The 72,089-nt window shown below is 32.4% G+C and overlaps 2 pseudogenes; both read right to left on the bottom strand.

Moving 5' to 3' along the window:
• Positions 1 to 44,671: 44,671 nt before the first annotated feature.
• On the bottom strand, positions 44,672 to 46,210 carry LOC143049168 (uncharacterized; annotated as a pseudogene).
• A 2,678-nt stretch (positions 46,211 to 48,888) lies between these two features.
• LOC143049493 (uncharacterized) lies at positions 48,889 to 49,896 on the bottom strand (annotated as a pseudogene).
• Between the last annotated feature and the right edge of the window lie 22,193 nt (positions 49,897 to 72,089).

The raw sequence follows: 72,089 nt of genomic DNA, 5'->3' as shown, positions 1-72,089 counted from the left end.
CGTAGAAAAGATTGCCTGGTGGACCTCTGACAAAACTAGTGAAATTGTAAATACTTCCTCGGTCCAGCGGGGTATATCCCTTCTCGAATGTACCTTTCTTCTTGGTGATTCGGAAAATCGCGGTGGTTTAATGGGAGGTATGCTGCCGTAAAGGTTCCAATACAACTTATGCTCCTTAAGACTTGCGACAACAGGGGTCATCTTGATAGCGGTGCTTGGTGGTATTGCACTGGCGAACAAGATCGTCCAGGACATCGATATAGGTGCGTGTGGAGTTAGCTGAACAGTATTTGAAGATTTTCTCTTTCATTGTGCGGTTCCAACGTTTGACAATACTCGACTTCTCTTCGGTGGAGTAGAGATCGATACCATGCTTTTGAAGCAGCTGATTTACATGTTTGTTGTAAAACTCAGTGCCTTTGTCTGTACATAGATTCTTGGGCACACCGCTTGGAAGGCATCCCGCACCGTCACCCCCTTCTTGTTTCTGAGTGGTATCAGCCAGCCATATTTCGAGAAGACATGGATAATGCTCAGGATAAATTTATTTCCCTGGTTGTCCCCGGAGAAGTCACTCATATCAACGAGGTCGGCCGCCCAGGTCTCTTCAACACCACCCACCGCTACACAGCGTTTATGGCCGTTGTGTCGTTTGTTTTCTCCTATATTTGAGTGTGAATTCACATTACTATAAGACGTGTCACGGTACTTTTCTATCCCAAATTAATGTATTTGGTTTTGATGTTATATTGGTTATTCTCCATCGGATTTTGTCTAATGCTTAGTCCGTTGCTGTGTGTTACATTTTGATGTTGGGTCGTTGTTCTCCTCTAATATTTAATGCGTTTCCCTCAGTTTTAGTTTGTTACCCCGATTTTGTTTTTTGTCCATAGATTTATGAGTTTTGAACAGCGGTATACTACTGTTATTTTATGTATGAAACTAGCGTCGAACTGGTTTGTGCAACTCAGCTTGCTCATCGGTCCAGCGAACAGTTTTTTAACACCCAGACCGAATCGAACTTTGGTACCGATGATGGGTCCGACGATGCTGCAGTCCAAGCGTTCGTGTGTTGTAGAGTTGGGAATGGTGTTAAGCGAGGCTAGCATAGCTTCGTCACAGATGGTGTTGCGTGCGGTTGCATCCTTGTGCTGGGCATAACAAAGATCGTGGTGATATGCTGCCTGGTCAACCTGATTAATGGGTTTTGACCAAGCCTTAGGGTGCCATCGGGAAGAAGTCACTTGCTAAGTCTAGGCCCTCGCCCAGTAAAGTTGTGTCCGGATAGATGCATTTCCATCGGTAATCGGTTGATTAGTTTGTTCATGAACCCTGTACCGGTTGTAGCAAAAAACTGAGACTTCTTGGCATCGCACACCTTGCAGTTGCCAACCTTCTCCGTCGCCCGTTGCTGGTTATTACCCCACTTGTGTTAACTGTGTCCGTCTTTCTATGACTTTCACGCAGAGAATCATTGACTTTCACGCAGAGAATCATTGCTATTTTATTTTAATAAATAAACGTTGAAGATATTTCCTACAAGCCGCAAGAACCTCATGGTGATCCTCATGGTGTTCGACGACTTGATGCTGAGAAAACAGAACACATGTGAAGACAACGTCGATTGTTTCTACCTGTGCCAGTACTACTTCACACTGCCCAGTCGATCCGGGAGCATGCCAACTTCTCCTGTCTCTTCCAGCAGAATGCTAAGAATATCGACCACAACCGACGCGATCACTGCAACGATCTCACCAAGGAACAGTACAGTTTGACGATCTGTGTAAGTATTGCTGGTCCAAGCCCTATGGATTTGTAACCATCGATTTTACAAGCACCAAGGCAATGGAAAATATGCAAATTAAATGAGTTCTTTGAGGTATAAGATAAAGAATGATCAGTCCGGAGATTTCTTTAGGGAACTGAAGTAGGAAGAATATCTGGACACAGAGGAACCCCAGCCCTGCAAGTTCGAATGGCCCTTTAAATGCAATTTTGAGTGGGTTCCAGGTTGAAAATGCAGTTGCGTGATCCTTCGACCTATCTAAAGCAGTGGAGGTGATTTCAACGCATGGAACTCCACCATTGTGGTAAGGTTGAGCGATTTTCTCAATCCCAATGCCCTGCCAAGACGATTTGAGGCTACCAGTGCACATATACCCATGACACTTGAATCTTTCGAAGAAAAGGGATCCATATCAGCTGTGTAATACCTTCATGCGCAACTCATTGATTTGTGAATTCTTATCTGGAGCTCTGAATACCGGCCTACCTACCCAATTTATTTTGATGATGTAACCTTAAGCAGACATATATTTTTTTTTGGCTTTAAGGAAATTAAGCTTCTTCAGAGGTAAGTTTCATACATGTGCATGACTATTGAGCCTGAAACAAAAGAAGAAAGAGGATGTGCATGCCAGCTCTCCACCAGATACCAAATAAATTTGGTTTTTTTTATTAGGAGCGGTTTAGAACTTTGAAATTATCTTTCAGAAACATCCATTTCTTGTCATAAGTCACCATCACTGTTTATGATACAATTAAACTTATAAATGATTCCTTACTTTAAAAAAAGATCTGTTTCGGAAATCCAGCCTTAATGTACAGTACATGTACATGATGTTCTAACAGCTATACATTGTAGGTCAGATTATGGCCTTCAACAATGATCATAGCACAAGTTGCATATTCAGCTTTAAAAGGCATGAACTCACAGATGTAAAAAAAATTCAAACAAAAGAACATAAAGAGAACTGAAGGCCTTTATAAAGTATAAAAAAAATGATTTGAAAACTAAATAATCTAACAGCAACAAAGCAACAAACAACAACCACTGGATTACAGGCACCTGTCAGAATTGTGGTGGGGGTTAAACATGTACATGTTAGCAGGAACCCAATCCATAACATGGTACAGTTTGAATAACTACATAAATTTTATCTTTTAATATTTACCCTCATGTTTCACTAAATAATAAAAAAAAATAAACATATCAACTTCTTTTATTATCAGGACCATTATTAAAGGTCACGATGAAACAATGTAATTTAACTTGATTCCAAAACATTCATAAAAATTGTTATAATGAGCGTTGTAAAATTTGTTGTATACATGTATATATATTATTGATTATCACAGTTGCAAAATAAGATATATATAAAAGTCATTATCACAGATGAAGAAGTTAACATTTGTTATAAAATTTGCTTATCAACATATATGCATGATCACAGATAAGTTCATAACAAATTTATAAAATCATTTCAATATATAGTTTTTTAACATGATTAAAGTTTATGATTTGAGAACATGTACATTGTACATGTAATGATGTATATTAAAATTTGAATTGCATGATTGTTCATATTTCTTTTTTTTCTATAATTAACAGCTTCACAGTCTCTTCATGTAGTATCATAAGAAACAGACTGCAGTTCCGCAGTAACTGAAGATTAGATGAGAAAATGTTGACAAGAATTCTCCAGATTGAAAAGAATCAACTTCAGCAACAAGGAAATTCCAGCAAGGAATGAAATCTGCCATCAAAGTACAAAGAAATGTTATAATGTTTCTTCATTTCAAATAAATGAAGGTACATGTATGTATTAAACTCTTTGAAACATAATTTTTGCATATTCAATAAAATATTTTTAAAAAGTGTGTTAAGAAAAAAATGTTTCAAATTTGTAAATATGCCAATATATTTTCCTTTTTTCTCAAACTCTCTCTTCTTATGCCTACACTGATCATTCAAAAGGAACAATAATTGTAAAGTAATTTCGATACAGAAAAATGTGAAAATTGTACTTCAACCTTTGTTATGTTTAGTATTAAATGAAGTTTACTAATGTGGAATATTTATGTTTCCTTTTTTCTTTCAGATAAGTGTATACATAGCAATGTACTTTGATGGCATTTAGAATTCAATTCATGCTTCGGTGTCCATCGGTTCAAGCAACAGCTGCGTACTGAGATCCTTGTGACGAAGAATGGAATGACAGCGTGGACACATATCCCCTTTCCGTGCAGCACCTTTGCGACATTTCTCATGCAGCCACCCCTTACAGTACACACACTGGAACCATTGGACTTCCTTGTCTCTTTTCTTCTGCTTTGGAGGGGTGGCTGCCTGACAAATATCACAAAGTTTGGAGACATCAGAGTTGTTAATACCATCAGAGAGGTAATATTCCAAGTCACTGTCAATTTCAATGTCATCGCCCTCACCCTCACTCAAATCGTCATCAATGTCACTGTCATCATTGTCATCTTCCGTCATGTCAATAATGTAAGGAATATACTCATCATCTCTGATGCCATCAACTAACCAGAGCTTTTCTTCCACCTCCCTAGACACGTGGGTCTCAAATTTAGCCCAGCGCTCCTTATTGAAATGGGACTTGGCCTCATTGAAAAGGTCAATAATGTCCTTCTTTTTGTAAGTAGAATTTTTTCTAGCTACATAACCTTTTAAATCAGCCCAAACCATTTCAATAGGATTGAGCTCACAATGACGGGGTGGAGAACATTCCTCCTAGACATTGCAACCAATCACCATTCATTGCTTTATAAACTAACACGTTTACCAGATGCATTTTGACAATTTGACTTTTTAATTTATCAGACAATCAAAAACCATACATTTTTGTTTTGCAAATCTCAGCACTTTCTTATCAACTTATTCCTCTCACTAAAAAATCTCTGACGTATTGGTTTTTACATTTACTTTCCTTGTATTATCATGTATGTATTACAACTTTAACATGAAATTGACATAATTAATCAACCCTTAAACCTTTCGGTATAGATATTTTTCAAATTTAATATCTATTTTGACAGAAATGAAAAACACATTATCAATGCACTATTGCTATTGCCGATAATAACCGTTGCATTTAATTATAACGTATTAATTATGACCACTTATCGTAAACAAATATCAAAAATTATCTTTGATGGTTTTATTTCTCAACTTTAAATAAAGATATATTTGTAAACATTTGTTTATCATCATAATTACATTGGGTTCATTGATAAACTAACCTTCTTTGTTCTGCTCTATCAATTATCTATAAATTAAGCGTAACTGAAGAACTGATAAGATATTACACTTTTATTTACACACTTTACAGCTGTTTGTCAAAAAACATCACTAACGAAGTGTATAGGCACACGTTACATGATTTATCTTCTTCCCATGACTTATCTGATGTTACACAGTTCAGTTAAATCATATCCATCGCTAGTTGCATTTATGTAATTCAAGTTTGTATATAAAACTGTATAAAATATAAAGCCATAACAGATCACTGGTGGGACTGCCCTTAAAGTGTCAGATTGCAATTTGAGACGATGTGGGTAAAACCCCAATTTTTTAGCATTGCTGATGATAGATATTTCCTCCAGTGAATAAGCAAATACAGGAAATTGCAGCAGTGTTCAAAATGCACCAAATAACCACTTTATTGTGGTACGAGGAGATCATAAAGTCAACAAGATTTCTTTCAATAAATCGTTGTCAAAGCCTATCCCAGCACCCCAACTCCATAGATCATAAGGTGTTTCGAACATCTATTTAGACCAATTAGAATTAACTAATTGACCATGGCCATGTCCATCGTCAGGAGCCCAAGCCATTTCATAGTGACACTTATTATAAAAATACTGTAATTTTTATTAGGTATTTCAATAAATCGTTGTCAAAGCCTATCCCAGCACCCCAACTCCATAGATCATAAGGTGTTTCGAACATCTATTTAGACCAATTAGAATTAACTAATTGACCATTAGTCCTGAGGTTAGGGACGATGGCTTTTTTATTTACAATGAAGGTACAGATGATGAAATATCACAATTCTTTGAACATGCTAACAGACAACATGCACTTCTTAAATTTACACACGAGAAATCACAAACTAAAATGCAGTTTTTAGATGTGCTGGTATTCAAAGGTCTAAGATTTAGAAAAACAGGAATCTTAGACCTCACGACATTCCGAAAAAAGACTGAAAATTATCAGTATTTAGAGAGATCCTCATGCCACCCATCCTCTACTTTCAGAGGCATAATTAAAGGAGAAATGCTTCGCTTTAAGAGATGTACGAACGATCCAGTAGATTTGCGAACACAATATGCGTTATTTTCTGAGCGCCTTATTAAAAGGGGATATCCAAAAAATGAAATTAAAACTGTTATGCAGGAAGTGACTGCAAAACAAAGAATAGACACATTAATAGTAAAGCCCAAATCTGTATTACAGTCGCCTCCCTTGGTATTCTCCACAGTGTTTTCAAGACAGAAATCACACATAAAGAACAATATCTTAAAACACTGGGATAAATTAAAGGATGACGAAGAGGCAAAACTGTTATTTGATAAAAGACCTCTGTTTGCTTTCCGTAGGCATAAAAACTTGAAAGACATAGTAACATCAGCAACTCTGAATAATTAATATGTTGCAGACTATGAAAATAGATTCTATACTTTGTTCGTTAAATTGATAAACAAGGTTAAGTAGATAAAGAGTATAGAAAAATATTAGTCAGACAGATCATGAGGTGTCGAGCCCCTAGTAAAAATTACAGTATTTTTATAATAAGTGTCACTATGCAATGGCTTGGGCTCCTGACGATGGACATGGCCATGATCAATTAGTTAATTCTAATTGGTCTAAATAGATGTTCGAAACACCTTATGATCTATGGAGTTGGGGTGCTGGGATAGGCTTTGACAACGATTTATTGAAATATTTGAGCCCCTAATAAAAATTACAGTATTTTAGTAATAAATGTCACTATGCAATGGCTTGGGCTCCTGACGATGGACATGGCCATGGTCAATTAGTTAATTCTAATTGGTCTAAATAGATGTTCGAAACACTTTATGATCTATGGAGTTGGGGTGCTGGGATAGGCTTTGACAACGATCTATTGAAATAAATGATTAGGGGTTGAGGGTCCTGCCAGTCCATTCCATTATTCAAAATATCAATTTCATTATTCAAAATTGGCTATTTCTCAATGTTCACGCGTAATTCGATCTTTAAGTCCTTCGTTACTCCTTTAATATGCGTTGCGGAACATATTGACTATATACATTTTGTTCCTCTGTTAATAAGCTTTCGATTGAGGTATAATATATATCTGTAATTAGGGGTTGAAGGGTCCTGCCAGTCCATTCCATTATTCAAAATACCCATTTCATTATTCAAAATTGGCTATTTCTTAATTTTCACGCGTATTTTGGCATTTAGCTCTTCTAATTTTCGTTACGGAACATATTGACTATATACCTTTTGTTCCTCTTGTAATCAGCTTTCGAATGAGGTATAAGGTTCATCTATGACTAGGGGCTAAAGGGTCGCCGCAGTCCATTCCATTATTCAAAATATCCATTTCATTATTCAAAATTGACTTTTTCTTAATTTTCAAGCGTATTTTGGCAATTAGGTCTTCTAATATTCGTTGCAGAAGATATTGACTATATACATTTTGTTCCTCTTGTAATCAGCTTTCAAATGAGGTATAAGATTTATCTATAATGAGGGGCTAAAGGGTCGCCGCACTCCATTCCATTATTCAAAATATCCATTTTATATTCAAAATTGGCTATTTCTTAATTTTCACGCGTATCTTGGCATTTAGGTCTTCTAATATTCGTTGCGGAACATATTGATTATAAGCATGTTGTTCCTCTTGTAATCAGCTTTCGAATGAGGTATAAGGTTTATCTATAGCTAGGGGCTAAAGGGTCGCCGCACTCCATTCCATTATTCAAAATATCCATTTCATTATTCAAAATTGGCTATTCCTTAATTTTCACGCGTATTTCGGCATTTAGGTCTTCTAATATTCGTTGCGGAACATATTGATTATAAGCATGTTGTTCCTCTTGTAATCAGCTTTCGAATGAGGTATAAGGTTTATCTATAGCTAGGGGCTAAAGGGTCGCCGCACTCCATTCCATAATTCAAAATCTCCATTTCATTATTCAAAATTGGCTATTTCTTAATTTTCACGCGTATTTTGGCATTTAGCTCGTCTAATATTCGTTGCGGAACATATTGACTATATACATTTTGTTCGTCTCGTAATCAGCTTTCGAATGAGGTATAAGGTTTATCTTTATTAGGGGTAAAGGGTCGCCGCAGTCAATTCCATTATTCAAAATATCCATTTCATTATTCAAAATTGACTTTTTCTTAATTTTCACGCATATTTTGGCAATTAGGTCTTCTAATATTCGTTGCGGAACATATTGACTATATACATTTTGTTCCTCTTGTAATCAGCTTTCGAATGAGGTATAAGATTTATCTATAATTAGGGGTTAAAGGGTCGCCGCACTCCATTCCATTATTCAAAATATCCATTTCATTATTCAAAATTGGCTATTTCTCAATGTTCAAGCGTATTTCGATATTCAAGTCCTTCGTTACTCCTCTAAAATGCGTTGCGGAACATATTGACTTTATACATTTTGTTCCTCTCTTAATAACCTATCGATTGAGGTAGAATATATATCTGTAATTAGGGCTGAAGGGTCACAGCAGTCCATTCCATTATTCAAAAGATCCATTACATTATTCAAAATTGGCTAACATGTTTAACCCCGTCACATTATTTATGTATGTGCCTGTTCCAAGTCAGGAGTCTGTAATTTATTGGTTGTGGTTTGTTTATGTGTTACATATTTGTTTTTCGTTCATTATTTTACATAAATAAGGCCGTTAGTTTTCTCGTTTGAATTTTTTTACAATGTCTTATCGGGGCCTTTAATAGCCGACTATGTGGTATGGTCTTTGCTCATTGTTGAAGGCTGTACGGTGAGCTATAGTTGGTAATGTCTGTGTCATTGTGGTCTTTCTGGATATTTGTCTCATTGGCAATTATACCACATCTTCTTTTTTATATTACCTCATTTTTATGCATATTGTGACATTTAGGTCCTCCGTAAACCGTCTTATGGTCATTTCGAATCAAAATATAGCTATAGTGTCATAGTCAATTTTTTTTATATTTTTTCACTATTCACCGCTTCAATTTGAATAATGAAACAAAAACCATTTCATTATTCATTATTCATTTTTCAATATTGAATAGTGAATAGTGAACTATTTCATTATTCATTATTGAATAATGAATAATGAACTATGAATAATGGACGTACTTCAGCGCGGTGATTAGAGTGCCATTCGCTATCACTCGCAATTACAACTAAGTTATAATTGCCATTGTTGACAGATGAGGAATAATAGAATTTCCTACAGTAAGTACGACTGTTCGGAACTCCACGTCCGAAATTAATTCATTGATCTGGTTTAAAAGTAAATCAAGGCTTATTTATTGTATCTAAAACTCAAACTATTGTGTTAATGTCTTTTCAGAATTGAAGCCGTTTTCTAATAAGAAGTGTCGGTTAGTGTATAGAAAGGTATATACTATGAAAATTAGAGCGAGGGGCTTGCCCTTTCTATACACTATCCAATTTAGCACATAATTACAACTTGAGTAATCCTGTAGTTAGTCTATTGATATGTTTTGATTGACTAGGTGTAGCTCATTTACGTAGTTTTGTAAAATTACTCACTATTATCATTGTAAGATATTGACTCCAGAATGACATCCCTCTAAAAATAAAATGTTCATCAAAATTATATTTTAAAACATATTGATTCTGACTTCTCTAACGTTAAAGAGGCACTATCTACGAGATATATGAAAAACCTAATATATTATTATTTTGGCTCAATCAGTAATGAAATACAAATAGTGAAATAATGATTCTTTTTTAGTAGCCAATAAGGTTCAATTTTGTCAAATAAGCAAACAAATATTGATAATGAATTATTCACTTGCAAGTGAATAATTCGACCTCATTTCATGTGAACTTTAATTTAACCCCGATGGTTAACACGTGAATTGTATGTGTAAAGTTATTTAAAGGAAGAGAACGTCAACATTGAAAGTGAAACAAAGGTAAATCATTTGATTGACTGATTCGATCCACAAATAAACATTCTTATACAAGTAAAAACGATGACAAACATTTATTTTTTATCTGTAATATGAAATTAAATAGACCTAGAATAATTCAACAGCACGTGTTTGCTTAATCTATTTATATCTATATTTATGTTTACATCGCTAATATGGTCATCGGATGACTATAGAGGTCAACTCGATAAATAATTAGATGGTGTCTAGACTCAAATACACACGAAACGAAGCTACGTATGTTCATCAGACTGTGTCTTGTGTATTTTTTTATTTAAACTTTTAATAGTTTGGATAAATGTTTTACATTGTTATAAATCAAATATGATAATTTCATAAGAATCGATGAACATGAATTTGACAGCAAGTGCCCCTTTAAGGTTCATCATAACCTTTTGGCTAATATGGCCGTATTTACACCACAAATATTACTCTGAGTACAGACAAACCTATGCACCTGCGAAAGTTTTAAGGGATGGCAGGAACTAAATATATAAATGTTAAATACATTTTATGTTTCAGAAAATTATAAACTTTACTAGATTTTGCTATCCAGTTTTTTTCGTTCCTGCAGAAGGTGCCAAAATAAACTAAGTCGGGAAGGAGGTTTGATAATCTCCCCTCATATAATACATGTTGTGAGTAGTATTGATTTAAATGGACAATAGACATCTGCAGACAATAGGTGTTTTAAACTGTGTAACTGAGTGGACCGTATCAAATGAAACTCGGTTATTTGTTTATTTTGCTATCTTCTGCAGACTGGAAAAAACTAGACATCAAAATCCAGGTAAGTTTTTAATTTTCTGAAACGTATACTACATATATCTTTCATATATCTAGTTCCTGCCATGCCTTAAAACTTTCCTAGATGTATTAGTTTGTCTGTACTCATAGTAAATGTTGAGGTGTAAACACGGCCATATTTTGTAATTCCTTATGATGAACCCATAGTCTCCCTAACCACACAAACAGCATATGTGCAAAATGATAATAACAAATAAACTAATGCATGTCAAATATTGCACGGAAAATTGAACTCCGGTAACACTGTCTTTTAAAAGACATTTATAATGTAAAAGTTATTGCGAACCAAATGATACGTGTCCGCAGATTCAATTGAAGATTACCTGTCGATTTATTTTTTGTAAGTACTTTTGTGCCATCTAATAAATACAGTTGTTCTCTGTGTAGTTTAACACTGGTACCGTTAAATTTTCTCTAAGCAAAATCTATCACTCATTAATTAATTTACCTGAGTAAAAAATAATCTTATAAATAGATGAAAATACATGTTTATACTCAAAAACTACATGTGATGTTGTGTTTATTTAAGATTTGAATGCTTCTTTTTTGTAAATTCATCGGGGTGTAAAAGCGTTGACCGAAGCTTCATTCTAAAAATATGATCACGGTCAACGCTTTTAAAATGTGCTGGCCAACTGTGAATTCAATTTCATTCAAACAGAATCAGGGACAGAAATATCTCCATTTTAAATGCAATTCACACCCCTCCCCCTCCCCGAGATTGAATGGTCCGTGCCTGATACATGAATGTTATTTTAGAATTAAAACAATATTATAACTATCCGACGAAATCTAAAATGCTGAAACCGGCGAAGGGAGACAACCACAATTTATATTAAGTCCGTATATTTGTTAGCCTAAGTAACTTACGTTAATGTACGTAAGTTTCGTTTGAAACTTAAAATTCTCTACTAGTACTAGACACTAGAAAAAATTCTTTATGATTGCAATATTCAAGTTTCTGAATTAAGATTAATCATTAACCTGGCAATGAAATATTACACATGAATGAAATGAAAAATTAGCAATATTTTGCACCTATCATCTCATTGGTTGAGAGTAATATAATAGTAATAGGCTACCTACTAACGGTTTATTAGAGATTTCCAATAAAATGACATACGTACCAAACTCAACTTACGCAAGTAAAGGGACCGGTGATTGTTAACCAATTAATTTTGTTAAATGCTTCACTCAAGTTTTAACTAAGTATTCCTAAATTATAAAACCCATTCTTAAATTTTTTTTATCAATATCAAGTATTTCTAAGATGATGAAAAACGAAAGAAATCATGATTTCTATATATCCCGTTAATATTGAGATTCCCGCCTAAACTTCACTGTCAGAAGACCATGTATATATGTAGGACTCTAAAGTGCGATGGTCCTCTAAAGTATGATGGTCACGCTAAAGTGCGATGGTCTACGCTAAAGTACGATGGTGCCTCACGCTAAAATGCGTTGGTTGTTTGTATGCTTTACGATTGTATATCACGCGAAAGTGCGATGGTCCAAAAAGGTAATGTTAAAAAGCTTACACACTCTAAAGTATATGGATTAAAGAAAAAATATATAGCTAGTACATGTATGCTAAGGTCTTAGATATGTGATGGGCTTTATAATTTACTTGTAGGCTTACGTGATTGTTTCTAATTAAATTTAAAAGACCGACCACGTTATAATTGTTAAAAAGGTAATTTTGTTGTCATAAAATGGTCCATGTCCTGTGGATAATTGGTGTAGATTGCCGTTCACATAGTCTAGCTATTACTAACGTAAAGGCGTCATTATAAATTACAAATACAAAAAAAAACAACATTTATCTGTATATTTGAAAAAGTCTACTAGCTCTCTTTAACATAAACTGTAAATAAATGTACGTTTAAAAACTTTTCATACATTTTGAAGGCCTCTTTTTCAGATTGCATGTCGAAATTTGCCGAGTTTTTTCCTACTTTGTTGCTAGGAAAATACATGTTATATTTTCCTACAATGTACAAACTAATGTTTTAGACGTCAATTTATAATTTACGCTTGAAAACATTTTCCTTTATTTGATCGAGGTTACTTTTCAATAAAATCGATAATATTTTAGTAGGGAGAGCATTTAGTAAACTGCAACGCAAATTATGATTTTATTTATATAAAAACAAAGTGTGTCCATTTGCTTCCAATAGAAGCAGGATACAGGATACGTATGCTTAAGCGTATACTATTTCGTATTTATAGTAAAATATTCGACTGCAGGAAACAATTCCTTCTTCCAGGCCCCCTTGTTTGTATGCTATAATGTACGATTGTATATCACGCGAAAGTGCGATGGTCCAAAAGGGTAATGTTAAAGAGCTTACACGTTAAAGTATATGGATTAAAGAAAAAATATATAGCTAGTATGATAAGGTCTTAGATATGTGATGTGCTTTATAATTTACTTGTAGGCTTACGCGATTGTTTCTAATTAAATATAAAAGACCGACCACGTAATAATTGCTAAAAAAGTAATTTTGCTGTCATACAATCGTCCATTTCCTGTGGATAATTGGTGTAGATTGCCATTTTCTGTGGATAATTGGTGTAGATTGCCGTTCACACAGTCTATTACTAACGTAAAGTCGTCATTATAAATTACAAATACAAAAAAAACAAATTTATCTGTATATTTGAAAAAGTCTACTCTCTTTAACATAAACTGTAAATAAATGTACGTTTAAAAACTTTTCATACATTTAGAAGGCCTCTTTTTCAGATTGCATGTCGAAATTTGCCGAGTTTTTTCCTATTTTGTTGTTAGGAAAAAATACATGTTAGGCAGGAACCATTTGATTTTCTGGTGGGGGGCTATGGATTTTTTTTCCGGACAAACTTTTCTAAAAACAATTTTTTTTTTCGCTACAAGTCTAGAAAAATTTTTCTTTCAATGTTAGCATTACATATAGTGGCAGCTAAGGGTGAAACAAACAATTTTTTTTCTCAGGGTCAAAAACAATTTTTTTTCTCCAAAAACTAGAAACAAACTTAAAAAAAAAAACCCATAGCCCCCCCCCCCCCCCCCCCCCATACAAAATCAAATGGTTGCTGCCTTATATTTTTCTACAATGTACAAACTAATGTTTTAGCCGACAATTTATAATTTACGCTTGAAAACATGTTCCTTTATTTGATCGTGGTTACTTTTCAATAAAATCGATAATATTTTAATAGGGACAGCATTTAGTAAACTGCAACGCAAATTATGATTTTATTTATATAAAAACAAAATGTGTCCGTTTGCTTACAATAGAAGCAGGATACAGGATACGTATACTTAAGCATATACTATTTTGTATATATAGTAAAATGATCGACTGCAGGAAACAATTCCTTCTTCCAGACCCCCCCCCCCCCAAAAAAAAAAACAAACAAACAAACAAACAAACCAACAACAACATTTGCTTCATCTGACAAAGCACGGTTATGTTTTAATAAATTAAGTCATGGACATTTGGTATAGAATATGTTATATCACATCAAATATTCTTTTAATTTATCTTCCGGCATGAACACTTTTGGTTTGTATTTTAAACGGCTGTTGACGTCATAATTCAACTACGTTTAGTACGTCTATATAGATACTTTCGCGGACCACCGCACTTTAGCCTGAGAAGGCATCTCACTTTAGGGCAGACCATTGCACTTTAGCGTGACCATCGTACTTTAGCGTCCCCATCGCACTTTAGAGTCCTACATATATACGTAACTTTACCTATCATACGATTCATCTGATATGTCTTTCATGCTTTTGACCATGACTTTGTTTTTCCGATATACTTTGCAAAATTTATTGAACCTTTTATTATTTGAAATGTGTATTACTTTTGTTTGTCGTTATCAGATTGGTGTCCCTTCTTCTTTTCGTTTTTTTAAATGTTTTATTATATTAAATTTCCGTGGGTATTTATTATTGAATAAGCTTTTTTTAGCAATTTCAGAAAAATAAAACTCATAGTGTTTAATCAGAATGTGTCTCTGTTGAAGTTGACAACCGGGATTGCATTATACTTTATTATAAGCATCATTTCAAACGTAATCTTTTTCTGCAATTAATCTTCTTAATTTACAATCTCCGAATTTTTTTCAACTGGGAAAACGAACGACAACGGGATTATTATGTGTATATTTAAGAAAAATTAAAACAGGTCTTGTAAGTTTTTAAATTTTAATAGTTGACATACACTTTTCTTTCAAATGAAAGTCAACGAACATTAAAAAAGAATGGTGTAATTGATAATAATATATGTAAATAAATGAGTACCCCAATTCATGACATAGATTGTAATTTGGAAGGTGTACTTTATTAGCAAATATAAACATTGGCCACTGTGGATAGTAAACTATCAGTTTATTATATAGCACATAGTAATTGGCTAAAATGTCCTGTCCCCAAATTTCTCTGATTAAAATTGGATGAAAATGCCAATTTACATACTTACATTTTTGAGACAACTATATTGTCACTTCAGTCTTTACGGGAATTTTCTTTTTCTCTTACTTATCCGATAAGAAGTGAATTCTAAAGCTATCACATATATTGATTGAGTTAGCGATTATTTTAGTTTCAATTTTTGTCTTGCTTTGGAGGTATATATTTGTTCCGGACCATATGAGTATTTGGACCATACGCGTATGGTCATGACCATATGGGTATATACTCATATGGTCGGGGTAATTAACATTCTGTTACAGTTTACTTTTAATACTTCTTAACTCTTTATATGGTATGACCGATCATTAAAAAGATGCTATCATATTGGTAATTTATTATTATTTTATAATAAAAAGATTAGCTAAAGAAAAAATAGATGTTTCACAAAGTTAATTTTACTTAATTGTCAAAACTATGATAAACACATTTTATACCGATTGTCATTACCGATGGTCATTACCGATTTGTTATTACGAGTAAATAGCGCTATGAATATGTCGACTTAATAATTAAATTTCAAAAATTTCTTTATGAACAGTTACACAAGAAGTCACTGGAAAGTAACATAGTTTATTTAAAATGTCTTGTGAATATGGTGTATTGCAGTCATTTTAAGGAAATTTGAGATCTAGAACTTTTTTAGAACTCCAAAGACATCAAAATGGCCAAAGACCTCGGAATCACTGTACGCAGCTGCAAAAAGGCTAGCTTTTCACTCGCAAACAAAAGGTGTACATGAAAAGGATCGTGCACAACCAAGACTTGCAAATGCAAAAAAAAAAAAAACATGATACCGTGTGGAAGTAAATGTCACCAAGCCTACATGTAAGAATGTAATTAGAGATGAAAACTTACTATGGTATAAATATTTGATTTTTACGTAGTTTTTGAATCATAAAATTGAGAAATTGTTATGTTACCATCATAGTTTTTTTAGATAAAGTTTTTGTATTATTGAAACGTTTATAATGTTATTTGAAATAAATACCTATATGGTCCAAATACTCATATGGTCCGACCATATGAGTATACGCATATGGTCATGACCATACGCGTATGTTCCAAATACTCATATGGTCCGGAACATATATATAAAAGTGACAACTCTGCGACAGATCCTTGGACAGGATCACCAGTGAAGGTGATACACGACTAAAAAACATTTTATATTCTTAATTATATACTAGTACAATGTATACCGGAGTGACTGGCAGCAGGCTAGCCTCGAATACGGGTTCAATTATTTTGTTGGACCCCCTGATCGAATGACTTTAAGACTGTATTTTCGGCTTCTCCACCAAGCATGATGCAATCATAAGTTTGCTCGTAGAAAGGCAATTGTGTCTTTATAGTGGTTACGCTCTCTTGCTACCTAACATATAAAAATTGGACTCTAAGTGTTGGGCATGTACAAAAAGGTATATGCATTTACCATTATCATTTCATCATCCTTAATATATATGTAATATTTGTCGCTGGATATAAGACATATATAATTATCATCATCATCATAAGTACTATAGCTTGAGGCTAATTCTCCGTCGTAAGTACATCTATTAAATATAGCTTGAGGCTTCTTCGTTGTAAGTATTATAACTTGAGGCTAAATTCTTATCTTTTAAAGTATGGCTCCACCTAAGAATCATGCAGAGGGTGATAGTGATAGTTGTCAAATTGACTTTTTTGGGCTTCATATGTTCTATTTTTATGAGAAACTAAAAAAAATAACAATTACACATGTATTGTACATTTGGTTGCTATGGTAACGATGGCACCATAACAACCCTTTAATTTCAGTCCTAAAACCTTAAAAATTTCTGTTTTTCATCACAGATTTTTTTATAAACTGCTAATTAATTTCGATAAAACAAAGATATGTTATCATAGTTCCACATTTGTTCTAAAAATTAAAGTTGATAAACAGAAATTGCAACTATGTCAACTCTTGTTTCCATGGCAACCAATTGTTGCAGTTTTTCATTTTCTTAAAAGGAGTGAAAATTACGTTTTTCAAATTCTATTTTCTTCCAAGAGCAGGATCCTATGGATAACCTGTTTGTTTGTATTTGTTCATTGGACCTTTGTCTATAACATATCAAAAATAATCGTTTGTAGCCTCCTTTAGATTTTTCAGAAAAAAAAATTTTTTGTCCAAATTTTTTTTTTTTGCATTTTTTGTTCTTACAATATAAAGCTAAATTATTTTCATGTATTTATAGCACAATTCATTTGATTGTGTCTTTTTAGCTTGTATAACACCTAAATACTGAAACAAAGTAAAGAACACAGCTACTTATTTATCATTATCCTCAAATCAAACTACCAGTTTCCATGGAAACAGTACACACCGATTTTGAGAATTACTTATTCTTGATAAATGTATGCTTTATAATAATAAAATTTTAAGCAAGCATTTAATTTTATTTAATTATTCTCCATGTAATACATTGTAACATCAAATTCTTCAAAATAATGAAATAAAGTTGAGAAGGAAATTTGGTCGTCATGGAGACAAATGCCTAAATTTACAAAATCTTCTTTTAAAATCATTTAAACAATATTTGTTCAAACTAACATTTTCTGTACAAAATCATTGGAAGGAGAAAAAAATATTAAATATTGATGCTATACTTAAATCTTTCAAACAACCCTTTGAAGATATTTGTCAAACCTCCCCCCCCCCCTTTCCTCCTGGATGCTAACTATGACAGTTAAGCTCTATAATTAATAAATGAAAGCTTTTCAGATATGTTTGTAGTGCAAGAAATAGCCTTTAAATCATTAAAAAATGAACTAAATTCCTTCAATTTTTTTTGAGAATTCAATGTGAAATTTGGACAAGAAAAGGGGGGTATGAACCCTATCAATATAGAAGTAATGGTTTAAGATTAAGCTCAACACTGCTTCTAAAATGGGACAACAAATTGGTTGCTCTATAGGATCAGAATACACATGTATATCATCAACTAATTTTTTTTTAAAGATCCATGACAATGAGCCATTTCGGTCAAAGTCAGACAGACATGTACACCTTACAATTGTTCACTTCAGTACACTAAAATTAGTTATATCTTGTTTTGCTTATCTATATTACTAAAATAACGAGGTCCAATTTGTCAGCCGTCATGGAGTAAAAACGACAAATCAAATATTCAACTTTATATATAGCTAATATAGGACAATGGTGTTGATTAGAAATTACACCACTCAAGACCCTTTTGTTTCCCACACAATTAATATTGCCAATAATTAACAAGTTCCGGGTCGAATCCGATACCGATACCAATAGTATATTCAGTTTTCAATTTGTTAGCTGGAATGACGTAAAACAGCGAATCAAAAAATTCAACTTTGTTTATATCTTATATACGACCATACTGTTGATTAAAAAATACTCCATTCCAGACCCTTTTGTTTTCCAAAAAAATTATATAACCAATAATTGATAAGTTCCAGGTCACTGGGTTCAAGCAAAAAGATTTTTAAAGCAGAGAAAAACTGTGTATCTTATAATCGGCATGACTTTATCAAATGACAATACTAATACTAAAATAAGGCCTACGCATAGTTATATACTTTAATTCAGTCACAGACCCGCTATATCACGGGTGTGTTCTAGTGATAATTGAAAAACATACCAAAAAAACAAAACTTAACATTGACCAATGAATCATGAAAATGAGGTCAAGATCAGATCAAACTACCTGGTAGGTATATTTTTTATGGTTTTGTTGAAACATGAAAATGTTGTCAAGGAAAAGGGACACCTGACAGAAGGAAACTTCTTAGCATAAGGTATCTGCATAAAAGGTTTGAAGCATCCATGTCTTCTCCCCTCTAAAATATAAAGCTTTATACAAATAGTTTACACTGCTGCAGCCAGATAATAATCAGTAAATCTGTAAGTCTCCCATATATAGAGCTCTGTTTTCACAGGCAATACAAAAATCAGTTAGCATTATTTTCTTTATAATTCTATAAAATTTTTGTTTTTACAAATATTCAATCAAGTCTTTTCCTTTAAAGACACAGACACACACAAGCCAATTCAGTCCCTTCTAAACAAACCACTTGAAGGATTAGGGCAACAATTGTATGGTCCAGTCCTTAATGTCAGATCAACACTTCTTCAGGCTATAATTCATCCAAAAGGGTAGTATGTCCACTGTCTTATTGATATCTTATAAAATGCTGCTTCCAAGACATTATATGTGACTGTGATAGCTCTATGTCTGTTATGTAACTCAATATCATGAATATGTAGTTCCTCTAGAAAATCTACAAAACAGAAATGAAAATATTATAATACATGCAAATTATTAATGGTACATGTATGATCATGATTCATGTTTAAAATAATTGTAAGAATAAAAATCATAGAACTTAAATGTCATACTTATAAACGCCTGTTTACTCAACAAGCATGTGACGTCAAAACTTGAAACCGTTAAATTTTGTTTAATTGGTTTGGGAGAGTCAGTAGTTATGAATAGATTTGATAAATAGTAAATATATTTTTCTACATGTATATTTATCTGATCCAAGTTTCAAAAAAAAAAAGTGACTCTTTAAAGTGTTGTTGTAATATGTATTAGTATTTTAAGTTCTGATAATTTAAAGTTTTTTTTTTATTGACAACCCTGTGTACCTGTGTACCGGGATACAGTGATTTTCACCATTTCATGAGACTCTTTCTAAAGTGACAAGCACATTGATTCACCTTATACATATATGATATAGAGTTACAAATGCTATATATACATGTATATATTGGTCAAAGTTTCATATCAATGAAATTGAACTTTTTCAGCCTAGTTGTAATCTAATGTACTTTTACATAATGTGTGTATAGAAATCAAAAGGATCAGTTCAGTTGAAAAAACGGCTTTAAAAATATGAACAAGAGAACAACAATGGCACAATCTATTTATTTTGACAACTAAGTTAAATATTTTCTATTGGTTAATTACCTTGTATACAATGTATCACTTTCTTCATAATTTAATTTCTGCTCTAGTAACTTTAACTGACACTGGACGACTAGTAGAAGGTACCTTAAAAACAGATTAATAATAAATATTCATAAGATTTATAAGTTAAAAAAAAAATTAAATATAGAATATGGAGTTTATTATGGCTTTCATTATCACTGAACTAGTATATATATTTGTTTAGGGGCCAGTTAAAGGACACCTCTGGGTGCGGGAATTTCTCACTGCATTGAAGACCTACGGGTGAACTTCTGTCTGTTCTATCATGTGTCTATGGTCGGGTTGATGTCTCTTTGACACATTCCCCATTTCCATTCTCAATTTTAACCTTCATACCTTTTCTCAAAACATATTTTTGTATATATATATTAGCTGAACTACGATTAGGAAAAAAGTGAAATACAAATGCAATTCCAAGATTCCTAAAAGTGAGTCTGTCAACAGTAATTATAAAGAGTAATATAGGGTCAGTGATGTCCACTGTGATATATAACAAACAAAAATACAGTAAAAAAATGTATGTATGATTTCAGTTGCTCACACTGACATATTAAGAATAATATAGTTTCACAATGCAAAGGGCATCATGACATAGTAATCAAGATATTGAAGATTTCTGAAAGTTTCATGCAATCCAAGTCCTGGTCTTTCATTGTCTTTGTGGAGTTGCATTCATAAATCCCCAATATGCAACTAAATGTAAATGGCAAAACAAATATATAACATAAAAGATAACAAGAAAGCACACAAATTACACACATACATTGACATGATTGACTTATAAATCCTTTAAAAGTAGCATTAAAAGTCTGTAATACATATAATTCAGTGCATGTGGTTGTCCTTTGTTTATGTACATGTACTAACTAAATGTTGTACATATATCTTGTATATATCATACCAGCATTTGTTTTTAATAGACATGATAGAAAAAAATGGATATAAATCAGACTGTTTAATAGTTTTCTGTTTGGAATGGTTTACATTTGTTATTACTGGGTTATTAAGATCTTGCTATACAGTATCATGGATTAACTCATTGTTGAAGGATGTATAGTGTTAATGACAGTACAAATGTAACATAGAAAGTATGTGACTGTCAGTTGATCTTTAGCATGTCTACCTGTTATCATGGTAATAAAGAATGCTTTTATTACTATCGGGTCTGTTCGCCCTAATAACATGTTCACCCTGGGTTCATTCGCCCATAAAGTCTGTTCGCCCTACTCAAAAAAATAGTATTGAGGGCATTGAAGTTGAATAAAGATATTTTTATTCTTTAAATTTATAAAAACCATGAAAACTGTAACATAGAAATATTTAAAAGTTGAAGGCTTGTTTTGGATCAATTATTGAACAATGACATAACAAATCAAAAGAAAATAATAAATTCGTTTCGGCTATAAAAATATTAGGGTAATTTTTCAACAGAATTTCAACATATTCTGGTCACATAATGAACATGATAAACAAAGAAACTAGAAAACATTTTGGAAAAAAAAAACCAGGGCGAATGGACCCTGGGCGAACAGGTATCAGGGCGAACGTGAATCAGAGGGAACGGCAATTCATTCCAAATCTTCCTTAGTACAATGTATTTGGATATTTCAAATATTTAGGTTCATTTAATATTAATAAAATTAAAATAGATAATTTAACTAAACAGGCTAACTGTCATGACTACATGTCTAGCATTTCACTGGGACCAGCAACTTGAAAGCTATTGGTCACATACATGAACATGGAACCCAGTAAACATTTGAACAAATACTAAATTGAGTCCCCCTTTCCAAAAAATAAGAATATCCTATTTTATGAAATTCAATGTACTTTTATTCCACATTTAATGAAAAAAAAGTAATCATGTTGTTAAACCTACCAATATCAACTGGGAGAGGTATTTTGTATTCCTTTAGGCTCCTTTGGCTATGAACAATGATGAAAAGGCCTCTGACTGTCTGTATTTTGCCTTCATCCTCATGTCAAGTTTCCATTTGTAACTTTTAATTACCCTGTTGAAACTCTATACCAAGTTTGTAACAGTGTGGTGTTTATACTCTTAGTGAAATATAAGTAGAAAACATCCATTTTCTGTGGGATAACACTATAAACAAGTCTGCTGTCTTCAGTTGTTAGTTGTAGTATTTTGTACGGAGCGATACTTTTCAGTCCAAAAGCTAATTTCAAATGATAGTTTACATCTCTGTGACACAAACTTAGCTTTAGTTGTGTCTGTAGAGTAACATAAGTAAAGAACACAACAAGAATTTCTTTGATGACAGCTGCATATTGTATGATAAACAACATCGTAAACTTGCCTCCAGGATATAAAGTACTAAATGGTGGCCCCATTGCCGGCAATGCTATTTTTAGCAATTATCTCCTTAAAAGGCGCTTTTAATAAACTAATTATGGAAAAACTGCTGTTGTCTAATTGAAGCTCGATATCTATTTGCAATTTTACCGCACTGAAATATATATGGTCCCATGGCTTTTCTTGGTGTATTTTGGGGGTTTTCACGATACCTGACGATTTCGCAGAAAAATTTCCTTAATTTTGAGCAACATAAAAAAAATATTTCCGGCCCTTCATACTATACATTTAAGGACAAATTTGTGCTTGCATGAAACTTCATTCATAATGCTTTCCAGAAGAAAAATATATAAAAGATATAATAATCAATCACAGAGAACCATCTATTTTTATCTCTATGTCATGTTCCCTTCATTAAATGGCTGCGCCCATGTAATTGTATTTGGTACATTGTTACCTCCACATGTAGTGAAGCAGAACCGGAAGTGATAAATTGTTTACAAGACAGAACAAAAGTCATCAGTAAAAATGATTTATCTATCCAATTTAACGCAATAAACAATGAATCTTTACTAAATTATCAATTTCTCAACACTGTTAATTGCAGTTTTATAAAAAATACAGAATACATTATGAAATTTTTGAACTTCAGTCAGAGTTGTCTTTCTTGAAATAGTAAGAAAAAGCGGTTAATTTAAAATGAAAATAACTTTTTTATTGATAATAGCCTACAAATATAATTTTTTGGTATATGTTGTTTGGGAGATTCCATATTTTCTGAAATGCTAAATGGTTTACTACAACTCGACTGCTCACGGTAGATATATGTTATAGCATCCATCATATTTCCAATACTTATATAGTGAGAAAAACATGCCCACCTGATTTTTATTAGGGTATAAATGACATGAATAGTAGGCATTAACAATTATGGTTGAAAATATGTTAATTTTTACTCAAAGTATGTCACATAACTAAACATCAAGCATATTGGTTACATAGGGTAAATAACTTTTTCTTCATTTTGCATGATTCTTAGGTGGAGTGATACTTAATTAGCCAATTGATGTCGAGAACGTATTTTACGCATACATCTTTATGCTACATAGTATTTTTTTAATAAATGTCCAAGTTAAAGCCAATAGAGATCATAGAAGTATGTTTATCAAATGATCATCATGATGTCACAATTAAAACAGTAAGACATGGATTGACTCGCGAGACTGAAACGAAGCATAAAACAGCAGTTTCTAGTATTTTCAAATAAACTTTTTGTCCCTTTGGTAATATCAACAGCTGCTGAACACATATATTAAAATAAACTACAACTAATCAATAGAGAATAATTATTCATTTTATAATATTGATCAATTATGTCGTACTGTTACACCATTGTCCTAGTATAGATGTGCCTGTCCCAAGTCAGGAGCCTGTGATTCTGTGCTTATTGTGTGTTGTTGTGTTTTCGTTCATTTTTTTTAACATTGATTTGGCCGTTAGATTTCTCGTTTTAGATGTTTAACATGTTCATTTTGTGGCGTCTTATAGCTGACTATGCGGTATGGGCTTTGCTCATTGTTGAAAGCCGTACGGTGGCCTATAGTTGATAAATTTCCGTGTCATTTGGTCACTTGTGAAGAGTTGTCTCATTGGCAATCATACTACACCTTATTGTTTGTAAATATCACAAATTAAGTATAATAAATTCATAGACAGTATAGAAAAGCAAAACCTTTTGTCATGTCAAAAGCACAGAGTGTCTGTAGGACCATTAGTGGTCATAACTGTATAGAAGATTATATGTAGTTTACAGGTGTCCATTAGAGTACACGTCAGTATCACATTTCTATGTTAAGTGAGCTACTAAATCACGGAAAACAATACATTTCAGTATGTAGTCTTAAACTTTTAAATCGCATGTGAGATGTTCAGACATTAATGTTTTTAAAAAGTATTTATCAAAGTCAAACGACAACCATTTAAGTTTTTTTCGTGCAATACAATTTGTGAATATAGCCGGATCCAAGATATTTGAAAGAGGGTGTAGTTCCCGATAATTGGATTTATACTGGCGAGCGGAGCGATGCGAAAAATAATTTGGACGATTATACGCTAAATATTTGTATAGATATTGTGGAAAAAGTGAAATTTTTAAAATTATTTAGCAATCGAAAGGGGGAGTACGCCCTTATGCTAACCCTGTATCCTCGAATGTACGTCTAGGTATACAAGGATAAAAACCTCGTCCCATATATAAGTATAGATAAAGACGAAAAAGTATTATTTGATAAATATATCAATGATATGAATTTCTGCCCACATCAAATTATCTTCAATTAAATTATAGAAAAATAATATTGAAAACAAATAGTCGAGTACACCTTTTACATTCGGGTGGATTGGAATCTACTTTATACGTTTACCTTGTACAAACAAAAACAAAAGACAACCTTCTCGCTTCGGAATTCATTATTTTAATATTTTCATGCTTACTTTTGTCTTGGTAGTTTTTAAAATTCCTAATTTAAGAAGAACTAAAATATTCAGTCAGGATTCTACTTCGTCAAAATTATCTCCCCATTACGCCAGTTCATTTTCAAAATCGTAGAAATGGAAGCCATTGTAGGGATGACGTGCTGCCAATTTTGCTTTTGAAAACCGATAAATTTATCCACATAGCACCATTACGATCCTTATATGTCAGTTGTATTTTAAAAGACAAATATATCTACTAGCTAATGAGCATCAGTTAATGATCTTGTCTGCATTGATTCAACTTAAAACTATTGTCTGATCGGTTGTCAGGTGGAATTTTCGAAAATTCTTAAACATTTAAGAAAATTCTAATTAAATATTTCGTGGAAAGGCAGACTAAAAATGTTCAGTGGTTAAAGATTATAAACCCTAGTTATCACAAACAAAACATTGTATTTTTTCGAAGATATGCATTTTCATCATCCAACTTAAAAGACTGTCGTCAAGTACTTTTAATAATAAAAAAAAAACTATTCGAACACACCTACTCTGTTTTTGTGATTCATTAGATAGGTATTTCACTTGACCCATATATTCTATCTTTTCGTACTGTGATTTTTTATGTTATAAAGTCAACCTGTAGCTTTGATATATAAAAATGATAGAATCTGAAGCGAGATGGTATATCAAATACTCTTGCTTTGTACGTTTTAAACACAAAATATACACCTCAAACACGCCCTAACATAAAAAGATGCACTCGATTTTCTCTATTCGATACAATTGTTACCCATTTTTTGGAATTTTTTCTTGAGTCACATAATGGAAGGGCAGACACGAAAATAACTGAACTAATAGATTGATATGTTCTCCGTCCGTGGAAAAAAAAATTAAATTGGAGGTTATGCATTTTCTACATCCAACTTGATAGATACCCATGTAACGACTTGATATCTAATTGTTCTGCATTACTATGTAATAGATAAATTGAAAACTTATGCAAATGGTGTTTTTAAATTAAACTACTTTGTAATTGAGAAGAAAATTGTCGTTTTATTTGTTTCTATTAACTTTTAAAAGTTTTGTTACTATAGTTAACATTACAGTAAGTATTTGTCGCCTTCTCTAACAAAGAGCTTCGATTTTTTTGTTCTATTTCAACTGGGTTTCCGCCTGTATGGGTCAAGTGAAATGACAAGAAATGATGGGTGTATTTGATTACAAGTTGCTAACTTACTTATTTCATTATAATATTTGTGTCAATAAAATCATTCAAAGTTTAATGACAAAATATTCAAATATTTAAAAAAAATACTGGGGGTTAATTTTTACATAAAGTATATTCCAGCAAAAACTGAGTGCTCAGAGAGCAAAACATGCATGCAGTGTATTCTCCCCTCCTTCATGCTTCAATAGGACGAAATACGTTGAGTTAGGTCGGTTATGTCGAGTAAAGTCATTTTATTAGAAATCTCTAATGGACCTTCACGGCACACATTCCCAGGGTTTCACTTTTGTTAATCCACTTAATGTTTTTATATATTGAAGATCAGACTGTTTAATTGAGTTAATCAATATTAAGCAAGATAATCAGTTATGAGTGTTTGAAATACTTTGGACACCAAAGAGTGGACAGTGGTTATTAAGTGATTATAAGATATAAAATCATTAGTCGTTAAAATAAGATAATATTTGTATGGAGCTTTACTAGCGGTGACAATACTCTTTTCAAAAATCTCACTTAAAGTTATTCATAGGGATATACAGACATATACTTTATGTATTCATTAAAAAGGTTGTATTAAGTAGATATAGGAAGATGTGGTGTGAGTGCCAATGAGACAACTCTCCATTCAAATAACAATTTAAAAAAAGTAAACCATTATAGGTCAATATACCGCCTTCTGGCTTCAACATGGAGCCTTGGCTCACACAGAACAACAAGCTATAGAGGGCCCCAAAATTACTAGTGTAAGGCATGGATGATGTACCAGGACTTCACTTTCGTATGCCTTTGTATCTCTATACATCACATGTTAGTTATCATATCCTGTTCGTTTGTTACTTCAACATAATAAAACGTGTATTATATCGATCATGCAAAAATTTATGGCACCAAAAACATATAGAAAAATACCTCTTCAAGTGCAGATGAGTCTTCAAAATTTTTAAAGATGTCTTGAATTGCTTCTTGGTATAAAAGGTATACCAAGTATACACCATTCAAGCTTGGTCCACCTTTCATCTTTAGAAAGCTGACTGGATTCAAATTGCAAAATGAAACAGCAGGAAAGTAAAGTTTCTGGTTTTGGACGGAGATTTTAGTGTTGACTTGTTTACTGTAAAATTAATTTGATAATGTCAAACTTTAAGTATTTGATATGTTCTGAATATGCGTGTAATTTTTGCTGTCGAACGTTAAGCCAATAACAGAAACATTGAAAGTTGTTTCTTAAACGTAAAGTGACATTTGCACATTCAGTTCTTTTTTTTTTAAATTTTATTGTAGACAGTTAACTTTGCAATACAATAAGTATGAAGGTATGACGGTTGTCAGCAATCTTGCTTATTTCAAGACATATAGTCACAAATATCAACAAAAAACCTCTGGACAAGAAATTTAACGTTCTTATTTCAACTTATTAGATAAACAAATTATATACAGTTTCCTACAATATCGTCCCCTTTCCCCGAAAGTGACCTACAGAATAAGACTCATCATCGGGTCTGGAATATTTCAAAATAGAATGAGCGATTTCAAAATCATTTTTACTCTCAATTGATAAATCAATGGAAACGCTGATAGTGAAATACTTTAAGTTAACTTTGAAGAGAGACCTGGGGATAAAAAGAGACATTAGAATTTGTTCATCCCTTAGCTTGTCCTATCCAGAAGAAATACAAAAAATGATTATAAAAGGGGCCTGTTTGGTTGTGCACGATGTATAATTACGCAACCACGACAAGCCGAAACTATGATGCATATTCTGATGCTTCGTGGAAAGAACGAACCCTTGAAACAATGCTTAGTAATTTTTATAGATAGCATGCTGCAAGGAATGCAAAATATATATCCTAATTTTTATTAGAACTCAAAATTATTATCATACCATACATTGGTGTATACAGTATATACACTTTCTCGATCAAGTACAAATTAAGTAGATACAAATACTATGGTAAACAACATAGAATCAATACTGTAAAAACTCGTAATGTCCTTGTCGCACCTCAGGATCCAACTGCACCAGGAACAACCACAAGTCAAAAGTCAAAAACATGATAAAATTGAAAATGGAAATGGAATATGTGTCAAAGAGACAACAACTCGACCATACAGCAGACAACAGCCGAAGGCCACCGTTTGGTCTTCAATGCAGCGAGAAACTCCCGTAACCGGAGGCATCCTTCGGCTGACCCCTAAACAAATATGTATACTAGTTCAATGATAATGGACGTCATGCTAAACTCCGAATTATACACAAGAATTGAAAATTAAAAATCATTCAAGACAAACATTGGTCAGAGGCTCCTGACTTGGGATAGGCGCAAACATGCGGCGTGGTTAAACATGTTTTTTAGATCTCAAACCTCCCCCTATACCGCTAGCCCATAATGAAGAAAAATCAAACACACAAAAATACGCACAGTAAAGTCCGAGTCTGATGTCAGAATAAAAAAAAGAAAAAACCCAATGAAGACTACTAGCAGTTACTAGCATGCATGAAGTCGGGATGTATAAAACCGAGTCGTACGACCGAAAGAAACATAATATTACGCAGACAAATAAGGGGGAAACTAAAGTAAAATATAAGATACACAACTTCAGCACCTACAACATAGAATCTGTAACTCGAAACGTTTTCTTATATTATTTGTTAAGGAGACACTATATTCCACCTCTAAATTTAACAAACATGTTGTCAATTATAAACTCATTATACTGATCACTTGTTCATCGCTTGAGCATCATTTTCTTGGTTGTTTTGTTTTTTAACAATATATACGACCATAGAGCAGACAACAGCCGAAAGAGACCGAAGGCCACAGTTGGATCTTCAATGCAACCAGAAACTCCCGTAACCGGAGACATCCTTCAGCTGACCCCCTAAACAAATATGCATACTAGTTCAGTGAGAATGGACGTCATGTTCAAATTATACACAAGAAACTAAAATTAAAAATCATCCAAGAATAACATCGGTCAGAGGCTCCTGACTTGGGACAGGCGCAAAAATGCGGTGTGGTCTACATGTTCTTTGAGATCTCAACCCTCCCGCTATACCGCTAGCCCATAATGAAGAAAAATCACACAACTATACGCACAGTAAAGTCCAAGTCCGATGTCAGAATAGGTAACAAAAGAATATAAACAATGAATGATAGCAGACTACTAGCACCTACAACGTAGAATCTGTAACTCAGAAACCTTTTCTTATATTTTTTGGTAAGGAGACACTATTCCACAATTTAACAAACATGTTGTCAATTATAAACTCCATCAAACTGATCACTTGTTCATCGGTTGAGCATCATTTTCTGGGCTGTTTTTTTTTAACAAAACATGTAGAATTATATTCCACAAACATGCAATAATGTGTAACGTGTGGTGAAATTGTTATGAAGAAAAGCATTGCTACATTGAAGACCTGTTGGTGACCCTCTGCTGTTGTTTTTTATTTGGTCGGGTTGTTGTCTCTTTGACACATTCCCCATTTCCATTCTCAATTTTATTGTGAATTATTTCTTCAAGACTGGTTTTCAGTTCTTCATGTGATATTGATGTCTAAAAGGTAGGAATGCTCAAAGGTTTGATAAATATTTCTATTTAGAAAATGACTATGATTTTAATTCCCAAGTTTTTTTTCGAGTTCTATAAAATCCTCATATGATTAATGCAAAGAAAACATTGGCCGTCGGTTTCTTTTCTCGTTTACGTAAACAAATATTTTATAGAATTTGCTGCAGTATAAGACACAGAATTCTTACCTTGCATACTGGACACTAAGTGTATATATTTGTATAAAACATGTAGACACGCACGTCAATACGATACAAGCCCAGAGAAGTTTTCCTATGAACTGCTTCCTTGATGAAATCCTGTCTATTCCATGTAAAGTCGTATTTCCTGCGAAATTTCGTAAAGTATCTTTTATTCTGTTAAGTAGCATATCTATAGTGTTGACGTCTTTGTCTATTGTTCAAAGCATTTGCGAGATTTTTCGAAGTGCTGCAATATATACAAATACGTTAGGTTTGGTATCCTTTATCACCATTTACGCTTAATAATAAATGATAGCTAATTGTGATTTGGAATGAAAATCAATTTGTTCAGACTAAAGGAAAATTTATTTATACATATGTTTATTTAATAACATGTTCTTGGACTAATTTGCATTTCTTATGAGTGCAAATTGGAACCACACGGTTGAATCATCAAATTTGTCAATAATGTGACTTTTGGGTTAGGTAAGACAATACAAAATAATTTGGGCGTTGATCGTCCTGTTCGGCAACTGCAGTGAAAACAGTGATAAGATCTGGTAGAAATTTTTTCTTCAATAGAATTTATTTTTTTAAATCTATCGGATTTTGAGAAATCCTAAAGGATAAAGTCATAATCCCATTGGGTATTTGTAAGAGCCTACAGGATATATAAATCCAATGGGACTTAGAATCCTCTCAGAGAATAAAAATATCCGGCAGGAAATGATTTCCCCTGAGGACTTAAAAATCCTTTAGGAGAAATAATCGAAAATAAGTATGAATTTAATTAATTTTAACCGTCTGGTTCCGTAGCTGAGGGGATGCATCTGAGGCTAGTAATCAATCGATCCGGGTTCGCATCCCGCAAGAGTGAATGTCCGGTTTAAAAAAAACCAATACCAATATTAAATAACTTGACGACTTTAATTCTAATTTCAAATTAAAAATGCTTTTTTCCTAGTGACCAAGTTAATTGTCTGTCTTTTGTCTATAACCGTTTATAGAATAATAGAGACATACATGTTAAGATAATCTATTACAAATCGGTTACTAAGGGATGCTGAAGCTGCAACACTTTTGTTTTTCTGTCGGTTAAATGATTGTAGGAATCCAAGTGTGGATGCACTTCGGTTATACAGTTTAGCTACGTTCTTTACCCAGAAAGCTCGAAAATAGCAATTTTGACCCAAATCACCCACAAAGCATGTTTGGCTATAAAAACTGCTGTTTCTCGCATAAATAGAAAATGCATGGTTCTCTTTCGTTGAGAGGTTATTCCTAACATTGTATTTGAATGCTCTGTTGATACTATTTCCATAAATAAACTTCCAAAAGGACATTTTGTATCGAAATTTTACAATTTTTCGAGTTTTTTGTTGTTGTCACGTGACATTGGACTGATTATCACGTGATCAAAGATGATATTTTTTTTTACAAACTGTCATTATTATTATTGAAAAAGCTATTTTCTATAAAAAGTCTTAGTTGATAAGTCTACTAACAGTAGTAAGAGTTAAGTTTCGACCAACGATTTGCCAAGATCAGATATTTCACTAGTGAGGAGAAATATTTTTTTCTTAAACCAATCAAGAAATGTGAAAATATCGCAAAAATTAGAGAAAGAAATAACCTATGGGAACAAAACCAAAGAATTTTTTTTTTTATATATATTTTAGTACTAAGTTAAGATCTCATTTCCTTTAAACAACTATTCCTTGATTTAATAGTTCAAGAAAAGTTATGTTTGCTACCAATGACACACATTTCCGAGTGGTGTTTTTTAAGTCTGGATCTTGTATGTGAATTACTGCTACTGGTCTTTTGTTATTTCATGTTTATCATTGCCATTTGCCTAGCATCTTCTATTACCTATTTTAACATCGTACTGTGACTTCTTTAAAATTGAGTGTTTCCGTTTGTTATGAAGTGTGTTTGTTTTTTCCTCACCTGCTAAAGGTATAGGGTGCAGGTTGTGATATCAAAAGTCATAAATTACATTGTGTCGCCCTTCCCAAAACAGAAAACATTATCTTTTGTTAATCTCGCGTGCATTTGTTATGTTTTAATCTAAGTTCAAAAGCATATTTTCAAGAACAAAATAAAAATTAAGTCACCATTGAATTGCCAATAGAATGTAACTATTGCATACTAAATAATTATGAAACAATATTTAAAAAATAATCTTCTGTTTAATTTTAAATATGAAAAAGTCATGGTGTGTAACATTTAGGAAAGTATCATATTAAACAAACTTACTGAACTTAATCAGCAGATCATTCCGAGTCAAAAGAAAGGACTATCTCAATCAAATTTCAAAAGGCGATTATAATTATGTACACTATTTATTTAGCCTGGATGGTCAGAAGCCACAACTCAACGTGGTCACAAACGATAACACGATTGTTCCACTTAATTGTCTTTTATAATGATCGTTTACCTTCGAGTCGATATTGTCTTTTTTGCTATATCAAGACCAAAAAATAAATATTTCCGATAGCGCAAAAGAAAATAGCTATTCTCAACATTATAAATTTCGCCTGAATTATGTATTGACACGTTCTGCACTGTTTAAACACTTAGTTTTGCTGTTATATACTCATTTTATAATAGCTCAAATAAATTTAGTAGAATCAAAGATACCCTTTGGGGGTACCTAAGTGTAAAAATATCTTTGAATGGTTTAGATTAATTACGTGCGCTTGGTGGTCCTTTTGATTCTGTTGACAGTTTTTTTTATTTTTCTACTCTTTACATTACACTTCAACACTATCTTATCAAACAAAAATATTCCTATTTAATTAAATGGACGTTAGGTAAATCTGAATGCAAATATATTTGTTGCAACTCATTTAAAGCCTTCACCTCTAATGAGAAAGGTAAATATGCTAGATGTACTTACTGGAGGTGTGATGAGATGATTGAAGCTGTTAATTTTTACCTTGATAATATGTATGTACGTTTCGGCAACAAAGTTTGTCAACAGATTGTAGGTATTCCTATGGACACTAGTTGTGCCCCTTCAATAGCAGACTTATTTTGTACTGTTACGAATCACAGTTTATGACTAAACTCAGTAAAGACCCGTCGAAATTGCATTCAATTGATAAATTCAACAACACTAATACCGTTATCTTGATGATATTTTTTCGTTAAATAAATTTAGAATTTTCTCAATATACTGCTGACATTTACCACAAGGAACTTAATCTATGTATGACTGGTAAATTATTAAACCAGGGATATTGCTACCTTAAATTACTTAAAACCTTTACTATTTTTTCCATATGTATAAAGATTTGGTTTTGAAGTTTGGTTGTACCTGTAGAAAACTCATTACAAACGGGATAGCCCATCCTCATTCTTACGGAAACTTTGTTAACCGTGCCTGGAATTTAGAAATGATCCTGGAAAACTTATCGCTCCTTTAAAAAGCTTATTCTGAAATGTAACCATATCAACACTGTAATAAGATCATTGAATATTGTTTTTATTGATATAAATATTGATTTAGTTTTCAGTAAATTAAAAGCAAACTAAATACTACTAGTATGTTATATACATATACACATTCATGGATTAAACAATCTGTCGATACCTGCATCTTTGCATTGCACAAGGTCATGTGTTTCTCTGACTGTTTGTGACGTCTTTACACTATCCGTTGGATGGTGGATGTGTACGGATAGATAATTTAGTCTTAGATGCATGCTTTATTTATTAGTTATTAGTGGAATTGCACAAGCTGTTAGTTAACTGCAAGTACTCTCAGATCTGTTCCTAGTGTCTTTTCGTTGTTGGGATGTACAAGTACCCGGCCACGTCGACTTGTATTTTTGTCCATCTGATGAGTTAAGCCTTTTTCAACAGATTTTGATAGTTCGTTCTTATGTTGTACTGTTATACCACTGTTCCAGGTTAAGGGAAGGTTTGGGATCCCGCTAACATGTTTAACCCCGCCACATTATATAGATATAGGAAGATGTTGTATGAGTGCCAATGAGACAACTCTCCATCCAAATAACAATTAATAAAAGTAAACCAGTATAGGTCAATGTACGGCCTTCAACACGGAGCCTTGGTTCACAACGAACAACAAACTATGGAGCTCGAGACCCCCATAATTACTAGTTTTAAACCATTCAAACGGGAAAACCAACGGTATAATCTATATTAAAAAAAACGAAGATCGAGAACCACGTATATGTATGTATGTGCCTGTCCCAAGTCAGGAGCCTGTAAATCAGTGGTTATCATTTTTTTTTATATATAAATAAGGTCGTTAGTTCGCTTGTTTGAATTGTTTCACATTATCATTTCGGGCCTTTTATAGCTGACTATGGGGTATGGGCTTTGTCCATTGTTGAAGGCTGAACGGTGACCTATATATGTTAATGTCTGGGTCAGTTTGGTCTCTTGTAAAGAGATGTCTCATTGGCAATCATACCACATCTTCTTTTTTTTATGTTTGCTTTATATGTCTATAGGACAAAACAACAAATTGAGATACGCTAGAAAGTAAAACGGCGTTTTCGGCATTCTCTTTTTGATAAGCTAGCTGCCCAATGTCAGTAAAGTTTTCAAAAAAATATGTTGCCGGGTGAATGAACGCAAATTAATGCTTTAACAAAAATCAATCTTTCATCTTTCTGTGGAGCTTTTTTTGTGCAATTCCTTAGTATGCATATTAAACATCCATATGTTATCACCTACCATAGTTGACTGTTTTGTAAAAGTATGTCGTTAATTAAAAGGTTTACAAATATTTAAAAGTTGTATACTATACTTAGAGTTTAAACACGCCTACCTAATACAAAATAATTCCAAAATTATGCAACTACAATAAACTTTCAAAGGCCATAGAAAAGATGGATCAATTGAGTTATACCAACTTGGCCATTTTTACCTTCTCTTATTAAGATTTCTATTTCGTATTTAAACTTTCAATTTGATATCAGCTTCAGTAGTTTATCGATGGTTAAAACTAGAAAAATTCAAACATAAAATTAACACTAATTTCTCATTCAAGTTCTTCAAATGCACACTGTAAAGGCTGATCCCTCATCAGCTTTTGTTTCGTTTCGTTTCGTTTTATTTCGATTTATTTATCTCGAACAGCTTTGATTCAATTTTATTTCATTCGTTTAAACATTTATACCGATAACATATATATTTATATAAATATATAAACAATGCCATATGCCCTTTTCTATTCGAATAGTATCATGGTCTGTCAACTCATATGCAAAGCCTGCTCATGAGTGATATTGCATATTATCACATTTACCAGTGAAAACGGAATGAAACGCACATGACAAAAACAGACGCTTAATCTATTTTACTGCATTTTAGGGATCATTACCAACAAATTCTATAATACTACATACCATTTAAATTTCAAAAGTTGTAAAAATCTTTTTTAATTTTAATTCTTTTAATTGAATTTTTTTGGGGGAATCTAGGCATGATGATTAAAATACCAAATGCAAATCCCACTAATGACTTCCATTACAAATGATCATATTTAAAACAGTGTTAATTGGATGAAATCTCACAAAGCTAAATTTGTTAACTGCATTTTCACTATCATTTTTATCTTTTTTGTACTGAGATTTTATTAAAAAAGTTACCGAACTCGATGGAAAAATCAAAAAGGAAATTTCATCAACAAATGGCAAAATCAAAAGCTCAAAAACATCCTGATATGGTACAGACATTTCCTTATGTATAAAATGGAGGGTTAAAACTGGTAGTATAGCTAGATACATGTAAACCTCTCAATTGTATGACAAAATTCCATTATATTTTTCAACAATTTGTAAGCAAAGCAAACAGACAGTATAGTTCAAAATGTCAAAACATTTTCATTTTTGTCTGCCATGAAATTCAAATATCAAAGATTCGATCAAGTTTTATTTTAATTTAAATACTTTAAATTTCAGTTTGGTTTTGGGAGTCTAGACAGGACAAAATCAAATGTACATCATATTTTCAAAACCACATCTGTCATGATACTTTTGAAGGTGTTCTTCTAAGATTTGTCTTTAATTTTTATGTTGTGTGACTTCTTTTTTTTGTTGGTTTTTGGAATTCACGAATATGAATGTAATTTACTATTTCAATGTACAAGAATTTTTCACTCGCCCTCACGATGATACAACACAATTGCAGAAATCAAAGTGGCATATGCGACTGCTGCCACCCATCAGACGCCACCCCTACAGAAGTCTTTGTCAAATTAGCCCCCCCCCTTTTCCCAGAAAAGACAAGTCGGTGTCCACTCTTCTGGAAAAACATTATCGCTATTCCACAACTTTTTCTTTGATCTTGCTGACTGAAAATTTCCTTTCTCAGGGGAGTCGAGTGATATGAAAAATTATCACAAAATTGAGGGGGCACTTGGTGTTGTCAATAGTCATCTCAACTAGATTGGTTTTCTCACATTCGCCGTACTGGCTCAAGCGAGAAAATCAATTTCGTTGAGATGATAAACGATAATCTCTAATTATATTTATACAAATGTCATATGTTTTCTGACATACTGAATTTCACCAAATCATGACCGGAATACTTCATATGTCTTAATAATATCGCTTTCATACAGGTGGTCAATAGGGTTAAAATATTTACCCAAAGTCAGAGCAAAACTCACAGAGTAACTTCAAAATACCAAAAAAAAAATATTCCAAAACATAAAAAGTATAGTTAAAGTCACATCAATTGAAATTAATTAAAACATTTGCTACAACTCTTCTGTATATACAACCCATTGTTGAAATTAAGTTACTCTGATTGTTTCGTAATTTCAATTGTATATGCATTGGGTGTGATATTACCTTAGCTGTATTTGGTAATTTTTTTAGGAATATTTGTCCTTAATGCTCTTCAACTTTGAACTTCATTTGGACATTTGAACATTTTTTATGCGAGCGTCACTGATGAGTCTTAAGTAGACAAAATGCTCGTCTGGCGTAAGTATAAAATTTAATCCTGGTATCTATGATGAGTTGCCTTACATAAAAATGTGGCAAAATAAAACTATATTTCATAAGTTCATTCTTATTTTCATTTTTGTGTGTGCACAATATAGATGTGGGTCCGAATTTTGAGATATGTTACAAACAACTAATCAATTTGGTTAATAACAGATCAAGTGCACTGTTTAGTGGCACGCACTAATTAAAATGAAAAAATCACTTTAGTCTATAAAAATATTTTACAAACCTTGCTAAAATGCATTGTTTGCAAACTTAACCATATTTTATTTATACTGACGTATTGGTACAACATGATAATTGGTTTTGATGATTAAAGTTATATAAATAAATTAAAGTTATGCAATTCTATCTATTGCCCATTTTGAAATTAACGTAATAGAATCAATGATTCTTGTCATCCTTTCTATCGACTAATATACCCAAGTGATTTCACAAGTAATATAAACCCACACTAAATTATGTTTCAATGCACATTTTACATGTGTCTACCTAACCGGATCACTGAATTAAAAATAATGAAGGTACAAATTAATAGATATGATCAAAAACGATTAAATGCAGCAAAGAGTGTTTGCTTTAACTTTAAATTTGTTAAAACAATAACACAATTTCACATTTTATTTTCAGTATATACCTGGATAGTTGTCTCATTCATTCCGACTGCAGATTCAGAATGTTAGGAATAGAACAAGTAAACAGTTTATCCATGCGAAAATGATTATTTTACGACAGTAACATATTTCATATGTAACTATATTTTTTCATAAGGTTTCTTTTTTTTTTACTCACAAGAGAGCTGTTAATTTCTGTGTCATTTGGTTTAATGTGGAGAGTTGTCATATTGGCAATCATATCACATCTCTTTTTCTTAACTAAAGTCTATAGATTGAATTTGTTTAGCTATATAGGACAAAACCAAGAAAATCATTTCAAAATGAAAATATCAGATACCCAAGAGTGTGCTTTAAGAATTATTAACATATAGTAACGATTGTAAATTTGTAAAAGACTTTGGAATGAAATATCAGGAAAAATTAAAGTCATAGTTATTTCGAAAGAAAATATCCCTAAAAATATATTCTTTGAAAACAAAATTGGAGACTGACATTATTATGAGATGAATCTCATCATCTTTTTATAGGTTTCTCAATATACAAATCATTTTACACATCATAAAAAAACGAAATCTGCTGGCATATACAATATTTTAGAAACGAATTTGAATTATACTTTGAAGTAAACAGACACGTGAAAGAAGGCAAATGTAAACTAATTCGCCCATTTCAAATATTTCTGTAAAATATGCTAGATTTATGTGGTTGTGAAACATAACTTAAAGATTGATAACTAAAATATCTATTAAATGACATACAACGCATGCAAGTTTAAGATTAACACCGACAAAAAGATCCTTTAATTATACTTATTTTAAGATCAACGCATGCAGTATAATAGTATTCTTCAATCATGTCAGGTTATAATTATTTGATCACACTGGAAACACATACGATTTTTCTTAACGAGTAACATATTTTTCATATAGTTTGTATATATAAATGGAATAAAATACGTAAATACCAATTTAAAGGAGTTGCATTTATATATATTTGTATTAAAGTGTGTAATTGACAAATAATATCAAGAAAAACTTACCTTTTTACACCCTGTTCGTAATGATATTTATAAATCAGGGTACCTTGCTTGTGAAAGTTGTAGCAATAAGGTATTAATAAATAATTGTAACAGATTTATATCAATAAATCAATTATCATAGTAATCAAAACAAAAGTAAGTTTTAAGGTTTGTATACAAAACGAAATTCAAATATAAAATTAATAAAAAGAATATAAAAATAAAGTAAATTCAACATTAATGAAATAATGAAATGAAAAAAAAACCACAAGTTTAACTAGAATTTTCATTGCAAGCAATAGCGGATGTCACCCTGGTCCGCCAATTGCTACTAAACAGCAGCCATTTTGAAATTTTCCATTAGTGGATTCTGATTTATGCATGACAACACATCTATCTGTTGGGTTTTAAAACTTTTGACATGTTGGTTTTTCTTTAATTGTGCTGTTTCTATGGTAACGGCGGTCATTTTGAAAACACCAAAGTCTAAAGTCAAGCCTTATATGCTAGGCAACATTTGTTTTAAATTCCGTTGAAAAAGTAAAAACACGAAAATACTGAACTCAGAAGAAAATCCAATCGGAAAGTCCATTATCACATGGCAAAATCAAATAACAAAACTCATTAATAACGAATGGGCAAGAACTGTCAAATTCCTGACTTGGTTGGCACTCACACGACATCTTCCTATATCTATTGGAAGAGGCAATTTCAAATGTAGAAAATGGGGGATTAAACCTGGTCTTATAGCGATAACTCTCTCACTTTGATGACAGTCTCATCAAATTCCGCCATATTTATAATGATGCGTGAACTAAACAGACATACTAAATAGAATAGTCAAAATATAGGTACAGCAGTCATCATCGTGTAACAATTTTAAAAGGAACAATTTATCAGAACACAAAAACATCTATCTACAAACACAATCATTGATGCACGTGTCTGACGTCAGAAAATTTTATACGTCACATATATTTGTCGTTCAATGTATATACACACAATTTTAAAATATCACATAGGCAATGTTAGCATACAGAGTTAAAATTCAAAAGTATGTAAGAATTGACTTCAGAAAAGGTCCGTGATTTAAAATATTCCAAAAGTTATATAGAATTTATAAGAATCCACTAATAGTTCACTCCACTACGCGATTGAATAATTTTGACGTTTGTGGTTCAACGAATTTTGTAATTCATAATAGAAATATATCATTATGACTTAAAATAGAACAATATCATACTGACGGATCTTTTAAAGTACAGAGTCACGTTATAAGAACCAAAGAAATACAAAAGGTCGCTTATACAAAACACCCCAGCAAAAAAACGAAAGACAATACAAACACATTGACGGGATGTTTAAGTACCGAGCCACGTTAAATGGATATCACATAAAACAATCCAACAGTAAAAGTAATAAAAATAATAGAACAAAGACAAATGAAAAAACAATAAAACACGTTGTTAAGATGATAAACAACATCAGTACGCAGAATCTATACATCAAGACCATCATGTATTATTTTTGAAGTTGATACGGAATATTTATCAACCATGTCTTGGTACCTTCCGATGAACTTTTTTAGACATACCCCTGGTTCATCAACTTTCTACTCAGACACTGATGACGTTTTACAAAGTCTGAGTAAGAGCTGCAAGCTCTTGAATATCGAATGAGTTTGGAAATATATGTAGGACTCTAGAGTGCGATGGTACTCTAAAGTGCGATGGTCACCTTAAAGTGCGATTGTCTACGATAAAGTACGATGGTGCCTCACGCTAAAGTGAGTTGGTTGTTTGTTCGCTAAAGTACGATGGTGTATCACGCTAAAGTGTGATGGTCCAAAGGGTAAGATAATTATTAGAAGTATTAAAACATCGAGATTTTAAAAAGTCTTTTTGCAAAAGCTATTATGATATATTATGCTAAGGTATAACATATGTGATAGGCTTCACAATTTACCGGTAGACGGAAGTAATTGTTTCTAAATTAACAAGTCCAACCAAGTAATAATTTGCTATAAAGGTAATTTATGTTTTGCTAATATTATATTTCATGTAAAATGAATTTTTAAAAATTCGGAGCGTATTGAATATTTGGATAATTGGTGTAGATTGCCGTTCACTCTAATGTTACAACCTCCATTACATTTGTCTGAAAATTTAAAATCCCTAATTCGTTCTTGTCGGAATATGCAACATTTATTTGCATAAGCTTAAATCTAAATACGAGAGAAATGCAATGTTCGCCGAGCTTTCTCCTTTTCCATATTTTTCTACAATATACAGTACGAACTTATGTTTTCGCAGACAATTTATAGTTAACGCATGAAAACATGTATCTCTATTATACCGACGTTACTTGTCATTAAAATCGACGGCATTTTAACGGGGATCAGCAGACATAGAACGGTTAAATTCAATCAATTACTCGTAAGTCATGGACATATGGTGTAAAAATTGTTAATCAAATATTCCTAATATATTTTCCGGTATATTCATTTTTAGTCTAAACGAGACTGTTGATACTTAATACACGTTTGTAATGTACAATAAATGCATACATGTATATATTTTGTAAACGTAGAATTCCAAGCATTCCTAATTTATAAATAAACACCATCTTTGTAGAAATATATGCATACTGCATGTATTATACAGACGTTACATAGAATACAAAACACACGGCATACACTCCAACAGTTCAAACCATTTCAGCTATCGTGTTCATTCGTCAACACATCCATCCCCCTCTCACGTCACTATCACACAACTTCAAAATACAGGAAACAACGTTAGCAATGTTTTGCGTAATCACGGACATGAACAACATATATGTGAAAACATAAAATTCAAGATCATTTAGAATGGGATAGAGTTAAACATTAAAATCAATTATAAAAGCTGCATTCACCATTAATGTACAGTTAACTTACTGTCTGGTCTACAGGAGGTAACTCAGATGAAATTTTAATCACATACATTGGATTCAGATAGAAATTTAACTTTTAATCAAGAAATGCATATTTGTATAATTCATGCTTCGTTAACGTTCTTATTGTGAAGGATAATTTCATTTACATCATTAACATTTAATTTCCCGACTTACAAAATAATTTTTTAAAATAACTTAATATTTACTTTATTTCCGATTACCATTCAAATTTCCAGATCGTTTTTATCATTATTTACATTTACAATGGAACAACATAGCTAAGGATCGAATACGTTTTTTGTTGTTCCCATTTTTGGTAGATCGTAAATAATTACATATTTTGCAATATAGTCACCTTTTGCATCATGCGAATGTGGGAAAATGTTTTTAAATGCATATTGGATTTTTTTAAATGTATTTTAAATAATACTATAATATCGTTGGTCACCACAACGGGATTGATTTTCCTGCTTGAGTAGGTACCTTGAAAGTGAAAAAATTAATCAATGTTTAAATCGAAAATTTTAAATCGAACATTAATCCATTTAAAAATGTTTTTTGTCCAAGGTGGATAACCCTGGCCTCACAATTTTTTTGAACTTTTGGTCCTCGACGATCTTCAACTGTGTAGTTGTTTTGGCTCCTCTAACTGTTTACATCTGCGCATAGTTTTTTGTGGACGTAGCGCGCGTCTGGCGTATACAAATATTTGTAACCTGTTACCTTTTGATGGCTATTATTCGTTTGTTTCTCTATCCTATATTTTCTCCCATTTATCTGTTTATTTACTGTTACCCTATCGTGTAATGTTGTCATTTTAATGTTATAATGCCATTAAAGTGGGATGTTTGGCATGCCACACAACCAGGTTCAACTAACCATTTTTCATAAAATGACCTGTACCAAGTCAGGAAAACGGCCATTGTTACATTATAGTTCGTTTCTGTGTGTGATACATTTCGGTGTTGTGTCTCTGTTGTGTGGTAGTTCCCTTATATTTGATACGTTTCCCACAGTTTAACTTTGTAACCCGGAAGTGTTTTTTCTCTATCGATTTATGGATTTTTGAACAGCGGTATACTACTATTGCCTTTATTAGATGACCAATGATAATCTGTTTATTGCTGTTTTACCTATGACGACGTCGGTAATTTCCTTGAAAACGGCACGCGTGTCCTTAGCTTATAGCGATAATTTTTAATATTACTCTACTGGACTGAGAAAGGAAATTATCATTCAGTAAGATCAAAGGCTAATTTTTTTAAATAGTTATATACATACATTGACCTTAAATGGTTTACTTTTTTAAATTGTTATTTGGATGGAGAGATGTCTCATTGGCACTCACACCACATCTTCCTATATCTATATAAGAAACAATCTGTTCCTCTGTCCTCCTCGACTAACCATAGTACATGTATATATGTAACACTCCCAAACGTGTCCTTCCTCCCAAACGAGTCCGATTCCCCCAAAACGTGTCTATTTCCCCCAAACGTGTCCGTAATATTCAATATCCCCAAACGTGTCCGATAACTGTTATTCGCCAAACGTGTCCACTATTACACGCCAGAACGTCTCACGTCTTTTAGCATTAATACACTCATTTTCCAAATGAAATAACGTTTACGGCTATTCTATGATGGGGGACACAGTTGATAGAGGGGTCATTTATTAGCATTCGTTTGTTCAAAGCCGGTTATAAATGATGATCATAATTGTAAATTCATCTGTAACATATGGATTAACTTTTGACTGTATTTGCTTATTGGCCAGTTGCAAGTATGTCATGCTCATTATGAGCGAGCATACAAATAATTTTTGTACAGTTGAATTAATCGTTTACTATGTAAATCATTTGTACTAATAAACTCCGATGATGCTTTTATATTAATCCGATTTTTGCATGGCGGGCTTTCAGTAGAATTGACTTCCTTTTTTCAACTCTCAGTCTGGTATTGTAAAAGCTCTTCAAATTATAATCTGGTTGTTAGTTTTTTTTTAATACATTATAGGTTTCGAGTATCACTAAAGACACACGAACAAGAGACATAACGTCCAGTGTCAAATATTTCATGCATTATTTAAACGATATTATAATAGCAACAATACATGTGTCCTTTCGGTACCTTTTATAGATGTTTATGCGGTCATCGATTGGCTTTACTCATTGTTGAAGGCGGTATGGTGATCTATAGTTGTTAGTTTCTGTGTCATGTTATCTCACACCACATCTTCTTTTTTTTTTTTACAGTAGATAGGTTCTATTACCATACCAGAAATTGAGGATTGGACCTAAATGTTTACGGTTATTCGGGATTAGCTCTGGTTGGGATTTTAATTTAAAAAATTCAAGAGCGAGTAAAAACGATATTTTTATGACTTCTGTTAGAATTGCGCAGTAAATGGGAAATTCTCCCTAGACTAGGTATCTGATTTTATATCTACAATTTAACTGAGCATGGCTGCTTACAGTTACATCCGACATAGCTTAACGAACGTCCCCACTTTTACCCAGGTTATTCTGCCGGTTTAAAAAAAAGACCTAAAGTTATTTTCTATTTTTTAATGAAATAGCAAAATGAGTATACGTTAATGAAAAAGCAATAACCAAATAACCTGCGTACTTATAATATTGACACGAATGACATTTCCAGTAAAAAATTAAAATATGGACACATTAGGGGGATTGGACACGTTTGGGTGTTTATTAAAAATTGACACGTTTTGGCGTTTATACAAATGACATGCTTTGGCGCTGTTTTACAGCTTTGACATGTTTTGCAGTTCAGTAACATCATGCGGACACTTTTGGGGGAATCAGACACGTTTTGGGGAAGGACACGTTTCTGAGTGTTATATATACCTTATGCATGACTGTATTAACTGCATTTAATTGTTTATTTAATGTCTTTATTTTCAAATGTTTTGCTTATTTTACTTGAAAAAAGTTCTAAGATTTTGTTTTTATATGAACAATACCTTAATGAAGCTTGAATATGGGTAGTATAAGTTGAAAGTTGCACTTTATCGTTTTCGCGACGTGTTAATATGATTCTCAAACTAAAGTCCTTCACTATAAATTCAGGCACACTACCAATCCAATCATACAGTAACAATAGCACAGTAATATACGGTAACACAATCAAAACCTATCTACAAAAGAGGAAAAAATCATATTAATATAATGTAATACATGCATATACTCCTAGTAGAGTTTTTTTACAAATTGACAAAAGGTACGAACGAACGTAAAGGGAGCGCGTATTTCATTTCCACAATAACAATTTAGAGTCTTTGTTTTTTTCCGGTAAAACAGAATGCTTTTCTAAATCGAATTTATCTTTCAAAAATAAGCATATCGAAAGATATACACGCTTTTAATATAAGAAAACAAAGAAAAATAGAGTCTAATACACTTACGTCCGATACGTTACTTACGTAAACCACGAGTACACACATTTTCGCGGGAATAGTTTAAGCACGAGTTTCACGATTAAAATTTAGATGGCATTATTGAAGTACATAAGTCTAAATTTAACGGCAAGATTCACATTTGTTTTTATTTTTTATAGTAGATTATCAGTAAATTGTCAACGTGGAATTTCGAGATTTGCAAAACAATGATGCTACAATGTTTTGAAAAAGGTATGTGAAATAAATCTAGAAAAAACAGATTTTGTGATATCTTAAATGTTAAAAAAGGTAATGTTATTTTGAAGAGTGGGGGAAGGGGGGTTGAAACACATTTTTTTTAGTTTTGAGGGGCATTTTTTTCTTCTGACTACCCTGTATTTAGGATATTTTAAAGAGTTATCTATTTCCACCTGGTGGTATTGTACTGTAGCCTGTAGCCGCCTTTCATACGTCCCGAAATCCTACATATCTATAGAAAAATCTTATTTAATAAGTGTCGATACATGTAGGGTAATGGTTCCATGGCTTTATGTTCTAATTCGCCAGACTTAAACGAACATAAATTATTTATACAAAAAAACTCAACACATGTATCAGAAATGAGCTCTCCTTGTGAGGGTAGCATACTTTCGAAAGTAACAAAGAAAGAAAAAGGGGGGTCATATACCAAGGTTTTTAGAAACTGTTAATTTTTCTGATATGTTTTCCTGAACATACCCATCTTTTGCAGTTTCAGAAACCCATCTTCCATGTTTCTTTAATAACCTGTCATTTATACCAGCAGAGGCTGCAGCCGTCGCACCACCTGCTCTCAAACTGTGTAGACCAAAATTAGATTTTTCTAGACCTAAAGATCCAAGAGCGTCTAACAACAACTCTCTCGCCCTTGTATAAGATAGAGGAACATTTCCCCTTAATGCATAAGTGTTGGTTTTCTAACGGAAAGATACTGCTCTAAAAATGAATTCATTAGAATCGATTGCTATGTTAGCTTGTGATAAATATGTGTGTAACATAGATACCGGACATGTTATAGAACTAGTCTTCGCAATCAATACTCTACTACCTTCTCTGTGTTGGTCAGTCTTACTTTTTTCGATAAATAAAAACACATAAGTAGAATAAAACTGTATATCTGATCTTTTCAATTTAACAAGTTCGGAAAATCTTAGAAATCCTGCATAACTTGTAAGACACATACAAGCGATTCTTCTATGATTTGAATTGCTGAATTTGTTACCGTATTTTTGTACAATCTGGTATAGAATTTCAGGTGTAATAGGCTCTTTCTTTTTTACAATGTAATGTCCGATTGACCTATGAACTCCCTCTTTAATAGATGTACATAAAAAAGAATTACAAGGATCGGCAAATCCGGCTAGTTTATGTGACCAACTAATTGCATAGTAAGCTCCTTCAACAACAGATGCAGATTTGTGTTTTTTACATAAATGAATCCAGTATAACGAAACATCGTAGTCTGATGCTGGTAAAGAGTTAAGATTAAACGAATTACACCATCTACAGAAATTGTTAAAGGCGTACCTGTACTTCTTTCGCGTATTTTCAGCTCTGGATTGTAGACAAAACTCTGGAAGACACTTTGCTAAATTTTGTAGGTGCTGGTGTTGTGTAAGAGTGTCTGATGACCACCTACCAACGCTGAAAATATCTGAAAAATGTAAAAATTCAAACAAATAGTAAATAAAAAAGTATATACATGACACATGCATTTCATATATAATCATTTCTGACCTTGCTCTGTACTATAGCCTTGTCAAATTTCTAAAAAAAGACCTCGCTATCATTCTATAGCCTTGTCAACGTGTTTCATGTGTATATCACAGAAAATCAAAAACATTTATTTACATATTGTACTTAGCTTAACTGCTAAAATATCAGAATTAAATTTCTTTGAGCCAGAAATGGAATTCTTGTTGTTCCCTTGAAGAAATATGCATTGCTCACTTGAAAATTCAATTACTTCCAATACATAATGACGAAATTCCATGTTTTTTTCTAAATAATAAAGTCCAAAACGATGAGGACGGCCATTTTGATACTATCAGGGTACCTTCTGCTTTACATAGTACTAAATGGTTCATACTTTTAGAAACTAAATCAATTGGAGGTACTATCCAATTATTTTCATTTTTCCAATTTTGTGTAAATGCATCAATAGCTTCGCTCCCGGGATTCCAAAATTTTGAATTAAATCGCTTCAATTTTGAATTAGCAAAATTGGCAAATCTATCAACGGTATAAGGACCCCATAGATTATCCATGAATTCGAAAAACTCCGGAGATGTTTGCCAGTCATCTATATCTATCATTTTAGACAAAAAATCAGCTCTACAATTTTCTGATCTAGGTACCCATATTGGTTGTACAATGACTCGTTCCTTTGAACAAAATTTAAAAATGTCATATGCGAAACACTGTAAATGCATTTTTGTGCTACCTCTATTGATTATTTTTACACAGTTTTGATTATCTGTGTGCCATTTAACAGTACTATTTTTTAAAACAGATTTAAATGAATACAAAGCTAATTGAATAGCCCTTAGTTCTCGCCAAGTCGAACTCATGTTTTTCTCATATTCACTCCATGTGGAATGAAAAACTTTTTCATTCACTTATACAGTAAAAGCACCTGCGGCTACATTACTAGCATCTGAATACACCACTATGTTCGGTAAGGTGTCATTCACAAATTTCTTCTGATTAAGATTGGTCAAACTGTCTGACCAAAATCTCAACTCTGCTAATACACACTCAGTGTAAACAATATCTAAAATACTATCCCATGACTTTCTGTTCTCAATTGCAAAATATAAATGCCTCGTCATCAGGCTAGTGACATTTCCCATAACTGGGGACATAGAAATAATTCTACCTGTGGACTGTGCTAACTGACGAGCGCTTATAATGGGAATTTTTTTTCAAAATATTGTCAAGCGATTCTTTTGCATCGTTTAATCTACGTTCGGACACTGCTAAACTAAAGTTTACCGAATCCCAAATTAATCCGAGCCATTCCAAGCGTTGAACTGGATCAAAGATAGATTTTTGTTCATTTATCAAAGACCCAGCTAATTCTAATGAGGACTTTATGAATTCAGATATATTTTTACATTCTGAATAACCTTCTGACATACTTAAACCATCATCTAGATAAAGCACTGTATCTACACCATTTTCACGCCAGTATTTAACCATGGGTCGTAAACATTTTGTAAAAATGTAAGGCGCTGAACTTAAACCAAAAGCTAAAACTGAAAAACAATAAAACTTTCCGTTCCAAGAGAAACCTAAATATGTATGTTGCTCTTTGCAGATATCCAAATGAAAATATTCAGATATTAAATCAAATTTTATCAGGTATATATCTTTCTTAAAAAATTGCTGAGCGACTTTCCAATCTTCGAATTTTATTTTATTTTTCAAAATGTATACGTTCAATTCAGATAGATCTAATATCAATCTCTTTTTCCCTGACTTTTGAATGGCAACACTTAATGGATTTACTACAAAAGGCTGGAATGGTACTTCGTGTACGCATCCGTTTTTCGAAAGTTCGAGAACAGCTTCGTTTACAAAATCAGTATTATCAACTGCAGATTTATTATTGTGGAATTTCATACGGGGTGGTAAACTCACAAAAGGAATCATATACCCTGATTTTATAGTATCAATAATAAATTTGCTTGCTCCAATGTGCTCCCAAAATGCTACATTTTTCGATAAACTACTTTTGACATCTTTGGCCAATTTTGAAAAATCAACTTTATCAAAATACTTAACATGTTCTAAAAGTATATTCATGTGCCCATGCATCAAATATTCATCTACTAAATTAAGATACTTATCTGTTATCTTATGTGGCTGGGTTGTTTCTTGTTGTAAATTGCTTGCTGCTTCTATTGGGACAGTTTGTCCTCCAGTGACCAAACTGGTGGCTTTCATAGCACATGTCATAGGAAGTCGCCTCACGGCGACTGTTCCTCCGAAAGGGCTGGTTGTACTGTTGATGAGACATATCAGTAGTATTAGTAGGAGGTCTGGAAACAGTAGCTGAAGGCTTAGTGTAAGGTTTTGTACGACTCGTCTTCTCCTTGATGGTTTTGAGTGCTCTGCTTTCAGCTTGATGTAGTCTTTTCTCGTCATCGGAATCTGATGCTATTTCGTCACTCTCGTACTCACGAACTGTGGTCCAACCAGCAGGAGATTTATCGGCTAATCTGATGAGCTTATTTCTTTTGTTTAACTTTTATATAAGTCCAGAAATTAAATTGATAGAAACGAAATCTTCCTGCAAAAGACGTTTTTGCAGCTTGTGTAGGTCAGCGAGGACTTCGGAATTGAAAGTAAATTGGATTTGGTTACCTTCACTCTTTAGTTTCACTGAAGCTTCCTTTCTCAACTTGGTGGCTAGGGAGTCGTTGCCCGACACTAACTCGTTGTTCAGTGCTGAAATCTTAGAATCGAAGTACGACGTAAACAGTTGAAATGTGCCGTCACTTATCTGTGGCTGTGGTGCTCTTTGTTGGGTTGCTGTCGACGGTACTGGTAATGGCAAACTAGAAAGTGCTGCTTCTCTGTTAAGAACTGAAGGAGTTGAGGACTCGTGTAGTAACAATTCGTCTTCGTCTTCGGAACGGTGGTCTGTCATTGTGGTAATACAGGCAATGCAGAAGTACGGCGTATGCTAACCAGCGTAAGGCAGAACTTCGAATAATAACATTATAAATTCCATTTAATTTATATCAAACAACAAGCACGAGAAACACGAGCCAAAATCATACGATACCTAGAATACCTTTTTTTAAGTCGCAATGCGACAAAATATTGTCCAATGGAATATATTGTAAACATTACAGGTATTCTAAAAACACGTGTTGGTGTAAACAATAAACAAACACACGTGTTTTACCAAAACAAATACATGTGCTATCGTACTATTATTAAATATATTTAATTTAAATGTATCAAAATAAAGGATCCCTAAAACGAGTCTTACGTATGATTCGTCAAGCGTACGTACCTTTCATCAATTTGTAAGAAAGCTCTATTTACAATAACCATCTCATAAAAGGGTGGGTTGGTGGGTTAACATAATAACGAATGCTGCTACGTTGAACTATTATTGGCAAACTTCGAAAACTTAATTTTTCAACCTAACCCCTTAAGTAATACCTAATCATGCTTTTCTCGACAATCATGAGGGCATATACCCGTAAAACCGGCATTACGGGTATATGCCATCCAATCAAATTAAACATAAACACACACCATGTGTTTGATATAAACACACACACACGTGTTTATAGTAAACAATCACTTGACCGTTACAACGTCATGTGACCAATAACTTTAATAAATATATTTATTTTCTAATTAGCCAGCTCAAACGAATACAAATTATTTTATAAATAAAACAACACATAAATAGGATAAGTGTGCCTACAGCTGTAGCAGCCTTTCGAAAGACAAAGAAAGCCAAGTAGATCTGAACAGAGAATAGTACATATATATAGTATATTAATGAAAATTACATTCCCAAAATTTAAGACACTACCACTTTTTCTTTAATATTTTCTCTTACATAGCCATCTTTTGCTTTATCTGAAGCCCATCTACCATGCTTCTTAAATAATCTATCATGAATGCCAGCTGATGCAGCTGCAGTAGCTCCACCTGATCTCCAGCTATGTAATCCAAATTTGAACTTATCTAAACCGATAGATTCAAGAGCTGATAATATAAGTTCTCTTACTCTAGTATATGATAAAGGTTTAAGACCTCTGAGTTTATAAGACTTAGATATTTTACATAAATACATGGATCTAAATATATAATTTGAAGATGATGCGTCAATATTGGATAATAATAAATATTTCTCCAACATACTAACAGGACATGTTTGTGTATCTGTTCTAGCAATTAAAACCTGTGTGCCTTCTCTATAATGATCAGTTTTGCTTTTCTGAATGAGTAAAGTAAGAAAAATTTTAAATCAGATCTTTTTTAAATTTACCATTTCAGAAAGTCTTAGAAACCCTGCATAGCTAATAAGACACATACAACAAATTCTAATTTCTATAAGATTGTTACATTCTAGACATATTTAATAACAATTTTCTTTATCTGACGTAATTGTTTTTTATTTTATTTACAATAACATGTCCAATCTTTCTATGAGCTCCTTCTTTAACCGATATACACAACTGTACAAATTACACGGATTAGAATAACCAGCTAGTTTATGAGCCCAGCTTATGGAATAATATGCTTCTTCAACCTTAGCATACGAATTAAATGTCTTTGATAGGTGTATTAAGTACAATGAAACATAAAAATCTGAAGCTGGTAAAGGTTTAACATAAGAATAGTTATTACACCACTTACAGAAATTGTTAAATGCATATGAATATTTTCTTTTGGTATTCTCGGCCTTCGAATGAAGACAGAACTCAGGTAGGCAATTAGATAAAGATGACAAATCTTGGTCGACTGGCTTAGGCAAGGATTTCCATATTCCAATTAAAAAATATCTGAAAAACGTGCATATGAAATAGAAATATAATCTACTATACTACTACTAGCTTACAATATATTTAAATGACCTTGCCAGAGTTATTTTCCACACTAGCCATGTTAGTGAGACCTTGCCTATTAAAATTTTGCCTTATAGCCAATCTTATAACTAGAACACTAGAAACGAATTCAGAAGATCCCAACAAGGACTTATTATTCATACCATGAATAAAAATGATCTGATTTGGTTGAAACTCTAATACATCAATTACATATGGATGCAAATGCAAACATCTTTTAAAAATCATTGTCCAAAATGACGAGGAAGGCCACTTTGGAACTATCAAAGTGCCTCTAGCTTTACATAAATCAAATGTCTAATTGCTCTACAAACAACAGAAATTGGAGGAACAATCTAATTAACTTCATTATTCCAATTTTGCGTGAACGCATCAACTGCTTCAACACCTGGATTCCAGAATTTAGAATTAAACCTTGTTAATGTTTTTTTTCAATTACTCGCAAACCTGTCCATAGTATGCGGACCTCACATATCATCTACAAATTTTAAAAAATTCTATTTTTGTTCCCCAGTCAGCTTTAGTATTTTCAGATCTCGGGATCCAAACAACATCTAACGTTATATTCAGTTCAGAACACAACTTAAAAATATTAATAGCTATCTCTTGTAAATGTACTTTTGCACTTCCTTTCTAAACAATAAAACACAGTTATTATTATCTGTATGCCATTAAACACATTTATTTCTTAAACGATTTTTAAACGACATCATTGCCAACAAAATAGCTTGAAGTTCTCTCCATGTAGAACTCTGTAAGGACTCTTGTGAAGTCCACATCTGATGAAAAATATTATAGTCGATATATATCGAGTAAGCACCAGCAGCTACATTACTAGCATCAGAATATACAACCACGTGAGGAAAATAATTAACCTGCTAAATGTTTTCTGTTCAATCTTTGAAAGTTATTCAGCCAAAATGTGAGCTCATTGAATACACAATCAGGACATTCCAATATTAACTTTAAATCCCACTTTACTCTGTTTCCAATAGCCCAGTGTAAATAACGGGTCATTAAACTAGTTATGCTACCCATGACTGGACACATAGAAATTACCTTTCCCGTTATCTGCGCCAATTTACGTTCCGTGAAATTAGGAAAGTTATTTAAAACATCAACCAATGATGTTAGGGTATTTTCAATCCGTCTATCTGATATACTAATTGAAAAATCAGACGCATTCCAAACTAAACCTAACCACTGTAAACATTGGACTGGTTCAAAAATAGATTTGTCCATGTTTATTAAAAACCCTGCTTCTAACAAAGACTTTTTCACAAAAGATGAACATTCGGAAGCTTCTTGTTTATTTTTACCCATTCCAAGTCCATCATCTCAGTATAGTACAATATCTACGCCATTTTCTCGCCAACATTTTACGATTGGACGTAAACATTTAGTGAATAGATATGGAGCAGATGATAGACCAAAGGCTAACACTGTAAAACAGTAAAATTTATTGTTCCAGCAAAATCCTAAATATGTTTGTTGTTTAGTACATACGTCATAATGAAAAAAAAACAGAATTAAGATCAAACTTAAATTGATAGCAATCTTTGATGAAATAGTTTAAAGCCACTTTCCAGTCTTCAAATCTCATTCTTTCTTTTTTAATAAAAACATTCAGTTCACTTAGATCCAAAATCAGACGTTTTTTGCCCGAACTTTGAATCGCAACACTAAGCGAATTTAAAACCAATGGTTGAAATAGAGTTTCAACAACACATCCGATATCAAGTAATTCTAAAATTAACAAATTTAGAATGGACATTAGATTTATTATTCTTAAATGACATATATGTAGTAGTCTGCAAAAAAGGAATAACGTAACCATGTTTGATAGTATTTATAACAAATTAATTTGCACCTATATGTTTCTAAAATTGTATATGCTTGCGTAAGCTATATTTTACCCCTTTTGCAACAGATGAAATATCAATATTGTCAAAATATTTAGCATGTGACAGAAACAGTTCAAACTTTCCGTAAAGATTGCTTTCATCTAAAAACAGTAGTATAACTATACTTATCATTAACTATGTTGCCTTGATGTCCCTGGTACAGCTGATTTGAACTGAAAAGGGGGCACTGAGTTCACCAGTGACCAAGCTGGTTGCAGTTGAAACAGATGTCATGAGATGAGGATTCCCTCCGTCTGGTGGTCCGAAAGGGCGGCCATTGTTTTGTCAAACATTATGTTGATTTGGCATTTGAACAGGAGGAGCAGAAACAGTATTTGCAGCGGTTCTATAAGGATGAGGTCTTTTCTTTTCCTTGATACTCATAATGGCAAGGAATTCTGCAGAACGAATGCGCTTAACTAAAACTTCCGGCTTGAGTTTGGTTGCAAGTTTAAAGTTCTCATTGCTTACGGCCAAGTCTTTATAAAGAGTATCGAACTTCCCGTCAAGATAGGTTTTTTAAAAACAGCGAGAATGTATCCACCAGGTCTTTATTACCAGTAAGATGTGCAGAACTACCATCAGGCGATGAATGAAGTTTCTCGAAGTCAGACATACCATAATAACGAAGGCTGCTACGTTGAATTATAGGCAAACTTCGGATAACTTTAATTTCTCAAACTAAGCCCTTAAGTAATACCTAATCATCCTTTTCTCGAAAATCATGAGGGCATATACCCGTAAAACCGGCATTGCGGGTATATGCCATCCAATCAAATTGAACATAAACACACACCAAGTGTTTGATATAAACACACACACGTGTTTATAGTAAACAATCACTTGACTGTTACAACGTCATATGACCAATAACTTTAATGAATATATTTCTTTTTTTAGAACGTACAAAGCTATTTTTAGACAAGGAAGATAACAAGTGTAAACAGATTGACTGTGATCGGTGAAGTCACTTGAAAGTTGCAACAAAGAAGAATGTATTGTAATTTTTTTGTTGTATTGTTTTCATCAATATGTTTTTATAGAGTGCAAACTGGAAGACACATACAACAGAAGTATTGTAAGAAATCGAAGTGCGTGATACGTCAATCCCTGAAATATGAAAAATGATTATATATCAAGATATCTCATGGTATTTTTTTCTTCTCTTTATAATGCGATACTTTCTCTAGAGACAAGCTAACGTTTAAGCGCGTTTAGATTATAATATTATATGAATTTAAAACGAATCGCATCAATATTTTGAAAACGTACGTTCTTATGTTGTACTGTTATACCACTGTCCCAGGTTAGGGGGAGGGTTGGGATCCCGCTAACATGTTTAACCCCGCCACATTATTTATGTATGTGCTTGTCCCAAGTCAGGAGCCAGTAGTTCAGTGGTTGTCGTTTGTTAATGTGTTACATATTTTATTTTCGTTCATTTTTTTTCACATAAATATGGCCGTTAGTTTTCTCGTTTGAATTGTTTTACATTGTCTTAATCATCGGAGCCTTTTATAGCTGACTATGTGGTATGGGATTTGCTCATTGTTGAAGGCCGTACGGTGACCTATAGTTGTTAATGTCTGTGTCATTTTGGTATTTTGTGGATAGTTGTCTCATTGGCAATCATACCACATCTTCTTTTTATATGTTATTAGGTTAACATGGTGTAGAGGAGACAGTATAGAAAATAATCTCATTAATTCGAAACGACCAATTTTCAAATTATTTATTCGAATAAAATTTCGACCTGTGTATTTGACAGGCTCATTTTATTGTTCATCCGCACCATTTTTAAATGACAACGGTTAAAAAAGGCATTTTTACGTTCAAACTTGATATTCATCGGAGTGAGTAAACCCTGTGAAACGGTACTTGTATGAAGACAGTTCAGAACGAACAATTAACGAATGAATTTTCCCATACATCAGTCTCATGTAGAGGGATGAACAATACAATACGTCCTAAAAACTGTTAAAACAATGTGCGTACTTCGTTTTCAATACACAATGGTATCGAGATTGTACCAAAGAGACAGCAACCCGACCAAACGGCGGCAAATAGCCGTAAGCTACTAATGGTTATTTAACACAACACAGCGTGGAGATCCTGTGTCGCCTCTCCAAATGATCATTTAACTATATACATGATACTGGCGGTCTTGCTTTATTATTGCAGTCTTGGTATTTTAATAGTTGTACACTACATGTCACCAAAGAAGAGGGTTTGCGTATTGTATTATCCCCTAGGCGAACATATTCTGTTATCCTATCGTGTTACACTGGTTTATATATTTTAAGCTACATGCGCATGAATTCTTTTAATGCATCCGTTTATTTCAGTAATTAAATGTTTGAATTTAAGCATAAACTGACAATATTTCCTTACTTTCGACGAAGATTAACAACATGACACAAACAATTATTGAGACACTGTCATCAGTTTATTACGCAAATATCATTGATCTCGTAAATTATATGAGCAAGGATTGGCACTCACACCACATCTCCCTATATCTAAGGAAGCTTTAAATTGCCACAGCTGGTTTAAAACATAAATTTACGATATTAAGAAACATGTATTTATACAAATACACTGATGATAGAAAGCATCGCTTGATCATTGACATTGAATACGTTATTTTGTTTGGGACAGACGTGCAAGGTATCGGAGACGACATGTACAAGCACAACAACATTGTGATTGATTTCATTGTCTTCCATTTTTATCTTTCTGCAGGTGAGAACCTTGTTTTCATTTATAATTAAACAATAATGATTTGTTTGTAAAAGAAATTTACGAAAATTAGAAAAAAATGTGTGATAGCTGTTTTATATATAGTCATATTATTTTTGAAAGATCAAACACCTTATCATAGAAAGGCATGTAGTCCTTTTACGCACAATAGTATTAGAGGAATACTTTGGATGAGGCCGTGATCTTCAAATATAATCCAACCAAACTTTAAAGTTTTATAAAAATGAAAGCTGAAAATTAAATGACTCAGTTCGATTTAGACCATAAAATAGTCATGATTTCAATTTGTTCATAAAATTTCAAAATGATATATTTCTTCTTAAAGGGGTCTTTCCAAAACGCCTAAATTAAAGGTAAAAAAAATCTTCACATGAGAGTACATTATATGCTTCCAATTCCGCACATTTTGGATAATACTGTAAAATAAAACCATGGTATTGGACATTTTTGTCACCTAAAAGCTTGTGAAATCCCTTGGTTGCAACCTAGGATCCTAAATGTGTTTAACCAAGACATAGCTATGGAGAGTTATAAGTCGTAGACACTATACTGTTGAAGATAGCAAAGGTTGGTGCAAAGGTTGATTATACTAAAAAAGAATTATTGGCAATTTTACCAAAATTGACGTTTTACCCAAATAAGGATCAATACATTGTCATTTAGAATCTGGTGTACAAATCTGAACCCTTCGTGAATTTACTCATGTCTTGCACATAATCTCACTAACGGCGACAATTCATATGATGCGTTGATAACGTATCAAATCTAGCACCCTGTATTACGTTTTATGTTTTATTACACAAAAAAAATGGTTGAATTTAAAGACTACTCTCATAATCGATTAAAGTCATGTTATAATTGTGATGCAAATGCATTTTGTTTACTTTACTATAATATCGACAGGTTGACCTGATTTTATCTAATTGGAGCTCGACTTAGTGAAATGTGTGTCATTGGGGTTAAATAAATGTACATATCTTTCGTTCGGAGAAACTCTTACATGTTGACAAAATATCGTAAATAACTTTCAGATAATGAAATTTAAGTTTTCGCATTTTAAATTTAACTTACTAAAAAAAAAAAATTTAAAACAGCGTTTGAACTCAAATGTTTGTAAAACTAAAAATTGTTTATTATTTGTTTTGTATTAAGAATTTATGAAAATATATTATTATATATTTTTTATCCAATTCACACACACCATACCTCTGTTTTTGGACAGTCCCGTACGAAATAAGTAGTAGGATTCCACCTAGACACTAGTAGGAATGAAGTAGGAATCTACCTAGAATCAAAGATTCTATATAGAAAGTAGGCAGACACGGAAAATGAACAAAATTCTGACTGGATTTTTTTATATTCCTACTACTAAAATCCTACTACCTAGGTGGAATTTTAAAAGTCTGTATGGATTTTTTTCTGTTTTGAAAATCTGATTTGATTATTTATTTTCATACTACAAGTACAAGATTCCTACCAGAATTAATTTATAAATTCCTACCAGAAAATCTTTCTACCTGGAAAGCTTAAGTTATCTTGAACTGGATTCTTGTTTGCTAATGACATGCATTTTGCAGTGTTAAGTGCAAGCAAGTTCCAGTTCACAAATTCAAAATTTGGAGGGGAAAGAATGAAAAGTTGTGTTGGAACACAATGCTGCAAGCTCGGGTCATACAACTACAATAGAGAAATCTAAGAAAATATGGCTTATGAAGACTGAAGGTAATTCTTTAACATTCAAGATGAATTTTTTATCTGCCTGCCAAAATATTTAGTAATCAATTAATTCAACAATAGTGCATAATTTAACTCATTATTTGTTCTTAACACATATCTACATGTTTATGTAGAATTTCTAGCTTGCATATATTGCAGTTTCCTTATACATTTCATAAGTCCATTCTTTTAAAAATGAATTTATTCTATGAATTTCCTTTGTTCTTTGTTGATGAGATTCAAACTTAAATCATTGACCCAGTTGTGTATTTGTGAATATACACTAACATTTTGTATATTTTTAGATTCCTACCAGAAAATACTTTTCTGGGTGGAATTTTGAAAAATTCCTACCAGGTTTTCTATTAATTCGGTCAGTACATCAACGGACTCCCAACGGATAACAATTTTGTCAACGGACAACTTTTATTTTCATCCATTAGGCGTCTGTTCGTGCTATCTGGTAAGGTGTGACCGAGGCTTTATATGCAATGCAATGTACAGTGACATTTTTTTCTATAGTACTTCTACTGGACAGGATACAACCTTACTTATGCTAAATATGAAAAAAGAAGATGTGATATAATTGCTAATGACACAACTCTCTACAAGAGAACAAAATTAACAACCAAATGTCACTGTACCGCTTTCAACAACGAGAAAATCCCATACCGCATAGTCAGCTATAAAAAGGCCCGGAAATGTCAATGTAAAACAATTCTAAGGGGAAAACTAACGGTCTAGTTTATGTACAAAAAATGATCGAATAACCAATATGTACATGTGACACATAAACAAACGTCAACCACTGAATTACAGGCTCCTGGGTTAGAACAGGCATATACATACATAATGTGTCAGGGAAAGTATATTTTATTTGAAACAAAATTAAATTCTGTACAATTCTTTGAAAATTGCAAATTTAACAAAGACTGTAGGGGAAAATCAATGATTATATTACATCTATAGGTTACCAGATTGTATTTGCACAGCCATTTTATGAACATTACATGGTATTCAGAATTGAGATTATGACTAATCCTGATGGGTCCATATGCATGTTATTTTTTTATTATAGTCTTTGTGCACTCTGCATTATACCAAAAGCCAAATAAATTATATTCGTCAGCCCTATTAATAGAACTGAGATATCTTTTCAATGCTAGCATGAGAAAATTGGTTTTAAGTGCAAAGTTGATAGGCATGGGAGATAAGTAAAAAATAACTTTAAAAAAGCAAAACAAACATATATTTTTTGTACCAAATGATACTGACAGAATAACTTTTCTTTAATGCTAGCAAGGTTTTGTTAATAAAAAACATTATAAAGTCTGTATCTTGAAAAAGGCTACCATTGCTGCCTATGTAGAAAAAATTGTTTGTTAAATTCAATCTATAGAAGTGAGGACCACGTGCACTAAGAATAAAAATGTAAATTTTGCCACAGTTAACAGTGATGAGTTGTCTGTTGTAATGTTGTCTCTTTTTGGTCTGTCTGAAAACTACTTCTAATTGCTGAATATTTTTTCTTACAGAAAATATTTGGCAGAATTAATGACTTCATTATTCATAATTGGCCAACACCCTGACAGTGATAAGTTGAAACGTGTAGTTACTTTTTGGGTCTGTCCAATACCTTCTTCCTGTTGTCAATACTTTGAATTTTACAAGTGTGTAGTAGTCATAGCATTATCAACGTTTTGTCACCATAAGACCTACTAACAAAAGTTTGTTTATATGGAAATGACCCTGTCTGTTTGTCTGTTCCAGATATCCACATACTGTATTTAGTGAAATTTTTTATTCATTGGTGTTACTTCATTGGTGTTCGGGCTAAAAAAAATCATTTCCACCTTGAAGTCTTCGTTCAAGATCAACAATACTATGGTCACTATGGAAGATGACACATCTTCATGAATTGATTTACCTTCATATAAAATATCAAAAGCGGCGGGTAAACCTACATCAAAAGAAAAAAGTTACTGGTCTATTAAAAAGAATCATTAAATTGACCTTGAGGTCAACAAAGTTCAAGGTCAAAAGTCACTATGAATGGTGATAACACAACGTTTTGAGCTGAGCTACCCTTATACCATATATCAGTAGCCTACATAAAAAGACAAAAATGTTACAACCAGAACCTGATCTGAACAGATGGACTAACGGACAGACTGATACCTAAAGGGCATCTTCTTTTTTTGGCAGGTCCATGATAAGGTTTTGTTTATTTTGAATGACTGACAGAACAAACTCCCTTTCAGCATACTTTTTTCAACAATTTGAATTACTGATTTATGACATTTTATCTATTAAATGGTATTTAAAGTCAATTTTCAAAATTTTGCCACTTTTCTTCAATTATCAGTATAAGGTATAGACAATAAACGGGGTAGGAAATGTATGTTCATATTATGCTGAAACAATGCTTGGGTAAAGACCTTCAAAATGCTTGTATTTAAAAAAAATCTATTGGGTGTTTCTTTGTACAGGGTCGCCTAATTTGCATAAATGGCTCATACAGAAGTGATTTGTTCATCGAAATGTGTTATTTTTACTCCGTTCACAGATTGTAACTCAAAGTATAGCACACATCCAATTATTATTTTATGAAACTAATGTACTTTTTATAATTATGTAGAAAAAAATGTTTTTACAGTAAAAAATAAAAAAAAGTACCATGAAATTAGTGTTTTATTGGAAATTGAGGAAATCATCATTAGGGAGAGTAGCTCATGATGGGTTATCTCCCTTATTTACCAAGAAAGGGGTCATAATATTTTATTTTGCTGAAGTACTTGATAATTGAAATACTTATATTGGTGATTTTGAATCTGTTCAAAGTTTTTATTTTTCTACCCTATATACCACTACATTGTCTCACATTCTCATTACGAAAAAAATCACACACCTAATTAAATGGGCATTTGAAAACTCAGAATGTGAATATATATGTTCAAACTCTTTTAGGTCATTTTTAGTAGCAATAAACTAAATAACTATGTCAATTGGACATGCTTTGATACCATATCTGCCCTTGATTTTTTTACTAGATACCATTTTTTTTCGCTTTGGAGATTCCGTATTTCGTCAGGTTATCGGAATTCTAATGGGACTAACTGTGCACCACATATTGCGGACCTGTTTTTGTATTGCTATGAGTTTCAATTGATGACAAAATTCAGCAAAGATCCATCGAAAGAACATCTGATACACAAATTAAATAATACTTTTAGATATTTCGATGATATTTTGGCTCTCATTAATGACGACTTCAGTATGTATACTTAAGAAATTTGTCCTGTTGACTTTACTTTGAATAAAGCTAATACTAACAATGACCACTGCCCTTTCCTCGATATTGATATCCATATCGTTAACGGAAAGCTTAATATTAAATTTATGATAAAAGAGATGATTTTTCATTTCCTATCGTTAATTATCCATTTTTAGATGGTGGCGTTCCCTTGTCACCATCTTACGGTGTTTATATATCTCAACTTGTACAATTCACTCGTGTATGTAACAATGTTTTAAATTCTAACGACAAAAATGTATGTATATTTATAGCCGGCAAGTTCATATTCAATTGACAATTCAATTGTGACTGTTTTTCATCTTTTATTTTGTTAAAGAATACATAGATTAAATAAACCTACTTGAAAGAGATTTTGTAATCAGATTGAACAAATTGGTTTTCATTTTGAATCACAATCAGCTTTCATTTATTAATAAGTGTAAATCGTAATAATGGAAACTAAACCATAAAAATTTGTCGGTATTGCAGCATGTCATAAAATATTGCCAGATGTACAAATGATTTAAAACAAGATAGACATTGGAATTATAAAAATGCTACTTAACAGAATAAAAGATACTTTAAGAAATTTCGCAGGAAATACGACTTTACATGGAGTAGATAGGGTGTCATCAAGCAAACACTTCTTAGGAAAAGTTGTCTGGGCTTGTATTGTATTGACATGCGTGGCTTTATGCTGCAGGCAAATATATACACTTGGTGTCCAGTTTGTAAGGTAAGAATTGTGTGTCTTATACCGCAGCAAATTATATGAAATATGTTTTACCTAAACGAAAGACGAAACTGACTGCCAAGGTTTTCAAACTTCAAAAGAACTCTGGAAAATTAAATTCACGGTCAATTTCTGAATAAATGCTATTAAAACCTTGGAGTGTTCCCTTTATACTATCTTAACACATGAAGAACTTTAACCCCGACTCAATATTTTTCTCCATAACAATGGTGCAATATGCTACAAAGTTTTTATTTTTTGGGAAAAATTCTACATTTTTTGTTACAAATGAGCCCGACAAAACATGCTTCACCGGAGAACAAGTGATCAGTATTCTAGAGTTTCTCCTTGACAACATATATGTTTAATTAAGATGCAGAACAGTGTCTACCTCACAAATAAAACAAGATTGTCCTGCGCTATAGATCTTATGTGATGAAGTTGTGTATGTTTTTTTTTATTTCACTTCAGTTTTCCCGTTATTTGTCTTCGTATACGTCCTGTTATGTATTTTTGTTGTTGTATAATTTTTGACGTAACTCGGTAGTTGTAATCCCGTCATCGTGTTTTTGACTTTTTAACTTTTTGCATTCCTTTTGCAGATAGTACAATACGGAAATAAAGAGTTATCTCAGTGACGTTTATATTTAGTTTATTCTTGTATTTGTACTTGATTGAGAAAGTGTATATGTCGTGTAGAAGTTACGAGTTTGTACATGTTCTAACATGCATAGAAATATTGTAAACTTTATTACTTGCACAATGCAAAACTACAATTTATTACAATAACAAGTACAAAATATTGCTAAAAAATGGTTTTAAATAAATTTAGATTAAGTCTTATTTAAAAAAACCAAGAATTATTTATAAAAGATCCACGAAGTTGTATTATTTCAAGCACCACCGCACACATCGCCCGTCTACAATGAACAATCCAAAGAGGCAATACAATCAGCCATACATGCAGCACGTCCTAATACTCCGTACCAGCAAGACCAACACAGTCGGAGTAAAATGAAGGCAAAAAGACCGACAGAATCTAGTCTATAGAATAGGTTGCTACAGTCCGCGATATCCAGACAGGATAGTCTAACTCTAAACACCCATACATCATCGTCATTATTTCAAGCATTGATGAAATCCTGCATTTTCGTCTTATTTAGACATCAGTTCTGATTACTTGTTGCTACATGAAAGAGACACGTTACATTTGGAGTTAAAAATATCATTTGTCTACATCCACACCTACCAGACTTACAGCTGCAGGTTTTTTGTTAAAAAAACATGGCTCGTACTTATAGATTATGTAATTCATTGACCGCTCCCGACAGGTGTAACTTCGAGAAATATTTTTCGACCGATGTCTCTCAAAATCACTGCACTTTTCTTATATCCCTGGTGATTTTGACTGAAGGATCCTTGTACACAAGCATCGCACAAGTTTGCGCCCCCAGGAGGTGAGGGAACAAGAAGGTGAAATGTGGTTTATTGTTATCAATAGTACCGCTTAAGTCGACGCTAGAGGCCGTCTTGACCTTGTTGTAGGGTATGAATGATGTGTTCATTGTTGAAGACCCTACATCAACTGTCAAGATGTATTAGATTTTGTCCCATGTACAATTACTTCATATCCTTTTATTTTCTATTACATTGACAATGCACTATCTCTCTCACACGCATGTCACTCATTGGGACTTTAGACACATCTAACGTACTGAGTCAGACGCGCTCTTTCAATGCCAGTTTACTTGCAATTTGGCCTGCTCAACACTACTAATCAAAATTTCTATCCTCTACTTTTGAACATGTTAAAGACAGATTTGGGGTAACTGTAATTGTTAATCAGAAAAAATCTGAATACATGTAATTTAATTTAATCAATTACTTTCCAAAATGCCCTGTAATCCTGATTACTTTATGATTACATTCTGATTACAATGAAAAAAATCTTGAACTGTGTTTATGGTAAATAAATGAACCTTTTTGTTCTTATTGAATGCATATTCAACAAGTTAAGATAGTTAAGATACTTTATAAAGCATTTTTATAATTGATTTGTATACCTCAGTAAAAAATAAACTCTTACAGTATTGAAAAGTTATCATTAGCCTAAGAAGATACATGCAATACAATTTTATGTCTCTAGTAAAAGATATTGTAAATAAATTCACAATTTAAAGATGTACATATATATTTAGTTAAAAACTATTATATTTAAGTAATATTATACTTTTCTTTAACCCCTAAATTATAATCTTTTGATAATATTGCGATTTTTGTCAACTCTGAATTGACAGGTAGGAAACCAATTAACATGATTAAGGTTTGTTTTTATTGCAATTTCCAATTGAGTATATCTGTAGGACAATATATATGATAAAAGATTAATCAGACATGTGAAAATTTATCTAATTAGCACAAACTAAATTAAAATTTGGACAAATATCTTGCTTAAAATAAGTAAATTTTAGTATGTACTTGGACTGGACATGTAAAATGCATTGATTTATAGTATTGTATTTATTTTGTTAACAATTTGTAACAATTCTATTCAAATTTTACATAGCTTTTATCTGGTAACTTTATTTTATCCATATTTTAACTTTCATAAACTGCACCTTGAAATACATATAAAGTCTGGAAGAGGTCAGAAGACAAACAGCAAACTCTTCCTAAAACCAGATTCAATTGAAGTCAAAATAATTCAGAGATCAATGATAATAAAGTGTAATGGGTGACACAATGTTCATGTATGTATGTAGTGAACTTTTGTGGTTTATTAAATAGATGAAGTTTGAGGTTGTCATTTTTATAATATACAAAACAAAATCCTTTTGAAAAAGTGCTACAGTTATATTAAACGCTAATTCATTCATATCATTCAAAATGTTTTTTTGTTTTTTTTATTCATTGTAATCAGATGTAATCATGATTACTTTGCCAATGTAATCATTAATTTAATCAGACACTTTCAGAAATGATGTAATCATTAAATTATTTAATCGTACAAATGACAAAGTAATTGTAATTTAATCAATTACATTGAAAGTAATCGGACCCATCTCTGGTTGAAGACACGTTATACTTTGCAGAGGAATTCTTTCTCGGGATATCAAGGATTTTATCATAATACTCGAATTCATATCGATCGTCATTAAAACTGAGGTCTTAAATATTGATGCTAAAATATACTGTAGTATTTTGTTTTAATATATCACAGATATGTGGTTTTTCTTTGATGGTAAATGATTATATATCGATGGGATCTCTAACGTTATTGAAGTGGAGTTTTTAAACATTGATGCTATAATATATACAAAACATTTTTTGTTTTATTATTTTACGGATATGAAGTTTTCGTTTGAAGGTAAATGCTATACAAAAATCCAGTGGGAAATCTAAAGAAAACGATTAAAAGAAAATTACCTTTTCTTATGACAGAGTCGTGAAAATCAGTAATATACTATGCCGGTGAAGACACTGATCAAAAGTTTTTGTCAATGACAATTGTAAATTTTAAAGAAATTATTTTTTATAAAGTTTTATTAGAAATAGATAATCACACTGTTTTATGTTCAGCATTCATCAAGATAATTGCAATTGAAGGTTTTTAAATAGGAATATAAAAAAATGCCATTTTTTTTTTTTAACAAATTGATAACAAAATTGGAAAAAAAGATGCATACAACATCTAAAGATCTCTTGGGTCAACATGTTTTGAAGTGTTGCACAAAGTTCTTAGCATGTTATAAATTCCCAAAATATACTTATTTTTCACATTCTAAGTTTTCGAGTACACCGGTCTGCTTATGTGACATGACAATTCAATATAGAAATTGAGCTTTTCACAGTATAACACAAAATAACAGTTTGTCTGTGCCGTTTTAAAAGGTAAAGATAAATATTCTTATAAAGTAGACATCTTCTTACTACTTTTTATACAAAGGTGTAGGTCCAGTAAGACCCCTTTTTGGCTCCAAAATATAACAGGTTTACAAAATTGTCAAAATGTAAACTATTAGCTAGCTATTTATTGGAAAGTAGAATACTTCTGCAACATAAATATGGGCTGTTTTTTGACAATAAAATGCACATATACATGTATCGCGTACTAGCATCATTAAGTCATCCTAAATTACTGAAATCTTAATTATTTTAGCAGTGAAAGTTTAGACGGCTTCCGTCTTAAGTGGAAGTGATCGCATTTGTGTTCATTCTTAATATCTACATGGAAGTTGTATTTGATGTAAATACTTTACATATATCAAGGTTGACAGTGAACACGGATGCGGCCACTTTTTTTTTGGTTGATTTTTGTACCAGTTGATGAAGTTACAACAAATTGATTATGAGTAATAAATAAAATTTGTAATAAAAAAAAATGTATTAATTTTTTTCTAAATTTTTGTTCCCTCTACCCTCCTTAAGCTTTAATTGGAGCGTCTGAAATGACTTAAGCAGTTCTAATCTTTCACATAAACTAATTGAATCGACTTAAGTAGACAATTAAGTGTTAAAAAGTGTCCAAAATCGTTCATCAGATCAACCTAAAACATTCATCTGATGAAAGATTTTGGACACTTTTTAACACTTAATTCTTTTCTAAAATCGACCCTAACCTACTCCTTTGAATTTGCTCAGTAACTTAATTTCAAAAGTGCCAATCTTTGCTGCATATCAATCAATTCCTTTTGATTTTTTCCTGCATTTCTCTGATCTAGCTGCATATATATACAGATAATTAGCAGGTTCCACAGATGTATACAGACAGTAAAAAAATAATTAAAGTTGGTACTCCAGGAATTCATTTGCATAGCAAATTTAAAACAGCAATTACACAAGCTTATTTAGTCTGATGTACTCGTCGTTTTCTATTTCAGGAGAGAAATGATAACATTCAATGGAAGTTTTGTTTTCATTTCAAATTATTTCTTTTTTTACCAAGTTTTAACGCTTTCTCATGAATTCATAATTGATTGTGTCCTTGCTAAAATAGAACAAACAATGAAAAGGTTTAGTTTTCGGAGTTTACAGGGCAGGTAATATTTTGTCACTAGATTCCCTCTGAATCGGATCTCTATTATTGCTGAACGGTGAGAAAGTTATTGATATTTAAGGAAGGACACTTTAAATCATAAATACACTGGAAAACGTTCTGGTAAATAACAATGATAGAAATAAGTTGAAATAAAAACAAAACTTCTATTAAATGTTATCATTTATCTCTTTAAAAATAAATGACGAGCACAGCTTGATGTAAAATAGACTTAAAATGTTGCTATGCGAATACAACACTGTAGTACCTACTTCAATTTATTCTTTACGGGCTGAATGCTACTCTGAAACATGCTAGTAATCCGTATATAAACACACCGAAACGTATACAGATCGTTTGACCATAATAAATAACAACTATATATAGGAAATTCGTATAAGCGGTTCTCAAGTTACGATGCGACATGTTGACACCGGACAGACAGACAGACGGATGGACAGACGGACGGACAGACGAACGAACAGACAGACAAACAGACGAACAGACAGACGGACAGACAAATGTATGCCATAATACGTCCCGTCAAAATTTTGACAGGGGTATAAAAATTGATTATGAATAGATCGAGCAGACCGCAAATATGTGTACAAAAATCAAGACGAACTTTCTTTAAATGGTATACAAAATAGTAAATAGATACCTACTTATTTATAGAATATTTAATTTTAATTTTATAACCTGCAGAGTTTTATATTGTTATACTCATGAAAAGACACTATTTCTATATTGAATAGTCATTTGACAAGAGCAGACTAGTGTATTCGAAAACATGGAATGTGAAAAATAATTTGTTGAGCCCTCCACAAAGTGACTCGAGAAATCTTTAGATTTGGTATGTATTTTTTGCAATGTTTTTTTTTATCATTTGCAGTAAAGTTTGGATTTTTTTTTAAGATTTCAGTTTCACAAGCTTCTAATTCAATTATTTTGTCGTTTTTCGATAACCATTTGAAATGTGGATGCATTGTGAGTAGAAAATATTAAATGGATTATTAGATAAAGGTATGACTATCTATAAATCTATATTGTTTCGTTTTATAATAAACATATTACAAGAACTTTGTCTGGTTGTTCAAAAACTTACCTGGTCTATATATCTAAATACATTTAGATATTCCGAAGTCATTTGGTGAATAACTGTAAGAACTCAAACTGCCTTTCTCATGTTTCTATATAAGAAATCGTAGGACAAAATTGGACTTCTTTTCTTACTAAGGCCGATTCAATACATGTAATAAACCCGAGTGGACAAAATTAGTTTATATAGCTAAAATGAATGAATGAAAACAAAATCACAAAAGAATGTGTTGTGCAACTCTTGATGTCATATGTCTCTGTCTTAAGCTTGTAGAAACAAATACACATAACTGGTTTTTTATAATGTATGAAAATGTAATACTTGATTAATGTTGTATATCATGCTCCTTTTGTTGTCTTTTATATTATTGCTCTTTATGATTTAATAAATTTCAAATGTATATATTCTACTTTATTTAAATTTATATTCATATTTTGTACAAGTTAAAACCATTTTAAAGCAATATTTGTACATGTTATAGCATGTACGAGGTACTGTTTTACATGTTATAACCTGTATTTTTGCATTGTGCAAGTTATGATATATACATTATTTCAGTACATGTTTTTACATGTAAAAATTCGCAATTTGCATACGACATAATTGTTTATATACTACATACGGTATGTAGTGTCAACATCAAAACATTTTGACGTCATTTCCAAGTTTATGATTAACTATCTACTACACCTTAATGTTGTTTTCTTTATCAGAGTAATGTGTATGTTATCTAAATGTTTAGTCAGTTGTATTGTATGTTTGTGATATATGTTTACATAATTTTGTCCGCCAGATGCAAATTATTGTCATTTAAACTAAAAAAATAGGTTTATATGACAATAATTTTATATCTGTGTGGTTGCTTACCTTATTTTTCAATATAACGGAACTATAAACAACGGTCATACAAATGGAAGGTTAAGCTAGCCATATAACTAGGATACCTACAATATTCTTCGGAAAATGCCTGTATGAAATCAGGAATAAGGCAGTTTTTTTTTATGTGTTCCGTTGATTGATAGAGTGTATTTTTTAACAATTTTTATGAACCTCTCATTTTTGTCGAGCCTGCAACATTTGTTGCAGAAAGCTCGACATAGGGATAGTGATCCGGCTGCGGCGGCGGCTACGGCGGCTACGGCGGCGGCGTTAGCTAACTTCTTAAAAGCTTTAAATTTTAGAAGTTAGAAGACCTGTATGCTTCATACTTTGTATATAGATGCCTCATGTTACGAACTTTCCGTCAGTCACATGTCCAATGTCCTTGACCTCATTTTCATGGTTCAGTGACTACTATGTTAATTTCTCTCTTATTATAAGTAATTGGATAACTATATTTGGTATGTGCGTACCTTTCAAAGTCCTCATGACCGTCAGACAGTTTTCACTTGACCTCGACCTCATTCCATGGATCAGTGAACAAGGTTAAGTTTTGGTGGTCAAGTCCATATCTCAGATACTATAAGCAATAGGGCTTGTATATTCGGTGTATGGAAGGACTGTAAGGTGTACATGTCCAACTGGCAGGTGTCATTTGACCTTGACCTCATGTTCATGGTTCATTGGTTATAGTTAGGTTTTTGTGTTTTGGTATGTTTTTCTTATACTTTATGCAATAGGTCTTCTATATTTGGTGTATGGAATGATTGTAAGGTGTACATGTCTAACTGACAGGTGTCATCTGACCTTGACCTCATTTTCATGGTTCAGTGGTCAAAGTTAAGTTTTTGAGTTTTGGTCTATTTTTCAAATACTTTATGCATTAGGTCAACTATATTTGGTGTATGGAAATATTTTATGATCTATATGTCTGTTACGCAGGTTTTATTTGACCTTGACCTCATTTCACGGTCCATTGCTAAGTGTTAAGTGTTTGTGTTTTGGTCTGTTTTTCTTAATTTATAAGCAATAAGTCAACTATATTTGTTGTATTGAAGAATTGTTAGCTGTACATGTCTGCCTGGCATGGTTCATCTGACCTTGACCTCATTTTCATGGTTCATTGATCAATGTTTTGTTTTCTTGGTTAATGTTGAGTTTATGTGACAGTTGTAATAAAGCTTTATATTTAGGTCTATCAACATAATATCAATGATTAGTAAAGAAGGCGAGACATTTCAGCGTGTGCACTCTTGTTAAATTTGCCTTGGAGTTTGGTTTCTTTGTTATCATCTTTTATATTATATAAATTACTCTGATCAGTTGAAATAAGAATAGTTATGCTGTTTACGTAGTGTTCGATAGCAAATAATACGCGCATATTCAGAAAGTTTCTAAATAAACTCATCATAGATACCAGGACTAAAGTTTGTATATACGCCAGACGCCCGTTTCGTCTACAAAAGACTCATCAGTGACGCTCGAATTCCAAAAAGTCAAATGGTCTAATAAAGTACGACGTTGAAGAGCATTGTGGACCAAAATTCCTAAAAGTTTTGCTAAATACAGCTAAGGTAATCTATGTCTGAGGTAGAAAAGCCTTAGTATTTCAAAAATTCAAAATTGTGTAAACTTAAAAATTTTTTTTATAAAATATAACCTTATAATTTAGTGAATTAAATTAATTTTACAGTAAACAAGTCAACACGAAAGTCTACATCCAATACCAAAAAGTTTTCTTTCCTGCTGTTTCTTTTTGCAATTTGAATCCGATCAGATATTCAAAGTTACAAGAAGACCAATCACAGTGTGATATTCATTTTTGTAAAAACCGGTTTGCACACAACTTATACCATACACAACAATTCTTATTTACAATAATCAACGAACAATTAGATATCTCACCAAAAGGCTATGGGAACCTTAACAAGGTAATTTACATATTATTTGTTGGCGTATTATATGGGTTTTTTCACTGAAGACATACATGTTGTACTGTATAAATGGTTTACTGATTTCGATTTCTTTAAAACTGTACATGACATTTTCAACAATTGATACATCAAATATCTTTTTAATGAATACAAAGCCTCATGTTAATAAGTTAATTAGAAGTGTTATAAAATAAATAAGATATCTTCCAAAATAAATAAGACATATTATTCACTAAATAAGATATTTATAAAGAATATAAGCCTGGTACCTTTGATAACTATATACGATATTAACTATTCTGTATGATATATCGGATTCAATTTGATGTTAATAACTTAATAAGGTTCTGGACCTTTATACTAACCGGACTGGAAACTGATAGATCTGCTGAGATTTCATTGTCCCGAAAGCAGATACTTGTTTTTGTTTTGATTTGATTGACAGAGTATCGTGTCCGATGGTTAATTAACCCGCCATACACCTTTCGGCGAACAAGTCAACATATAAAATACCGGTATTATATTCCTATTCATCAAGTTTAAACAAATATCCATTAGTAAATAAATAACACAAAACATAAAAAGGATAACTGTACATGCAGGTGTAGCAGCCTCTTTAAAAACCCAATATTCTTCAAACTAAAGTCAGTCACTCTAAATATTTAGACAAGCACTACCAATCCAATCATACAATAGTATACATAATGTGCGTATTGTTATGCGTTTACTTTTCTACATTGGCTAGAGATATATAGAGAGGTTTGAGATCTCACAAACATGTTTAACCCCGCCGCATTTTTGCGCCTGTCCCAAGTCAGGAGCCTCTGGCCTTTGTTAGTCTTGTATTATTTTAATTTTAGTTTCTTGTGTACAATTTGGAAATTAGTATGGCGTTCATTATCACTGAACTAGTATATATTTGTTTAGGGGACAGTTGAAGGACGCCTCCGGGTGCGGGAATTTCTTGCTACATTGAAGACCTGTTGGTGACCCTCTGCTGTTGTTTTTTTCTATGGTCGGGTTGTTGTCTCTTTGGCACATTCCCCATTTCCATTCTCAATTTTATAATCAAACTCTATATATAGAAGAGAAAACACACATATTTA

This window comes from Mytilus galloprovincialis, chromosome 10 (assembly GCF_965363235.1).
Source record: "Mytilus galloprovincialis chromosome 10, xbMytGall1.hap1.1, whole genome shotgun sequence".
Classification (NCBI taxonomy): domain Eukaryota; kingdom Metazoa; phylum Mollusca; class Bivalvia; order Mytilida; family Mytilidae; genus Mytilus; species Mytilus galloprovincialis.
The sequence above is the reverse complement of the archived record's forward strand: the minus strand, read 5'-3'. Positions and strand labels throughout refer to the sequence as shown.